This window comes from Choloepus didactylus, chromosome 4 (genome assembly GCF_015220235.1).
Source record: "Choloepus didactylus isolate mChoDid1 chromosome 4, mChoDid1.pri, whole genome shotgun sequence".
In the NCBI taxonomy this organism is placed as follows: Eukaryota; Metazoa; Chordata; class Mammalia; order Pilosa; family Megalonychidae; genus Choloepus; species Choloepus didactylus.
The window spans coordinates 72,974,937-73,047,025 of record NC_051310.1 but is presented as its reverse complement, the minus strand read 5'-3'; the positions used below and the strand labels follow the sequence as shown (position 1 = coordinate 73,047,025).

General features: G+C 39.0%; 1 pseudogene; it reads right to left on the bottom strand.

The window, feature by feature from the left end:
- Nucleotides 1-13,148: 13,148 nt before the first annotated feature.
- On the bottom strand, nucleotides 13,149-15,959 carry LOC119532691 (annotated as a pseudogene).
- Nucleotides 15,960-72,089: the final 56,130 nt, after the last annotated feature.

Below are 72,089 nucleotides of genomic sequence, written 5' to 3'. Positions count from 1 at the left end.
GATGCTGTTGAAAGCAGACACTGACATTTTGGAGAATATGATTTTGAAATGCAACCTGGGAAAAAGCAGATGCCATCCACGTGCCTTCCAAGCTAACAGAGGTTTTCTGGACACCAATGGCCTTTCTCCAGTGAAGGTATAATCATGTTGATGCCTTGCTTTGGACACATTTATGGCTGTAGAACTGTAAAATTGTAATCAAATAAATTCCCTTTATAAAAGCCAATCCACATCTGGTACTTTGCATAATGGCAGCATTAGCAAACAAGAACAGCTACTGAAGACTATACTAAGCATTTTCCAGCTAAAGAATTATATTGAGTTTTTTTTTTAAAACTTATTCTGCTGTCAATGACATGGTTTTCCTCTTGTTTAAGTCTTCTTTTAAGTCACAATAGCATTTTATTGTTTTCCTCATAAAGGTACTACTGTTTTCATATTTAAATATAGGGTAATCATGTCTATTGTCCTTCTTGCTATTTTGTGATGTAGCTTTTCTTTCATTACCTCTTCTGATTGTTCTCTGTGTATGATGGCTTTTGCATATTAATCTTTTAACTACTCCCTTTACTGAATTGTCTTATTTGTTTTACTATCAGTTGATTCCCATCGGTCATCCATGTACACATTCATATTACTGCAACCAGTAACTTTACCTCTTACTTTTCAGTTTTCATAGGTCAAATTTCTCCCTTAATTTGTCAGCTACTACCACCACCACAATGTTAAATGGTAGTAGCAATGCTTGATTTCTTACTCTGGATTCTGTCTTTAATGGGAATGTTTTTCTTGTTACCCATCACGAATAATAATGAATTTCACACATCTGTATCTATTTCTCTATAAATATCTATGTATGTGTCTGTATCTATCTCTATATATCTATACCTATATCTGTGCATGTACTGTATCTCCATCTGTATCTATCTTTATCTATGTCTGCAGCTACATCTGTCTACTTCTACATCTATGTCTATGTCATCAAAACACCTATATCTATCTATCTATCTATCTATCTATCTATCTAGCTAGCTATAAGGGGCTATATTTATAGTATCTATATATATGAGTTTTACTGTGGAATATAATATATTTACATAGAAGTGATAACTTTCTAAGTATAATTTAACAAGTAGTTAGAAAGTAACCTCCAGGATAGCCTTTCAACCCTATTTGATATCTCTTAGCCACTGAAATCTTATTTTGTTGCCTTTCTTTTCCCTCTTTTGAACCAAAAAGCATTCTCAACCCTGTGATGCCAGGGACAAGCTCATTTCCAGACTCTGTGTCCCATGTCACCAGGGAGACTTACTCACCTGGGGGTCCTGCCCCATGTCAGGGGAGGAGTGAGGAATTTACTTGCAGAGTTGGGTTTAGAGAGAGAAAGTCCACATCTGAGCAAAAACAGAAGTTCTCTGGAGATGAATTCTAGGCAAAATTGTAGGTGGGCTTAGCCTTCCCTTTACAACCATAAATTTCACAAGAGCAAGACTCAAGATCAAGGGCTTGACTTATTAAGCAGGGACTTCCTAATTTTACATAGCATATCATGGTTTTAATACATTCCTTTTTTTAAAAAAAGCAAGAATACATGCTTAAGGTTATGAAAATATACTTTTGGCATCAGTAAAAATGATCCTATTATTTTTTTTCATTTTTTATTTAATATAATGCATCATGTGAACTATTATGACTTGGATAAATAGAACTTCCAATATTAAACCATCCTTGTATTACTAGAATAATACTTTGCTGCTGGATTCTATTTGATAAATGTTTTATTTAGGATATCTACATCAATATTCATAAACATGATGGATCTGTATGTTTTGTATTATATTGTTTAGGGTTATTATAAATTTTGTATGTTTCATTAAAAGAATTTGGAAATTTTCCTTCTTTTACTATGCTCTGAAAAATTTAAGTAGGATTTCATTGATGTGTACCTTAAAGATTTGGTAAACTTTCTTGCAAAAGTGTGTTGGCCAGCCATTCAAGTGACTTGGTTATTGACAATTTTTCCTGATTTTTCTGCAAAAATGGTTCCATTTGGATTTTCAATTTCTCCTGAGTTAATTTGGGGAATCCCTCACTCCCATAATCTCCTTGGAAATTATCCAATTCATTATCCACAAATTTTCATAAAATTGAGCTAATTATTCTTCTTAATAGCTTATTTTTTGTATTTTAAAATACTTGTCCTTGTGTTTTTTAGCCTCCTAATAAAGATTAGCTAATGGTTTATGAATTTTATTTTTACAAACTGGATCCTGTGCTTATTCTAACAATGTTTCTAGTTATAACTCATTAGCTTTTTTTCTTTTTTTTAAAGATACTTATTAATGTTTTTCTTTGGCTTTCCTCCAATTTATCTTCTTGAATATGTGTATTTCCCTTGTGCATCATATTAGGTGTATTTCATAGAACCTGAAATGCATATTTTCTTTAGTATTTTCTCTATAATATAAAATCTTGGCTCTTATTTACTTCCAAGAGTTTTTGATTGCCTGTGGTATTTTTGTATTTGATACTTTTGGTGTGAAATGTCAGTTTTACAGATATGTAATCAGAGAATGTCATACATATTTGTATTTTTTGGAATTTACTGAGGTTATTTTAATATGTTTCTGTTTTGTTAATATGTTAATATGTTTTGCTGTCACCTGAAAAAATGATGTATTCTCCATGGTCTCAGTGTAGAGTTTTATACACACAGAAACAGACAGACATGCTGTTTTGTTCTGCTAAAGATGCTGGAATGCAATGTACCAGAAATGCATTGGCCTTTACAGTAGAGGTTTATTAACTTACAATTCACAGTTCTTAAGCTGTGAAAATGTCCAACTCAAGGCATCAACAGGATGACACTGGACTCTGAAGACAGGCTGCTGGCATCTGGGACACTTCTGTCACATGGGTAGGCACATGACTGGCTTCTGCTTTTCCTTTGCCCCTGGGTTTCATTGCTTTCAGCTTCTGCCTTCAGTGGTGGTTTCTCTGAGTTTCTGTGCTTCCTCTCTCAGCTTCTCCTGGGTTTTTCTCTATGAGCTCATCTTAATTTCATCTCTTAGTTTTTCTGAGCCCTTACACGCTCATAAAGGACTCTGGTAAAGGATTAAGACTCACCTTGGGCTGGGTCACATTTCAATTGAAACAACTTATCAAAAAATCCCACAATAGGTCTGCTCCCACAGGAATGGATTGGAGAACATGGCCTTTTCTGGGGGTACATAACACCTCTAAACCACCACAGACACCTTGCATCTATAATTCACCTGATCAATCATATAATTTAAATATTACTCAGCCTTTTTTGGCCATAACTCTGACATCTCAATGACCATGTGCAGAGGATTCATGTCTCCTACCACTCTGTTTTTTGCATTTTCTGTTGTTTTTGTTTTTCAGTGTTTACATTATGGAATTGCATGCAGGTTTTCCTGGCTTGTACATCCTCACTGAGGGTTACACCCTTTCTCATTACAGGGAAACTTCCATTAGGTTTAATGATAGTGGACATGTTTCTACCCACTATATCACAGCCACAATGACCAGAGCATTGGACCATCATGAAGAGAGACAGGTGCTGGGACATGGAGCCATGGCATGGAAACATCAAAAAGGGGCATGCTAGACCTCTCTGCAGAATGCCATTCCACATGCTTTGTGAAGCAAGCTGGAGGCTAAATGCAACTCTGTCACAGACCCCTGGATCATGGGATTTAAAGATGGAAGAGAACTTAGTGTTGAGCCATTATCATTGAAGCCTCTGAAGGTGGTAGGGTCAGAATCCATGTGGAAAGATTTCACAGAGAAAAGTATTCAGGAAAATATTGGATAAAGCAAAAGACACATCAGGCAAAGAGAGTAGGGAGACCAACTCACATAAAATGGTTTCATCTAAGAACAGGTGCAAAACAGTCAAGACATGCCATTGCCTTTGCTTGCTCCACCCAGGCTGGCATGTGGGCAGTTAAGCTGGGAGAGTTCAAAGGAAGGTGTCTGTGTTGAATAATGTACCTCACAAAACACATGTTCAAGTTTTAATCCACATTCTTGTGGGTATGAACCCATTTGTAAATATAACCTTTGAAGATATTATTAGCTAAGTTGTGGACTCGAATATCCTACATAGATGAAGACAAATTGAATCAGGATGGGCCTTAATGCATATTAAGGGGACCTTACAAAGAGAGCAAAGTTGGATGCAGTCATAAAAAGTAGAAGCCAGAAGTCAGCAGAAACCAGAAGAGCAGATGCAAGGAGAGAAAAACTGCCATGTGATGGAGGCTTGCTAGAATGCTAGCACCAGAACATGACAGACATTGTAGAAAATAAGCTCTGCCAATACCTTGATGTTGGACTTTTTACCTTCAAAACTTTGGGACAATAAGTTCTTGTTGCTTAAGCCAACCCATTGAGTGATAATTGTCATAGCAGCTCTGGCAAAGTAAGACAGGTAGACTGAGAGCTGTTAGCCTTGTCTGTCTCACCTATCATCAAGTTCTTAAAATTCTCTAGTTCTTTTTAATTTAGTTAATGAGATTTCCATTAATTTTGTCTGTCAAGATTGATTATGTTGCCTTTTTGTTCTATTTTTATTAATCCACATAAAGTTTTTATTTCTGCAAGTTCTTCTTCCTTTCTATCATAACCTCTTCCATTGTCATTTATAGTCATACAACCTAGCTATTACATGAGATCTTAATTTAAGTATAGGTTATGTTATCTGTTGTATATAATGTCTTCACAGCAAAGAATTATAGGTCAGAATTTTTCTTTGTTTTCTTGAATAATTCATCCTGTGTAATATGTCCTGGACATGCCTTGGTGTTTTCTACACTCCATCCATATACTATTCAGCTGATGAAGTTGGTTGATTGCTTGATTACAATTTTTATACATAGATCCAGGCTCTTTCTTTCTGTAGAACTCACCTTTGGAGGGATATCTGGCAGCCACCATTACTCAAGTACTATAGGAGGTAGTAGAGGTGGGAGGGTGGCAGGAGTGAGTTAGGAAAGACTGTCTGCTGTATTAACTTGGATTTATCCCTGAATATTCTCCAACAAAATCTGACATTTCTTTTTCTTGAGGACCTCACTCCCGCTAGGATTAGCCCCCCAAGCTCTTGCCTGTGTCTCCACCTTGGTGTTGAAAATTGCTGACTCCCTACTCTTTCTGTGCTGCATACTGCTGTTCCTCTTCCACTGGTGAGAACAGCTCATCCTGGAGGTTACAAATCTATTCTCCCTCTTAGAGACATCTCCAGGCTGGTCTGAGGTATCAGGTGGCAGGACGTTCCCTATCTCTAGTCAAGGCTCTAGAAGGCTCTTGATCTCTAGTCAAGCTGTACAGCTTTTCCTTTGAGGTTGTGGCCATTTTCCTGTTTTATCTAAGGTAGAGTTATTTTTTCCTATTTTTCGTTGCATTGTTTTTGTTTTTATGGTGAGAGAGAGTAGAAGTAGGAAAGAAGAATAAAGGTATCTTCATTTGGTCCTCTTTAAGTTGATGACATTTATGCCTTTTAAGAATAAATTCCTACTCTAACCCTTAGGTTTGCCTTATATGGTATAGAGAGACTTATGATTGGAAGAAATCAAGGACACTTGACTAGTCTTCCCCACTTTTAAAAGAGGACTTAAAGCTCAAGCTTTTAAAATCATATGCTCTTGGAATAACATAGGACATATTAAAGACCCTTAATTATCTATTAAGAATCTGAGTGAACCCATTGCGAGACTTTTTCAGTTAGGTTTCTTCCTGAGCTCTTTTGTGGTTGGCTAATGGAGCAGGTAGAAAATAAGGATAGAAGGAAATTGCCAGACAGAGAGATAAACAGGAATTAGAGGCCAAGAAAGGAGCTTAGCTATAGCATAAACAAGTGGAAGGTCACATTTGGTGTTTCCACATGACAAAGTTAATAATTGCATTTATCATCTGGACATCATCTCTTGACTGTTCCCATTCAAACACAGCAACAGGAGCAGGGAATGTTTTCTGTTATGATTACTATTACTAACATAATTACTATTATTCTACTTTCAGATGGCTGGCTTCCATCAAGTCCTGACTCTGTAGTTTAACTACAATGTGTGGAGTTGGCAGAGGGTGAGTTCCTGGTCCACCTGTCCCAGCACCACCTGGACAATGAATTCAGTGGGTGATTTGTCACTGGCCATTTATTTCCTATAATGAGAATAAACTCCCTGCCACATTTAAATAAAAGCTCAATTACATCTCCATAGCTGCAAATGCTATTACCTTTTTGTCTGACTATAAAAGTTAATGAGGTGGGAACTAAGATGGCGGCTAGCTGAGACAGGGCGAAAAAAATGCCTCCATGAAAAACACTAGCTAAAAACCAGAAAGTGACCTAGAATACTGGTTACAGCGATGCACCAACTGGATGAGGGCTCCTAGCTCCAGAGGGGCCGTATACTTGGTAAAACCGGGAGTCAGCATTCTGAAATGAGTGAGTAAGCTGGCTAGAAGACCCGCAGCCACATGGCGGGCTGGGGAAGCCGGGGTTCAGCTTATGGAGACCAGCTGGCTGTTTTTTTTTTTTTAAAAAAAAGGAGCGGCTCCAGTAGCAATTGTGGGAACCACACAGTAAAACACAGCAAGAGGGGGCTGGGCTGGCCTCTTGCTGTCTGGCCGGGAAGATAGCCCACAGCAGATACCCTTGGGTTCAGGGGAATGGAGGGGAGAGCCAGAAGCAGAAAGAAACTCTGCAGCTAGCAGCTCGCTCCTGGGAGGGCTGGATAAACTCCTGCCCGGGGCCATGCCCACAGCCCAAAGCCCCGCCAGTTGTCCTGGAGCTGGGAAGGAGGAACTGTGCGAGGAAGAGGGGGCTGAGACGCCCCGCTCAGCCATTTTTGTTTTGGGCTGAGAGTGCGCCGCCGCATGGCCCGGGGGCCCGGGGCTTCCCTTGTGGGATGGTGCACACTGATGACATAGCACAGCCTTCCCTTGGCTGAGCTACTGGAGGAGCGCGCCTGGGAGGGGGGATCCGCTCGGAGAACCCAGGGACGCTACGCCAAGTCCGGTGGTTTATGGATCAGCGAGAGAGAGAGGCTGGGGCTGAACTGAAATGAAGGCTTAGGCTTGTGCGGCAGCCTTGAATCTCCGGAATCCTGGGGGATTTGAACATTAGAACTGCCCTTCCTCCCTGGCTACCCGTACACATGCCCCACATTCAGGGCAGACAGCTCCAGCAACACACCCAAACTGAGTTCTCCAACTGAACGCACAAGAATCATTTCCCCACACAAAGCAGAAAAAAGGTTGAGAACTGACTCGAGGGATATAGGTGACTCACAGACGCCATCTGCTGGTTAGTTAAAGAAAGTGTACATCACCAAACCGTGTTCCTGAAAAATTAGATCGATATCCCTTTTTCTTTACAACTTGAAAGAGCCCTATCAAGCAAAACAAATGCCAAGAGGCCAAAAACAACAGAAAATCTTAATGCATATGATAAAACCAGAAGATATGGAGAATCCAACTCCAAACACACAAACCAAAATATCAGAAGATACAGTATACCTCACAAAATTAATCAAAGATCTACAATCAAGGAATGAAAACATGGCAAAGGATTTAAAGGACATCAAGAAGACCATGGCCCAGGATATAAGCTACATAAAGAAGATCCTAGAAGAGCATAAAGAAGGCATAGCAAGAGTAAATAAAAAAATAGACGATCTTATGGAAATAAAAGAAACTGTTGGCCAAATTAAAAAGACTCTGGATATTCACAATACAAGACTAGAGGAAGGTGAACAACATCTCAGTGTCCTAGAAGCCCAGAGAACAGAAAATGAAAGAACAAAGAAAGAATGGAGAAAAAATAAAAAAAATCGAAATGGATCTCAGGGATACGATAGATAAAATAAAACGTCCAAACTTAAGACTCATTGTTGTCCCAGAAGGGGAAGAGAAGGGTAAAGGTCTAGAAAGAGTATTCAGAGAAATTGTTGGGGAAAACTTCCCCAACCTTCTACACAATATAAATACACAAAGCATAAATGCCCAGCGAACTTCAAATAGAATAAATCCAAATAAATCCACTCCAAGACATATTCTGATTAGACTGTCAAATACTGAAGAGAAGGATCAAGTTCTGAAAGCAGCGAGAGAAAAGCAATTCACCACATACAAAGGAAACAACATAAGATTAAGTAGTGACTACTCAGCAGCAACCATGGAGGCAAGAAGACAGTGGCATGACATATTTAAAACTCTGAGAGAGAAAAATTTCCAACCAAGAATACTTTATCCAGCAAAACTCTCCTTCAAATTTGAGGGAGAGCTTAAATTTTTCACAAACAAATGCTGAGAGACTTTGCCGATGAAAGACCTGCCCTGGTTCAGATTCTGAGGGGAGCCCTGCTGGAGGAGAGACAGGGAAAGGAGAAAGAGATATAGAGAATTTTAACAGACACATATGGTACCTTACATCCCAAATCACCAGTACACTCACTTTTCTCTAGTGATCACAGATCTTTCTCCAGAAGGGACCATAAGCTGGGACATAAAACAAGCCTCAAGAAATTTGAAAAAAAACATTGAATATACTCAAAGCACATTCTCCAACCACAATGGAATACAAATAGAAGTCAATAATTTTTGAACTGTAATTCCACTAGTTAATTCCTACATGATATAAAATATACAAACTCTAAGGACAAATCAGTGGTTTTGAACTCAATGTAAAATATGTAATTTTAGACAACTATATAAAGGTGGGGGAATGGAGGAGTATAGGAACATAGTTTATGTGTCCTATTGAAGTGAAGGTGGTATCAAAGAAAAACAAGATTGACATGGATTTAAGAGGTTAATTTTAAGCCACACAGTAAACACAAAGAAATTATCAGAGAATATAACCATAGAGATGAAAAGCAGAGTTTGGGTTAAGAGAAATGGGGGAAGGGGCAATGGGGTGTTAAGAAATGAGTGTAGGGTTGCTGTTTGAGGTGAAGGGAAATTTCTAGTAATGGATGGTGGAAAAGAGCATTACAACATTCTAAACATGATTAATCCCACTAATGAAAGGCTAGGGAGGGAGTGGAATGGGAAGATTTAGGCTGTATATATGGTTCCACAACTGAAAAAAAAAAGTCAGTCTAACTAGATGACAATTGAATACTAAGGATGAACTTGGATTGGACAGGAGGATAGAGGAAAGGTGGCTCAAAGGGACACAGTTGAGACATAAGGAAAAGGAAACATAGAATGTAAGCTTTTTATCATTGTTGAATCTATTGTACTTCTTAGCTGCACTTAATGGGATTGCATGAAAGAATGTTCTTGTTCATGGGAAGTGTATACATGAATTATAGTGAATGCTCAAGGATGTGTGCAGCTAACTCTCATATGTTCAGACGACAGAGCAATAGATGATGGATGATAGGGAGGGAAAGAAATAGCAATGTGACAGAAAGTTAAAGTTGGTGGATTGAGCTACCGGGGGAGGGGGGGGGTCAGGGTATAATGGAATTCTGTGTATGGGGCTAGTATTGTTTTTGGAACTGTTCATATAACTTTGAATTTATTTCAAAATAAAAAAAAAGTTAATGAGTTTCCTATTGCTTCGCAAAATTTAGAAATAAAATGCTTCAGATAAATACTACATTTCATGAGGTCCGCTCTGCTTTGCTCTGTTTTTTTTTTTTTTTTTTTTGTGGATACAGAAACTCCATTACTTTACCCTTTACTGCTTTCCATTTTAGATTATGACCTGCTTTGCATTATTTTCCCTGCTTTGGGGGCACTAAATATAACTGGGCTACATTGAAGGAAACCACTTCAAATCATCTGAAGATAACTGAAGTATGTTTTTATGGGCTACATGTATTCGGAGGAGATACACAAGGCTGACAGTCTAATAAAAAAGTGTAATAATGTGTGCTCACCTAGTTGCTGTGGGCTTTCAAGTTTTTCTGCTGCAACGGTAGACCTTGGAACTTCCAGCGCAGATTCTCAGTTGTTAATCACCAATGAACCTCTCTATTGTGCTGTAAGTCTCAGAGACATGAACCTGAATTTGTTTTCATTTCTCCTTGAAAAGCTTGATTTTTAAAAATTCAGTCATTCTAGGGAAAGAAAAGTCAAAAGAGTCTCCAGAAATGTAGATTTTTTTCCTTCATATTTAGAGAAATATTCTAAAAGTGAGTGAGAGACCAAATATGCAATGAACACTATAAAAATAGAGCTCTGACCCATAACCTCTGCAGAACCTGCCCAAGAAGCCAAACTACAACCTCTGTAGCAATCAAACCAAAACGGTCAGTACCTGATAAAGAACTACCAGTTTCCCTGATTTTTGCCCCCACCCCTTCCAATTTAGGAGTAAGCAGAGAAGACCAGATATTCTCCCCTAACCAATCACAAGACACTTTTAGTTAGCCCATCTGTAGCTTCTCCATGCCAGCAGCCTCTAATTAGGGCATAATTGAAGACTTCCCCTTTTTTCCACTATAAAGTTCTTCCACTCATCTGCCTGCTTTTGAGTCTCTCCCAAGTGCAAGTTGATGGTGGCTGTCACCCTTGTTATAGCAAGCTCTGAATAGTCTTTGCATGCTCTCATTTGGGTGGTCTTTTTTTTATCTAAGTTAATATTTTCCCATGCTGTATTTAGTGCAGTCCCTTCATTTTACAGATGAGGAGGCTGACACCTAGAACCACATGGTCATGTGCAGGTCTGTGCTCTGCACCATGGTGGCACCTGGCAAGAGCACTTCACAGGATGACTTTGAGCCAAGGTGTGCATAGGAAAAACCAACAGGGTTTGGAAAGGGTTAAATGATTTGCTGAAACACTTAGCAGGAAGCTTTTCACATACAACATTTCCTGAATCTTAGATGAACCATCCCCATCCAGAGACGGGAAGTTCAGAGCCTTCAAGGGACTGTCCTTCCAGAGCTGGGGAGCTAGGGTGTCAACTAGACCAACCAGCAAACTTCCAGGACTAAAGAAAGAAGAGGGTATGATGTGAGAACAGAGCCATGGAAGCTGCTGGGATTCTGCTTGAAGGCTCAGGGCTGAGGAGCTATTTGAAGATAAGCTGAAAGTTGCTGTGTGAGTAAGGAGTGGGGAAATGAGGATGCAGGCTGGTAAAGTACCATGTGCACAGCCAGGGGGCCCACCCAGCAATACATGGGGTGTCTTCAGATTATAGATCATGTGTGAGACCATGTGACTGTGATGAGATCTGGGTATGAGCTGTGTCTGCACAATCTGGAGGGGAAGAGACCTTGACATATATTCTTTGTGTTCCAATTGTGTCTCATAAGGAACAGGGAGACATGAAGGATTTTCAGTGGAGGAAAAGTGTAATTACATTTATTTTCCATAATAATCATACTGACTGTAATTTGTATTAAGATTGAAATGTGCTAAGACTGAAAGCTGGAGACCTGTGAGGAGTAAGTCAGAAAAGAAATTATTAGGACCTGGGAAGGGCTGGGACAGAAAGAGGTAGTCACTTATAAGCAGACTGGAGATGAAGAATAGGCATCCCTAGGTCATTCTTCCCCCTCACCTCCACCATTCTTGGGCAGGGAAAGTGATTAACATAAAAGATTAACCATCTCCTTAACCAAAGCACCTTTTAATTTTGCAATCATGGCTAAATTAAAGAATACAACTTAGATAATTTCCATATATACCTTCCCTATTACTACCTGCTCTGCTTAGATCCACCAGTGCATAGACTGTTAAACATGGTGAATTTACCTTTAATGAGAAAGTTCAAGAACCCACATCTTAAAACTATTGTTCAGTCATAAGCATAATCATGCCAACACCACATGTATCATGTGATCCTTTAACTGAAAACAACAATGCATTATGAAACTTTTCACTGAAGATAAAGAGTGAGTGACAGGTGAGACATGCTCTGTCTGAGGCTATTCTTTCAGGGTCCCATCTTGACCTTTGTGAGTGACTGGATCAAAAAACCTTTGTATATCATTGTGGGAAGTTGGGATTCAAAGCTCTTTTGTGTGTGTTGGTTTCAATCAGGGGCATTTTTTCTTAAACACAAGATGTTGGTTTTCATTCTGCAGACTCATCTGTAAAATAGAAATAGTTTTCTCATTTGTAAAATCTAAATGCCACTACCTACTTTCTGGCTGTATGGGGAGGATAAAAGAAGACAATGTCTATGAAGAGCTCAGCACACAACTTTTCACATGGTGCCTGTTCAGCAAGTAGAGGCTGGCACTTCTCTTCCTTTTAGTTAGAGGCAAAGAACAAGGTGGGACTCCTTCATTTGGACTGGGAGGTATGGACAGACACATATCCCAAGTCAGAGATACTGTGGGGGCAGGTGCACAAAGATCTTCATGCAAAATGATGTTTGGTCTAATCACTGGGTTTTTTAATTCCCTGGCAAACTTAACTGGTAGCAAAGTCAACTTGTTTTCAGGGCAAGAGAGGGACCCTAAGACTGGCAAAGAGGTGCCACAAGTCCTCAAGTCACTTGACTGCAGTGCCCTGTCTAGGATATTACGTGAAGCGCAGCCCCCAGAGGGGAAAGTCATCCCATGAAAGGGTGACAATGGAAGTCTCCACTAAAAAGAAATCTCCCAGTTAGCAGTGCCCATTGAAGTTAAATTGACAGACATGCAAAGCACAACTGAACTTCAAGGACAACCAGACATCAAGGACAATTGAACAGCTGTTTGGCATACAAGTAAACATCCATTTTTTTTAAATGTTTGCATTTTATTAAACTAGGTTCACAATTTTCAAAGTTCTCTTTAGAAATTTCAAAATCAAAGTTATAAAAAGTTTTCAATAAAAAATTGAGTTGACACAAATTTACTTTTTCTTTATAGTACAAACAAAAACATTTTGTTTCTGATATACTATCAGAAAATTTTATAATATATTCTCCAACAGATAGCTGCAATATTGCATTTTAATGAGAAGCACCATAGTTGACTGAATAATTTATTAGTAACAGGTTCATCATTTGGACCATAAGAATCATTTGCTAAATTTTAGGAAGAACAATAAAATTTGTCATCATATAGCATGAAGCCATAAGAGGATGAATGTGTAGATGTAGATGTGTTCTTGCCTTGTTTTTCTATTACATTCTTCACACATCTAAGCCAAGGATGTGTGGAATACTTTCACATGCTTTTCAGGCAACCTGGTTTAATTTCAGAGAGTCTGAAGCTGCAGTTGTGAGATATTTAATGGTGTCTGGTTTGATGTGAAAAATTCCTCTCTAGCTGTGCTTTCCTTTCCCTGTAATCACGGAAAGGTAGGGCTTGCTGTCATTTTACTTCAAATCTTCAGTTTTCTGCTGAAACACTATCATCAAGTGCTCTCTAGCTTTGTACCCATGCATCTAAAATAGCAACAAGGTAATTGGCATCTCTCCCATTAAGCTTACAGAGACCATCCTGCTGAGCATAAAATACAGCATCATTTCCCCCCATTTGGTAAGCATATATTACTTTGCTCTAGCTTTCCATCCTCTTCTGTTGGTGCAGGAAAACCCCTGCTGTGTAGCCATCATACACAGGGCACTAAAAATCCTGTAAGGAAAATTCATGTGGTACATCTTTGGCATCTTTCTATTTCTTTGCCTCCCTCTTTAGACTTCTGAATAATGTGAGAAGTGACATTCTCATTTTAGTGAACAAACTCTTACACTATAACTCTTTTTGCAGGGTCTCCTTCAAGAACAAAGTTTAGAATTTGCACTACGTATTGTAAAGAATAATTGTACTTCTTGAAAATGACCACATGAAAATTGTGGTTATTTGCTGGAAAGATCTTGAAGAGCCTCTTTTCCATTAGCTTAGTGGCATAATCCTTTTCAAACATAAGTGTTTTTCAAATTGTGTTTCCCAGCATGATTTCTCTGGGTGACACATTTTAGTTTGAGTATTCTGAAGATCTGATAAAGGGAGCATTTTGGGTGCTCCTAAAGTCTTCAGTAACTTTTTGCCTGTTTGCTGAGATTTTTTTTTCTCAGGATTATCAAGACCAACTCCCAACCAGAGAAGGTTCTCATATAAGCTTGCCACAGGTTATTTGGACAGGGGTTTGGCAAAGGAGGGGTGCATTGGTAAATAGTGTTGGAGGAGATGTGTAGAAATAGGAATACTCATTCATTGCTGGTGGCAATGCAGAATTGTGCAGTCACTGTGGAAGAGTTTGGCGGCTCCTCAGTAAGTTAAGTATAGAATTACCATATATCCAGCAATCCCACTTCTAGTTATATACCTAAAAGAATTAAAAGCAGGGACTCAAACAGATATTTGCACATCCAGGTTCACAACAGCATTATTCACAATTGCCAAAAGATGGAAGCAAACCAAGTGTCCATCAACCAATGAGTGGATAAATAAAATGTGGTGTATACATACAATGGAATATTACTCATCCATAAAAGGAATGAAGTCCTGATACATGCAACAAAATGGAAGAACCTTGAAGACATCATGTTGAGTGAAATAAGCCAGACACAAAAAGACAAGTATTGTATTATCTCACTGATATGAAATACTTAGAATAAACAAACTCACAGAGTCAGAGCTCTGGACAATAGGGGTCGGGTTGGGGGTAGGGAGTGCTGAATTAATGCTTGAGTTGTAGAGGTTTGATTTCGGTTGATTTTAAAGTTTTGGTAATGGATGGTGGTAAAGGCAGTACAACATTGTGAATGTAATTAACAGCACTGAATTACATTTGCAATTTTAGATAAACAGGGACATTTCAGGCTGTATGCACATTACTAGATTAAAAATTAAAAAGAACATGGGACTGCAAAATACAAACATTGAACTCTATTCTAAAGGATGGACAATAGTCAATAGTAAAGTTATAGTTAATGGTATAATAGTAAAAATGTTCTTTCATGAATTTTACAAATATACTACATAAATGCAAGTTGTTAATAATAAGGTGGTATATGGTAACTGTGCATTTTGATGTATTTTATGCCTGACTTTTCTGTAAACCTACACCTTCTCTAATAAAAAAAAAATCAAAACCACATTGAGCTCCATTGCTAATTATATAATATGGCCAGTGTGGAAATAATCTAAAATAGTGGGAAGAAGGAAAAAATCCATGACCTATTAACTGATAAATGTTAATTATCTCTAAAAATCAAAATTCAATAGAATTCTGTCTTATAACTTGGTGGATTCTGTTGAAAAGCAAATGTGTCAAAATGGAAACTATAGGAGTTGCTAAAAAGAGGCCTGCTAACCTTTACTGATTCTTTCCATTTCTCATGAATTACTTTCATTAGATGCTGAGCTATATGAGCCACAGAATCCATAAGGTTAGAGGCCCTAAATTAATATCAACAGGGCCAAATAATTTTGAGTGAAAAGCCAGTTCAGTGGGCACTGCCAATTCCAGACAATCTATGGTCTGAGATTTGGCCATCACTGGCATGAAATGCAACATCTCAGTTTTATCTTTTTCACTATCTCCATCTGACAAATGATTCACTGTTATCAGGATTTTCTCCATTTCCTGTTCATTTTCATTCATAAATTCTTTCATATTTTTATGACTTTCCACATACTCCTTTTGAAGATTTTCATTTTTATTTATTTCAAAATAGTCAATAAAATAAATGTCTCCATTTAATTCAAGATTTGAAGGCAGAGTTTAAAATATCAAATTCCAAGAGGATGTATAGTATCTCTAATATCTGTAGTTATGATTATTTTCCATTTCATTTACATTTTAAGGGGTTGTAGCTTTCAGATACCTGGAAAAGATCGCTTAATGCTATATAAAACTGAAACTTCTGCCTGACTATTAGGAAGTAGGTCATTAGTATTCTTTGGAGCATCATCAGAAGATACACTTCTTATTAATTCAGATTTTTCAGGGATTACCTCCCTTTTTTCTATCTCCTCTGAGTTTTCCCACTCTGCCTCACGAATAGGCCATGCGTTGGTGTCACTCATTCAAAACTAATGTGAAGTTAAGGGGTTTGAAATTAAAGTAGAGGCAGAATTCTCTAAGTTTTCATCATTCATACCCAAATTTTGTTTGGAAAGAATGAGAGTCACAGTACTTGAATCTGCATTTATAAACTTCTTGGGTCACCAAAACAATTAAAATCTTGCAAAGGCAAAAATGAGTTTATCTGGCCATCAGAAGGAGAGTTAAATTTCTTAAGAGCATTCTTTATCAAGGACTACAGCTCTTCAGTTATCTGCATGTTCAAAAATGAATCCAATTTTGAATCTTAACTCTTCAACAGAAGGACACTTTTCCGTCATTTCACCCCTGCTGCACTTCCTTGGTTGTCAGAAGTAACTAAGCCCTTTGAGGATGATTCTTTATTGCCATCAGTAGCAGGTATTTCTAGTAGACAAGCCATGGTATTTTCAACCTTTAGGGTTGATGTGAGAATTAAAGGAGATAATCCATGAAAAAATACTGTGCACAAGGCTGGGCCCATAGTAAGCACCCAATTATGTTCCTTTGAAAGCACATTCAAAAAGGAACAAGTGTGCTACATCAGGACCCAGGTCTGAAAACCTCTGAGACACTGGGGAAGAATTCTTCCTGGTCAATTTCATCTCAGACATTGAGGGCAGAGTAGCGGTTAGTTCCTCATGACTGGCTGCACTGCACTCATCTACTTCCTTGGAATTTGCAGTCTTCCTATAAAGTTGTCTCCCAAGATTTGCCCTTCTCCTTGACATTCTGAATTCAAAACCTAAAATGCCTCCTCTTCTTTATTAAAGAAGTTTGATATATGTCACACCTCAAAGAAAACAGGGCCATATATCTTGTAAAATATAGCAGTAATAGTTTTAGTTATATCTGTTGTGCCATCTCTCTCTCCACCATCTAAAACTGTACTTTTCAATGTGGTAGCTACCAGCCAAACTTGACTTTATGGAGGAATAAGCAGAAAATATAAATTCCACCTTCTTTCTGACATCAATCTGTCAGCATACTAAGTAAGATCATGACTGATATCTGCAAATTCTATTGCTCTTCTTGTTAGTCAACATAATGTTTTCTTAGTTTACTGGGACACTCAGACCCATTATATAGGGCATCTCTTTCCCACAAATAACTTACCATGTGCCAGACATATATTATCTCATTCAGTCTTCGCCTGTGGGAGCATCCAAATGGAAGCATCATAAAGATGGGTTATACATGGGTCCAGTGATCAGGAGAGTGTCACAGTATCGGAAACTGGTGCTGCTCCTGGAGCAGGAGAAGGACATTGAAACCCAGCAACCTCAGGGGGTGTGCAACTCATTGCCACCACTGTGCTCTTGGTTGCCCCCCTGGGCTGGAAAGCAGCAGCAACTGTGGGGGCAGATGCCTGAACACCCAATTTTAAATCCTTTAAAAATCTATTGATCATATGTTTAACTTGTCAGGGTAAAGGATGATATTTAAAAATAATAATAACAGTAACTTCATGTGAGAGCGAGGGGTTATGACAATGCAATGTTCCACCAGGATCTCCATTTTAATCATCACAAGTTTCATTGTTCCCTTTGAAATCAAAGAAAGGTGATGGATCCGTTTTTGGCATACAGGGGGCTTTTAATGAGGAAGAGTGTGCTACAGGAGAAGAGTTTATTCAGTTAATGTTATTTTGTATGCTGTGATGTACATGGGATCAAGTTACCCTTCAGTTGTATGAAACAAGTAAGCAGTTGCTCTGTCCTAAAATTTGCCCTTGAATGCCCCTCCCCACCCCAACACTGTACTATTCACAAAGAATAGTCAGGGTAGGGGAGCAGCAATATGCTCCCCAATCTTGAGCCAGTGTCTGAAGAAAAGTGTGGAAATTACAATAAAATCAAACCCTAGGCACTGAGTACATCCTGTTAGCATTTGTGAGATTTGCATTTTGTGCTGTTACTCTTGTAACATAATTCCATGCAATCTTAACTTCCAAAATGTGGAAAAGAGTTATAGAGGTGGTTTTTGTAAAGGGACTCATTGAAATGCAAAATTAGTGATAAAGTTAGCAAAACAAATGCTAGAAAATAGAATGACTCTCTAAGCCTAAGTAGAGAGCAGGTTTCCACTGTGCATAGTAAATGTTAGTCTGTGTGTGTTGGGTCAAGTGAATGTTTGTGTAATGATATCTTAAAAGCAGCCCAAACAAACAGAAACTGGGTAGGATGTATAGTGATAAGCATCTGAAAGCAGTTCTAAATTGACCCTGTGACCCAGAAATGGAAACTTGTCATAATATACTTAACATTTTCAAACAAATCACAGTTACCATTTTGGTAAATGAATCAAGGTAGTTCTTTTTCCCCAGAAAGTGTATAAAATAATATATTCAAGTACAAAATAATAAATTATCCTAAATTTATTGAGAATAAAACTATAATAAACAGTTCTCAGAATGCATTTCTTGCAGCAAAAACAGATATAATTTCTCCTATTTCCAAGAAGATTGTAAAACCACTCACAAAATTAATGACAGTTGTTGTGCCTAAAGAGAGCTTCTCAGAAAATTTCTTTGGCAATTTGATATGATGTGTGGACATCATATCGTGCTGAGGACATACATGAAGAAGAGTATGCTGGTACACAGAAGTGCCAACAGATATACTTAGTGGGCTATCAGAAGAAATCCCTGACATTAATTTAATAAATGCGAACTGTTTTAGTTTCCTTGGCTGTTCAGGAAAATACCATGCATTGGGTCAGCTTAAACAATGGCAATTTATTGACTCATGGTTTTGAGGCTAAAAGGAAGTACAAATCAAGTTGTCATCAAGGCAATGCTTTCATCCTAAAGGTTGGCATTCTGAGGCTGGCTGCCAGTGATCCTTAGTCCTTGGCTCATGCCACACAGCAACGCACAGCAACCTCTCCTGACCTCTCTTCTGGGTTCCATTGACCTTCAGCTTCTTACTTCTTATGACTTTCCTCTCTGATTTTATTCCACTTATAAAGGGTCCCAGTAATAATATTAAGACCCATATTGATTGAAGTGGGCCACAATTTCTTAACTGAAGTAGCCTCATCAAAAGGTCCCATTTACAATGAATTCACACCCACAGGAATGGATTAATTTTAAAAACATGCTTTTCTGGCATACATAGCTCCAAACTGCCACACAAACCAAAACATTCAATGATGAGAAAAACAGCACTGAGCTAGCCAAATATTAGTGGAATGAATTAGTCAATGTGGTCCTTAGGGGACACAACCAGTGAGGTGATAATGCTTGTTCAGAATGCAATTGGACTGTCCGAAAATCATACAAATTTGTGAAAATAATGATGATGAAATTGTTTCTTTCCAAAATTGACTGCTTTTCTGAAATTGCCAAATATCTTCAGATATACAGTAGACTGCAGGTGACCAAGAAGGACAGTCAGGTGATCAACAAAGACTCAAAGAAGAGCTTCACCAGGACAAACACTGACCTAAACTAAACTGCTTCACTTCAATATGACATACTTTCATGGGATCATATACTGCTGGAGAGGGACAAGGCTTTCTTGCTCATTTTTTTAATGACAATATCATTTATTTTTATTATTTTTTCACAAAATTTTTTTAATTCAAAATACAAACATGCAAAATTAAATTTCAGAGAGAGCATCCTCTTGGACAACATCATTATCCTAGGTTATTACGGTGCATCTATTCTTTTCAACTCTGACATTCACCTGGAAGTAACCAGACCATTTGTATTCAATGTGCTGTTTCCCTGCACAAAAACTTTCAATGGCTCCTCATGACCTCCAGATTCTCTCCCTGGTCTCCAGAATGCTACACAATACATTGTCAAAGAGAAACAGACTGTAATGGTGAACAGAGCCTGGGGCTCAGTTGGGAGTTCTACGATCTACCCGCTATGCAAGACCAATTTTGGAAGGGTTCCTTATCTTATAAAATTGTGGAGTTAGACTAAACCAGTGATCCTCAAACTTTGACTGCAAATTGGAACCACCAGGGGAACCTCCCAAAATTGAGCCCCACCTCAAATCACTTAAATCAGAATCTTTGGAGGTGGGAACCAGGCATCAGAACATTTCAGAGCTCCACAGGAGATTACAATGAGCACTTGCTCATTTTCATAGTTAGTGGAGGAATTCCTGCTGTGACTTCTTGTCTTAGTTTCCAAGGCCTGTTGTAAAAAAGTACCACAACCTGGCTGGCTTAACACAACATAAATTTGTTGTCTCTCAGTTCTAGAGGCTAGAAGTATGAAATAAAGGTGTTGTCAGGCTCATGTTCTCTGAAACATGAAGGAGATAATTCTTTCTTGCTTCTGCCAGCTTTTGGTGGCTTCTGGGGCATTTCTTGGCATTCCTGGCAGCCTAACTCTACTCTCCACCTCAGTTGTCACATGGTCTTCTTCTCTGGGTCTATCTGTATCTAATCTCTCTATCTCACAGGGACTCCAGTCATATTGGATTATAGCACAACCTAAGCCACTTTGGTCTTGTTGTTGCAAGATAATACCTCTATGAAGGAATCTAAAAATGAGGATGCTGACTCCTTCTCTCTCTAGGGATCAGACAGCTGAGGAGCCTTGCTGCTCTCATGTACCACCTGATGCCTTCTGTTCTGATGGTCAAGAACCAGTTATGTAGATGCATATTTGACAGAACTTTTACCCAAAAATACTCAAGTACAATTTCCAAATGATAGAAAGTAGAAAGACCTTACTATAATAACTGGGACAGATTATTCATATCCTTTGAGTCCTATATTAGAAGACTGTACTGAGGGAGAAGCTAAACAGGCCCAAGTAGAAAAGGAGGAGTGAGGAACATAATATGATGTAATGGTTAAACTAATTATCGAGTAAAGTGAGAAAACTATACTAATAACTTAGATATAAGCAATAGGAATATCTTTTCTAATTTTATGTTTTTATAGAAGTAAAACATGTGTTATATTGCTCTTAAAGAAATCATAGCGTAATTAGTAAAAATATTTTCAGTAAAGTTTGAAGCTATTCAAGGTTGTTTGAATCTCTGAAAATGCTGTGAATACACTCCTTTGTTTTTGACTCACCTGTGGTTCACCACCCATGGTTCAAACACAAAAATAGAATATGATTTAATTGAATGTACCCTAAATCAAAGGCTCTATAAGCACTCTGTAACTTAGACAGGAGGGGTCTTCTGATCTCACATCCAGCTGTGTCCAGAAGGGACAGAAGTCACCAGGTTTGGTAATGTATCAATTTATTTTTACATTGTAAACTTCTTTCTTTAACCTTATGTGCTCCTTTAGTAAAAAATGTGTTAAAGTTTAATTCTTGTCTTGAGTACTCTTTACTATTAAACTATTGTCTTCCATAATACTCTTATTTGAGTGGGAAGTTGCTTGATGAAGCCCAAATCAAATGAATCATGACCTCATAAGGCTCAGGTTTTTTCTAACAGAGATACAGGTTTGAGGTATAAAGAGATGAACCGTGACAGTCTCACTGTAACTAATCACATCTTCAAAGATCCTATTTCCAAGTAAAGACATGCTCCTGGAACAAGGGTTTAGGACTTGTATAAGTCTTTAAGGAAGACAATTCAACCACTAATACTTCTCCAACAGATGTGCATTCAGAAGTGTAATCTGTGCTTCAGAAACCGTTCATATCTCTCAAAGTACCTCTTTCACCCACCCACCCCCAACATTTTTATCTTAAAAACTTTTAAACAGGCAGAAAGGTGAAAGAATAATACACTGAATACATACACTAGATGAACACCTAGCCTGAACAATTGTAAACATTTTTTTTCATATTTGCTTGATATATTTTATCTTGATGAACTACTAGAAAGTAAATTACAGATACCATATTTCACCACTAACAATGCCTCATGTATTTAATAAAAGTGAGACTATTCTCCTACAAGATCACAATCTCATTAACAAAACTAAGAAAAGTAATTTCATAATATAATCTAATATATAGTCCATACTCAAAACCAGGGAAACCTGTGTTCAAGTATTGCATTTTGTTATTAGATATCTATAATCTAGAAGGTCTTCTTCCTTTTACTCTTTTTATGGTATTGACTTATTGAAGAAACTTTGTTTATAGAAGATACCACATTCTGGATATGTATAAGTTGATTCTTCTGTTTCCCATATTTCATATAGCCTGGAAATTTGATTTTAAGAATTAAAATCTAATGTGAATGCTGCTTTCTACTTTCCAGTCAATCTTGAGAGCAAACAGAATACTTATGGTTATTGAACAGGACTGCAAGTGTTAAAACCTCAGAAATGTGAAAGCCATGTGACAGAGGCAGAGGGTGGGAGGAAGGGACAAATATTTCCTCATCTCAGAGCAAAGGGAGACCACAATGACTGTCCACTGATGCAACCAGAAAACTGGCTCACCCGATTTATGAAAAGTTATAAAGGTAACCAGTAGAACTAAAAGTCAAAATGCAACCATGAAAATTTGGGAAGACATGGAAGGAAAGAAGAGGTGAGAAGTAATAGGAACTGCCTGAATCAAGAAATGAGGAGTAAAGATTCTATAGTGGAATAAGAAACAGGTAACAGCCACCACCTCTTTGCAGGTGGACCCGGAGGTTGGATACAAGTGGAGCAGGCTTTTCTTTCCATTGTATTCCTTTATGCTGTGCTTAAGTTTTGTGCATAAGTGCATAATTAACTTCAGTAATAGTATTTATTTCATAAAGTTGATGGGGAAAAGGTTTGGAAGACACTGGCCCATGGAATTCGAGAAACCTCGATTCTCTTTCTCCATTCCACCCCTCCTGGCTCTCCACATGGACCCTGGTCCCCTCCTCCTCTTTCTCAGATTTTCTCTCCTATCTTCCCCATCACCAGCTGTTCTCCTTTTCACTGAGATAAGAAAAACAAAAGCAAAAACTATTCCTCCCTGCCTCTTCCTCTGTTCCCACCAGGCCACCCTCAATGCCTGCCATAAAGTTCATGCTCAACAAACAGTCATCACAAGAAGTGAAACTTGAGAGCCCAACACCCCCTCTCTGCTGCAGCCTCAGCACCTGCCTTTGACCTCTCTCTTCAGGGGTAAAGAGTGAAGGAATAGAGATTGGCTGAATGTTTTGGAGGAAGAAGACATTTGAACCTTAATGTGACCGCCCCATCGGATGGCCAGGGCCTGTGGAGTGGGAAGGGTGGGAACAGGCTGGCCCCAGGGCCTGGTCTGTCTGCCTTCCCAGTGACTTGTGTGAATGTCTTCTCTCACACCCTCCCCATGGGCAGCAGAAACTGCAGAGGTTCCAGGGACATGCCAGGAGATGTTTTCTGATTTAATGAAAATGACCTTTGAGATCCAACTCTCAGCTGGAAAATAATCTGACAAACATCAATGGGGACTGATGTGACAGCACTTCAACAAGTCTGATGTCCCAGATGTCCTTAGAGCCCAAACAGAAGCAGAGCAAACACCACAGAGCCTCCACTTAGAGAACTAATGTAATAAAATGATGCAAGAAATGAGCTGGGAGGCTGCATAGACCTTCATTATGGAAATGCAAACAGATCTCCCAATTATATGCAGAATGGGTTACTACTGCCAGGTAGAACCCACTGCAAACAGAGAATCCAAATAACATCATCAAAAAGGCTTAGGAGAGATGAGCATGAAGAAGAAGAAATTGATTTTAGGGTCTCATGCAGAGTGGTGAGTTTTAAACCATGTGAGAAGATAAGCTCTTGTCCAGAAAGGAGAGATAACCTTGAAAAGTAAAGCTTATGACCTCAGAAGAAAACAGCACAGCAAAACTTTTCAGATTTCTTACACTGAACCATGAGATCAGGAAAATAAAAGTTTTCAGGAATTCTGGGTGGCTGAAGGTCCATATTTGGTTAGACAGAAGAAAATACTCCTGCTCCTCTTTTTATAATGCAGTAATTTATGATCCCAGTTAGGAACTCTGGGCCTTGCAATTCAGCTGAAGAAGATTGTGCTGTTGGCAGCAATTTTCTTCAGCCTTCATAGCCTCAGGGATTTTTCTCTCAATCCAAAAAAGATAAGATTGAAAGGTTGAGACTTTGTGAATGAGATTCTAAATTTGCTGAATCAACCTCATAGCACATTAACAAAATTCAAAATGGGGAGAACAAGAAAAAGACTATCTCACTATATGTTGGTATAGGAGAGTTGAAAAAGTATTTTGAATTTGATTTTTAAAATCTGTATAGAACCTCAAAAGTTCTTTCTCACTTCTGTCACTCACAGGTCCTTCAAAACCAACTATGCAAGTGTCACTTGAGTTTTATAATTATGCTAGGAGGGTGAGGGAAAAGGAAAAGAGGAAAAAAAGCGAAAGGCCAGTGACAGGAAAGGAACAGAAATTCTAGCCCAAGTGATCCAGGACATGCCTCAGGAATAAGGACATAGATGAAGAGAACAAGGGCTTAAAAAGGGAAGGAAAGAAATGGGTGATATAGAAAGAAGTGAGGAGAGGTAGAAGAGGGAGGGGTTCATGGGGAAAATATTAAAGTTAGAATATTTATCACACATTAAGCTGCCCACCAGGAAAACAGCCCTAAACGTTTCTCTGTGACTGGGAGACCGGAAGGTCAGTCAACATTTTGACAGAATACATTATGTTAGTGCAGCCAAATCAAGCAATGGAATGAAGCACTGGATTTGGAGCCTTATTTTCATCTCTGCCACTGACTAGAGGGGTGAAGCTTGCTTTGCTCTTGTCACATGGCTGTGGGCAAGAGGATCACATGAAGGATGGAGGGCAAAGGTTCTTCCAAAGAGCTTTATCAATAAAAGGGTAGTATTTCCAAGGTGGATATTTTTGCACATGTGATTTCCTCAAATATGAAGACATCAGATTCCTGGAATATCATTTATGTAATTCTGCCCCCCTTCCCCAAATGTAACTCTTTCCTCCTTTCTAGGTTGAGGAGATCCAGAGCAGCACGTGACAACTGTGGGCAGAGCCCAGACTCCCTCAGGCTGAGGTTTCCATCTCCTGGTGCACCAAGAGGGGCTACTTTCCAGGGTCCCTGCAGCTCCAACCATTCCCCCTGGGTGCTGTCTGCAGACTCTGGAAGAGCCAGGCTAGGAAAGAACAGTTGGTATGTTCGGGCACCTCCAGAGGCTGGGGATAGGACCAACAGCTGAAAATTACAAGGGGGAAAGTTCAACACCACAAAACTGGAACTCTGACACTTGCAGTTTTCCAAATGTGGACAAGGGAGACTCTGCAGCTGATGAACTAACTGCATTTCAGGAGGGGCATCTCTTGGAGTCCACAGAACTGTGTGGCCTGAGCTTAATATGTGCAGTTTCCCCAACAACAAAACCTGGTGGCAGGAATAAACATCGGGGTGGTGAATGTGCAAGAATCAAGGAAAAAGAAACAGTATGTGCATTTTCACCAGAAAATATTAGTACTTCTCATCTGTAAGAGGTGTTTTTTTCTCCCCCCATGGAAGGAAGAAAGCTGATACACTTCAACCTGGCCAGGTCAGAACCTCTGTCTAAGAATGGGGTTCAGAGAGTACGCTGGACTTGGAACAGAGAACTGGGTTTGACACCCAGCCTCCTGCTTCCCACTTGTGGGGCATTCACTGGGTGTGGTATTTTGTAACATCAACTCTTGTTTTCTTCTTAAATGGTGTTCAAATAGTTTAATTCATAATGTTATTTCATACCTCAATTAAGACTATGCTTATAAAAATTCCTGAGTAAAAAGTGTAAAAGCTAACTGCACCATTTACCACCCAGCACTACTTAACTTGGTATACTGTGCTGCATACCAACTTTAGGAGGTTTTACGGCTGGATACCAGCCTTCTTGAGAGAGATGATTGTTCATTGCCTTGTCTTTCCTCTGCAAAGTTAAATTCACAAGCCTTCCCTTATATGTGACGTGTGTTAAAAGTATTATTTCGTTCTTGTAATTGAAATTTTTATTGAGATAATTGTAAATTCACATGCAGTTGCAAGGAATAATAGAGATCAATCCCATGTACACTATACCCAGTTTCCACCAATTGTAACATCCATATTGGCATGGATAAAATCCATGGATCTTATTTAGATTGCCCCAGAGTTACCTATACCTATTTGCATGTGGAAGGAGGTGCATTTATTTCTACACAAGTTTATCACCTGTGGAAGTTCATGTACCCACCAGCACAGATGAGATAATTAAGTGTTCCATCATTACAAAGACCCCTCCTGCTACTCTTTTATAACCACACACGTGTTTGCCATAACCACTCCTCACCCCTTAGGGAACCCATGATATCACTAATCTGCACTATATTTCTAAAATTTTAGCATTTCAAAAAATATTGTGTAAATTTAATAATATAGTATGTAACATTTTGGGATTTATTTTTTTTTCACTCATCATAATTCCTTGGAGATTTATCCAGATTGTTTTGTGCAATGATAGTTCATTTATTTTTATTACCAAATAGTTTTCCATGGTGATACTATTCACCTATTGAAGGACATCTGGGATAATACCTGTGTTTAATTATTACAAATAAAACTTCTATGCACATTCATGTATAGGCACTTTTGTGAGCATAAATTTTCATTTCTCTGGGATAAAATCCAAGAGTACAATTATTGGGTCATAAGGTAATAATATATTTAGTTTCATAAGAAGCCATCAAATTTTTTTCCAGAGTGGCCATACCATTTTACCTTCCCTCCAACGTCTGAGGGATCCAGTTTCTCTGCATCCTCACCAGCAACTGGTGGTGTAATTTGTTTTTTATTTTAGCCATTTGATGGGTGTGTAATGATATTGTGATTTTAATTTACATTTCCATAATGGCTAATGCTTTTGGACACATTTTGATATGTTTATTCACCACCTGTATATCTTCTTTAGTGAAGTCTATGGTCATATCTTTTGCCCATTTACTAATTAAATTATTTTTACTCTTGAGTTCTTTCTAAATGCAATTTGATTGAGTTATACTTACACACCATGTAATCCATCCAAAGAATACAATCACTGGCACTCAGTATCATCATATAGTTTCACATTCATCACCACAATCAATTTTCAAGCAGTACTGCTGAGTTTTGATTGTTCTTTACATATGCTAGATACAGTCTTTTGTTGCACATAGGGTTTACAAGTATTTTCTCCTAGAGCGTAGCATTTGTATACCTCCTTCACAAGAGATTAAAGTGGAGCAAAAGTTTTTTATTGTGATCAAGTACATTTTATCAATTTTTCTTTTTAAGCATCTTCCTCTTGTTTTCAACTCTAAGAACTCTTTGCCTAAACATATTTCCCAAAGATTTTCTTCTGTGTCTATTTCTAAAAGTTCTACGGTTGTGCATTTTATACAAAGTTCATGATACAATTCAATGTGAGGTATAGGTCAATGTTATTTATTTATTTTTAATTTAGCCTATGGATGCCCAATTGCTCCAGCATCACTTGTTACTCTGTTGAATTGCTTTTGCATCAAAGTTAAAAGTCAGTTGAGTATATTTGCATGACACTATTTCTGGGGTCTCTATTGCGTACTCTATTCTTTTCCATTCACTGTTACTATTACCACACTCTCTTGGTTACTGTAGCCTTAATTGTGAATTCAGTAATTCCTTTCACTAAAGAAAAATAAATTCTTCTTTGTCAATCTTGGTTTAGCTATTCTATGTTCTCTTTCTATATAAATTTTATAATAAACATTTCCATGTTTACAAAAAACCTCATGTGGATTTTGAGAAATATTGCAATAAAACTACAGATCATTTTGGTGCATATCGTCATCTTTACCAAGTTCATTCTCCCCATACATGGATATAGCATGTCTCTCCATTTATATATGTTTTTGATTTCCTTCATCAGGAATTTGTAATTCTAAACATGTACCCTTAAGTGCATACTTAAATGTTTCATTTTAGGTGGATCCATTGTCCATCGTATTGTATTTTCAATCTTGGTTTCCATATGTTCATTTTTATTATATACAAATGCTATTGAATTTTGCATATTGATCTTCAATCTTGCAAACTTCTGGAGCTCATTTATTAATTGCAGGAGGGATTTTTTAAAATTTTATAGATTTCTTGGGATTTTCTATATAGACAATCATGTTTTCTTGAAATAGACATGTTTATTTTTTCCTGTCCAAACTATTCCTTTATTTTTATTATTATTTTTTTTGCCTCACTGCATGGTATAGAACTTCCAGTACTATCTTGAATAAGAGTGAGGAGAGCAGACATCCTTGCCTTGTTCCCAGTCTTAGGGGAGAGCATTCAGCCTATCTGCATTGTATGATGTTAGCTGCAGATATTAATAAATGATATTTATCAGACTGAGGTCATTCTCCTCTATTCCTAATTTGCTGACAGTTTTTTTTTTAATCATGAATGGGTGTTGGATTTTGTCAAATACCTTTTATGTATCAATTGATATGACCATATGGCTTTTCTTCTTTAGCTTGTTGAAAGGGTGGATTATATTTATTGATTTTCAATTGCTGCACCAGGCTTGCATTCCTAGGACAAAACATTGGATCACTGTTACGGACTGAGCCACGTTCCCCATGAAGTCATGTTCAAGTCCTAACTCCTGATCCTGAGACTAAATTCAGTTGTAAATAGGATTGACAACAAACCCAACAGTTAAAGTGAGGCCCAATTGAATGAGGGTGGGTCTTAATCTAATATGACCAAAGTCCTTAGAAGTAAAGGAAATTTGGACACAGTAGGAAGAGGAGAAAGAGACCGATGATCATGCTATTTGAGATTGAGTTATGGATTACTGGCAAGCCACCAACAAAATGCTACAGACTTCAGAGAAAGCATGATTCTGCAGGCATTTTGATTTTGGATGTCTATCTTCCAAAACTGTAAAACAATAAATTCCTGTTGTTCAAGCCAATCAGTTTGGTATTTTTTATATCAGGTTTGACAAAGTAGCCTTTTTTCACACCAGGAAGTGGGTTGCTTCCACAACAAATACCTAAAACTTAGTAATGATTCTGAAAAAATTTTGAAGTATTGGGTAGTAAAAGCATAGATTCCTTGAAGAAAATGGCAATCCTACACTTAGCCTATGCTTAGCCTATACTTAGCGTCTTGTGGAACAGCCACACTGCCCTCCAGAGGGGCTGCACAATTCTACTTCCCCACTAACAGTAAATAGGTTTACCTCTTTCTCCACATCCTCTCCAGCACTATTAATTTTCTGTTTTTTTATAATGACCTTTTTAGTAGGTGTGAGATGATTGTGGTTTTCATTTGCATTCTCTAATAGCTAGTGAAGTTGAACATCTTTCATGTGCTTTTGAGTCATTTGTATTTCTTCTTTCAAAAAGTGTCTATCCATGTCTTTTACCCATTATTAAATTTGAATGTTTGTCCTTTTGTTGAGTGGTAGGATCTCTCTATATATTCTGTACATTAAACCGTATCGGATATGTGGTTTCCAAATATTATCTCCAGTTGAGTAGGCTGCCTTTTCACTTTCTAGACAAAGTCCTTTGCTGTGCAAGAGTATTCCATTTTAAGGAGGTACCATTTATCTGTTTTTTCTGTCATTGCTTGTGCTTTGGGTGTAAGGTCTAGGAAACCACCCCCTAATACAAGATCTTTAAGGAATTTCCCTACATTTTCTTCTAAAATTTTATGGTCTTAGCTCTAATGTTTAGGTCTTTGATCCATTTTGAGTTAATTTTTGTATAAGGTGTGAGACAGAGGTATTCTAATATTTTGGACGTGGATATCCAGTTCTCCCAGCACCATTTGTTGAAGAGGGTGTTCTATCCCAGTTGAGTGGACTTGGCCACCTTATCAAAAATCAATTGCCCATTGGTGACATCATCAACATGTTGACATAAGCAGCTACTGAAAACCTCTCTCCAGAGATTAAATGAAACAAAAAAGGACAATTATGAATTTTTCAGAACTCTGGAGGAAGATATAGACTGAAGAAAGACCCTACAAATGCCAGATTGAAGAGAAAAAATACCAGGTAGGAATCTTCCACCCCAGACCAGCTGGTCCTCTCCCTCCCTAACATTCTCAGTCAATGTGGGAAAGGCACAGAAACAGCAGCTAGGACCCCTCTCACTGTGACATGAATTGTAAAATCTTTCATGGCTGTGAGAGAGACCCCCACTATTTGGAGACCCAGGGGACATGGGAGGATATTTCAAAGCCCAGTTCAGTAAGAGACAAAGTGAGAAATCACAGAGACTGTTTTTCCAGCCCTGGGTCTGAAATCCTGTCCCCCACCCGTGAGGGAAATGGCAGCAGGCAGCTGTTTCCTTGCCTATGGGACAGATGAAAAACTGGGACAGCTGAGGTAGTCCTCTGCTGCAAGTAAAGTGGGGGACACAGCCCCATATCATGTCATATTTTGGCTGGCAAAGTGAGGGTACAAGAACCCAGTAGTTTCAGCCCCACCTCTTCAGATGCAGCCTGTGCTCAGAGGCAAAACACCTTCTGAGGACAATTAAGTCACCAAACAGTGCCATCTGCTAGGCAGACTGGTAAAAGGGAATTAAAGGGCTTTTAAAGTCTCTCCAGTCCCTACATTAGGCCCACTGGAACTGATCTACACCCACTGCATGGAAACCTAACCCTGTTTGGGTTGAGAAATATAGATGATTCAACTTTTAAAGCAGGCCCTAAAACAAACACATGTCTTGCTGGCTGGCAAAAAGCAGAACACCGCTAGGAGCTAGCAGACTTGTTTCAGCACACATAGAGACACTGCTGTGGTGCCCAGTGCCTCACCCCCATCCCTGAGGCAGGTTGCTGTGGGTGCCTGTTTTCATGTTCCAGAGCCAACATGAAAACTGGCCAGTGAGAGAGATGAATACATAGAGAATAAAGCCATCCAACAAGAAAAACCAAGGCAAAAGAAAGAATTCACATGTGAAGCCATCTGGTCCTGGGCTTTTCTTTCTTGGGAGGTTTTTTTATGACTGATTCAATCTCTTTACTTGTGCTTGGTTTGTTGAGGTCTTCTATTTCTTCTTGAGTCAATGCTGGTTGCTCATGTGTTTCTAGGAAGTTGTCCATTTCATCTAAGTTGTCTAGTTTGTTAGCATACTGTTGCTCACAATATACTCTCATTATCTCCTTTGTTTCTGTGAGATCAGTTGTAATGTCCCCCCTACCATTTATGATTTTATTTCATTACATCCTTTCTTTTTTTCTTTGTCAGCCTATCTAAGAGTCCATTGATTTTATTGATTTTCTCACAGAACCAACTTCTGGTTTTGTTGATTTTTGTATTGTTTTCATTTTCTCAATTTCATTTATTCTGCTTCAATCTTTATTATTTCTTTCCTTCTGTTTGCTTTGTGGTTAGTTTGCTGTTCTTTTACTAGTTCCTCCAGGTGAGCAGTTAAGTCTTCAATTTTTTCTCTCTCTTCTTTTTAATATAGCCATTTTAGGGTGATAAAATTCCTTTTCAGCACTGCCTTTGCTGCATCCCCAAAGTTTTGATATGTTTGTTCTCATTTTCATTTGCCTCTAGATACTTACTGATTTATCTTGTAATTTCTTCCTTGACATATTGGTTGTTTAAGACTGCATTGTTTAGCTTCCATACATTTGTGAATTTTTCATACTTTCACCTGTTATTGATTTCCAATTTCATTTCATTATGATCTGAGAAAGTGTTTTATATAATTTCAATCTTCTCAAATTATTTGAGACCTGCTTTATAACCCAAAATGTAGTCTATCCTGGAGAATGATCTATGGGCATTTGAGAAAAATGTGTATCCTGCTATTGTTTGGTGCAATGTTCTATAAATGTCTATGAAGTCTAGTTCATTTATCATATTATTAAAAATCTGTTTCCTTATTGATCTGTCTAGATGCTCTATCAATTGATGGGAGTGGGCATTGAAATCTCCAACTATTATTTTATTGTCTACTTCTCCCTTCAGTGTTGACAGTGTTTGCCTCATATTTTGGGGCACTTTGGCTTGGTGAATAGATATTTATGATTCTTATGTCTTCTGTATGGATTGTCCCTTTTTATTAATACATAGTGTCATTCTCTGTCTCTTTTAACTGCTTGACATTTAACGTCTTACCTGTCTGATATTAGTATAGTTACCCCCACTCTTTTCTGGTTGATGTTTGCCTGGAATATCTTTTTATAACCTTCACTTTCAACCTATTTTTGTCCTTGGGTCTAATGTGAGTATCTTGTAGACAGCACACAGATGGATCATATTTTTAAATCCATTCTGCCAGTCTATGTCTTTTGATTAGGGGGTTTAATCTATTAACATTCAATTTTATTACTGTAAAAGCAGTACTTTCTTCAACCATTTTGTCTGTTGGATTTTATATAACGTATCTTATTTTTCTCTCTCTCTTTACCCTATTAGTTACACTCACTGATACTCTTCACTTCTACACTCTCCTCCAAATCTCTCTCTCCTGTCTTTTCCAATCTGCCTGTAGTACCTTCTTTAGTATTTCTTGCAGAGCAGGTCTCTTGCTCACAAACTCTCTCAGTGTCTCTCTGTAAATATTTTAAATTATTAAGGACAGTTTTTCTGGGTATAGAATTCTTGGTTGGCAGATTTTCTCTTTGAGTATCTTTAATATATCACATCAATGCCTTCTCATTTCCGTGGTTTCTGTGGAGAAATATGCACTTAGTCTTATCAAACTTCCCTTGTATGTGATTGATCACTTTTCTCTTGCTGCATTCAGAATTCTCTCTTTGCCTTTGTGATTTGACAATCTGATTGGTAAGTATCTTGAAGTAGGTCTATTTAGATCTATTCTGTACAGGGTACATTGAACTTCTTGGATCTGTAATTTGAAATCTTTCATAATAGTTGGGAAATTGGGGGTGATTATTTCCTCCATTATTCCTTCTGCCCCTTTTCCCTTCTCTTCTTCTGGGACACCTGTAAAATGTATACTTGTGCACTTCAGGTTGTCACTTAATTCCCTGAGAGCCTGCTCAAATTTCTCCATTCTGTTTCCGATATGTTATTTTCTGTGTAAGATTTCAGATGGTCTGCCCTTTTGTTCAATATTCCTTTCTTCTACTTCTTCAGATCTGTTGTTTTATGTCTCCATAAAACATCTCTTTACTGTGCCTTTCATTCCCATAAGTTCTGTCATTTTTTTTTCCAAACTTCCAACTTCTTCTTTATGGTCACTCAGTGTCTTCTTTATATCCTGCATCTCTTTTACCACATTTTCCATCAACTCATTCAATTTATTTAGAAGTTTTGTTTGAACATCTTTAGTTAGTTGTTTCAACTCCTGTGACTCATCTGGAGTTTTAGGTTTTCCTTCAACTGGGCGATATCTCCATGCTTCCTATTATGACTTGTGATTTTTTGCTGGTGTCTAATGGATCTGATTTTTTTTGACTGGTTTATTCTGGAGGTCATTTGACCTCTTTTGCCTAGGGTTTTCTTGTTGGTTGACTTTGTGCTCTAACTGTTCCTTGACATTTGGTTCAACTTGTATGCACATCTAGTATAGCTCCTGTTTTACTGATCAGGATTTTTCAGCTCTTGTTTTTCCGATTCCTGCCCTGCATATATGGAATGTTTTTTTAGGGTGCCCTTTTTTGTACAGTTGTTTCATCCTTAGGAAATAGCTTTTACTTCCCTCTTTCTCCTTAGGGGATGTTGGTTTGCTGGGGGTTTTTTGCCTATGTTTTTTTTTTAATTTTTTTATTGAGATTGTTCACATGCCATAAAATTATCCAAAGATCCAAAGTGTACAGTCAATTGCCCATGGTACCATCACAGCTGTGCATCCATCACCAAAATTAATTTTTTTTCAATTTTTAGAAAATTTTCATTACTCTAGAAAAGAAATAAAAACAAAAAAGGAAACTCAAATCCTCCCATACCCCTAACCACCCCCCTTCCATTATTGATTCATAGTTTTGGTATAGTACATTTGTTACTGTTGATGAAAGAATGTTAAAATACTACTAACTATAGTATATAGATTGCAATAGGTGTTTTTTTTTTGTATATGCCCCTCTATTATTAACTTTTAGTTATAGTGTCATACATTTGTTCTAGTTCATGACAGAGATTTCTAATATTTATACAGTTAATCACAGACATTGTCTACCACAAGATTCACTGTTTTATACATTCCCATATTTTAACCTACAACTTTCCTTCTGGTGACATACATGACTCTGAGCTTACACTTTCCACCACCTTCACACATCTTTCAGCACTGTTAGTTATTCTCACAATGTGCTACCATCACCTCTGCCCATTCCCAAACATATATGTTCACCCTAGTTGAACATTCTGCTCATAAGAAGCAACCACTCCCCATTCTTTAGCCTTGTTCTATACCATGGTAACTTATATTTCATGTCTGTGAATTTACATATTATAATTAGTTTATATCAGTGAGACCCTGCAATATTTGTCCTTATGTGTCTGTCTTATTTCACTCAATATAGTGCCCTCAAGGTTTCTTCATTGACCCATTTTTTTTAAGATGGGTTTGTTCACACACCATACATAGTGTCCTAAGTAAACAATCATTGATTTCCTGTATAGTCACATATTTATGTATTCAGCATCATCACCACTATCTATATAAGGACATCTCCATTTCTTCTGCAAAGAAGGAGGAAGAGTCAAAGAAGGTTGAGGGACAAAAGAAAAAAGAAAGAGAGAGAGAGAAAAAATGACAGCTAGAAAGCAACAAAAGGAAAGATAAGCATTACACTAAAGTACACTAAAGCAACTATCTCCCAAAATTGTTTCCCAGACCTCTTACTCCTGTCTTTTTCTTTCTGTCTACAGTGCTTCTTCTAGTGTTTCCTATAGAGCAGCTATCTTGTTCACAAACTCTCTCATTGTCTGTTTGTTAGAGAATATTTCAAACTCTCCCACATATTCGAAGGACAGTTTTGCCAGATATGGGATTCTTGGTTGGTTGTTTTTCTCTTTCAGTAACTTAAATATATCACCCTACTTCCTTCTTACCTCCATGGTTTCTATTGGAAAATCTGCACATAGTCTTATCAAGCTTCCTTTGTGTATGATGGATCACTTTTGCTGCTTTCAGGATTCTCTCTGTATCTTTGTTGTTTGATAATCTGATTATTAAGTGTCTTTGTGTAGTCCTATTCAGATCTATTCTGTTTGGGGTATGCTTCTTGGATCTGTAATTTTATGTCTTTCATAAGACATGGGAAATTTTCAATGATTATTTCCTCTATTATGACATCTGCCCCCTTTTCCCTTCTCTTCTCCTTCTGGAACACCAATGACATGTACATTCCTGCATTTTGTTTTGTCCTTAAGTTCCCAGAGATGTTGCTCACATTTTTCCATTCTTTTCTCTGTTTGTTCTTTTGTGTGTAGGCTTTCAGGGGTCTTGTTCTCCAGTTCCTGAGTGTTTTCTTCTGCCTCTTGAGATCTGCTGTTGTATGTTTCCATTGTGTCTTTCACCACTTGTGTTGTGCCTTTCAATCCCACAGATTTTGACGGTTGTTTTTCAAACTTTCAATTCCTACTTTATGTACATCCAGTGTTTTCATTATATGCTTCATCTCTTTTGCTTTATCTTCCCTAAACTTTTAAATTAATTTAGCATTAGTTGTTTAAATTCCTGTATCTCAGTTGAATTGTGAGTTTGTTCCTTTGACTCAGCCATAACTTAGTTTTTCTTAGTGTAAGTTGTAGTTTTCTGTTGTCTAGGCATCTGGTTTCCTTGGTTACCCCAATCAGGTTTTCCCAGACTAGAATGGGCTCAGATCTTGGAAGGATGGAAGAGTATCCAGTTTCCCTGAGGGTGTCTTAGAAGATTGGTACACACTATGAGGCCTCAAGTCACTGAGCTTTTCCACCCAGCTGGTGGCACCTCAGCCTTTAGCTCCAGACTAGTGTAAGGAGGTGTGGCCCATCACTGTTTTCCCCCAGGCTCTGGGGTCTGGTTCTGAATGTAAGGTGGGTAGGACAGCTGTGCCCCACCTTTTTCATCTTATGGAAATACACACCCTAGGGAGAGGTCATTAGCATTTGAATCATCTCTCTGCCTGTGCTATCTCCACCCTTTTCTGGGTCAGAGTGCTGGAAACTGAAAATGGCTGAAGCTTTCTCCACTGAGCTGAAAAATGGACAGAAATCTGCCTTCAGGACCAGTCTGCAGCCACCTTCCAGCTCTCCAAGGTCAGTCATCACCAAAATCCTCTGTCTGCTTGTTGGGGATTCATATCTTGTATTGAGCAGTCCATGTTTGTTAATTAAAGCCCCAGTTGGAGCTCAGCTGAGCTATTTTTGCTTGCTGGGAGAGTGCTGCTCTCTAGCACCATGAGGCTTTGCAGTTCAGGTCATGGGGGGAGAAGACTCTCAGCTTGGATCCACTGTTTTTACTTACAGATTTTATGCTGCAATCTCAGGTATTCCTCCCAATTCTGGTTGGTGTATGATGAGTGGACAGTCTTGTTTGTCCCTCCACAGTTATTCCAGATTATTTATTCATTGTTCCTGGTTGTTTATTAGTTGTTCCAGGGGGCCTAACTAGCTTCCACTCCTCTCTATGACTCCATCTTCTTCCATCTCCCTCACCTCTATATGTTTTTAATACTCCTTTTGTTACATCTAGCAACTTTTACCTGGAGGGCTGATTCTGGGAAGAGTGTCACCCTGGAGAAGATCTACCATAATCAGCTTTTCCTAGGCAAGATATGTCCAGGACTCATGAAGGGGTTGCAGATCAGTATCAAGGTTCCCTGGAAGTGAAACCCATCAGAGTGCCAGTCTTTCCCATGAAACCTCTTGATTCTATGCTTTTTCTGTCCTGCCCAGCTGATGGCATTTGTCAGCCCTCTGTTCTCCACAGGTCTAAAGTAATACTGTGCCTTTAATTCTCAACAGACCCCACCCTACCAGGGGCATGGTTGAGGCAGGCTGAGGGGAAGTTGGGCTTAAACTGTTACTATTTTTCCAGCTCCTGGGGACTGAATTCTCTAAATAACAGCTGCTGCCCTTGCTTGGCCTTGGCCCCCACTTTTCTTTGGGAAGAGCAGCTCTTCAGCCTCCTGCTCCCTGAGGTCTGGAAAAATTATAGGACTCTCAAGCAGCCCCACTTCTGCCCATGCTGGAGCATGTTTGAGACACGATGGGCTCTGCTTTTTTGTAAGTTGAAACTGTTGCTGATATCCCAGACCCTGGGGTCTAAATTGTCTAAAAGACAGCCACCATTTATGCTGGGTCTTGCACCTCATTTTCTTGGTGAAGATATACTGTTTATGGAATTATTTTCCCCAACTGATTAGTTACTTTGTCTCTCAGCCAACTCCACTTCTGCATCTGCCTGGGTCAGGGCTGAAAATGGAGAATGCTGGCTGCTTTCTTTAATGGGATGCTTATAAAAAAAAGATGTTCTCAGAACTGGACCCCAGCTCCCCAGGTTCACTAATAAAGAGCCAGAGTTGGTACCCAGCTAAATGTGTCCCTTTCCTTGGGACACATTCTTTTTCCAACAATCTGAGCTCAGCCAACTCCAGAAGTCTTCATTTTTTCTGTCAGCCCTGCTTCTTCCCTTCTGGGATTGTGGCTGAAACAAAACTCCCAGTTTATTTCTTGCACGCATTGTAAATTTATCTGTTGTTGGAGCTGATATTCAGCAGCCTGAATTCATTAATTAAATCTGCAATTGGAGCCTGGTTGAGTTCCCTTTCCTTGCTCCTAGTAGAAAGAGCTTCTGTTTCCAACCAGGGAGTGTCTCCAAGGCACTCAACTGTACCAGTTGGGGAGGGGCAGCAGGTTTCATGGCATGGAAGGGTTTACTTACAACTCTTCAGTGAGATTTGTCAGTCTCACACTTACACTCATTCCTGGCTGGTGTATGATGTCTGTGTGGCCTCTGAAGTCCCCCAAACAGTTGTTTCACACAGTTCCTTGTTGTTTACTAGCTGTCCCAGAGGACAGACTAAATCCTCCACCTCCCTACACCACCATCTTCTCTCTAAAACTCTGTTGATTTTTAACTCGTGTATGAACCACACTTTCTTCTTTCTTTGAATATGTCATAATTTTTGTTGATAACTGTACATTTTAAATAATATAATGTGGTAATTTGGGAAATAATTGTTCTGGTTTGCTAATGCTGCCATTGCGCACATTACTGGAAATGGATTGGCTTTTATAAAGAGAGTTTATTTGGTTACAAACTTACCATCCTAAAGCCATAAAAGTGTCCAAATTAAGGCATCAATAAGAGGATACCTTCACTGTAGAGTGGCAAATGGTGTCCAGAACACCTCTGTTAGCTTGGAAGGTATGTGGATGGTGTCCACTGGTCCTTTGCTCCTTGTCTTGGTTTAACATCTCCAAACATCCTTCTATTCACATCTACAAGCATCTGTAAGCATCAGAATCTGTGTCAGCTCTCAAACATTTCTTAAAGGACTCCAGTGATCTAATTAAGACACACCCTGATTGGCAGGGCCACACCTCTGTGGAAATATCTAATCAAAATTTCTCATCTACATTTGGTTGAGTCACATCTGCATAGAAACCACCTAATCAAAAGAATAATAAGTCTGCCCCCACAAGACTGAATTAAAGAACATGGCTTTTGTGGGGACATAATATATCCAAACCAGCACAACTGTGTTCCCCATATCCAGAATTTGTTCTTTGTGCTGATGTTGCTGCTGCCTTCTCTGACTGCTTCTTTATTCTATGCATGCATATGAATGTCTATATTCCTAGGTAGATGTCAGAAGTTTTCAAAGCCAGTATGGAAACCTCATTTCTCAGCTCTTCCTTTCAAGTATTTTTTATTAGCCTATTGTTCGCTTCAAATATTATCCAGTATCAGGCAGCCAAGAAGTTAAACAACTGCCTGATATGATTTTCAATAAATAGTCTCGGTGCAAAGGATTTTCAGGCTGGCTGAGCTTTTCACATCAGGTCAGGTCAAATAAAAACAGTCTTAAAATTTGATCTTCCAGAGAAACACCAGACAGGTAAAAAATGACAATCCTATAGGAAGGAGAATTTGAAGAATCTCCAACTCCTTTCTCTCCATCTGGTTTTGCCAAGCTGCTGATTTTCATTGTAATTATGGCTTTTCCATTTTCGAGGCTATTGAAGAACTAGATATGGGGTATATGGGAATAATGCAAGTTAAACTTCATTATTCTTACTGATATTCATCCAGTTCTCTTGAATCAAATGTTTCCTAGAAATGTGCAAGGTTTTGGTTACTTTCCAGAGTTTGTAAAACTTGGTTCTGACAATTTTTTTTTCCATTTTCAGAAGTCCTTATTTCACCATTTTGTTGCTATTACTCTAATCTCTTTCTTTTGATTGGTATATTTGGACCATTTATACTTAAGGTCGTTGTTGATACGTTAACTCTTAAGGCTTTCATTTCATTTTTTGTTTTCTGTTTGTTTCCTCTGCTTATTGTCCTCTGTTTCTCCTTTCTTGTCTTCCTGTCAGTTATTTGAATACTTTTTTAGGATTTATTTTTTATTTATTTATAATTTTTTTATGTATCACTTTCTTTAGTTTTCTTAGTGGTTTTTCTGAGTGTTACAATATAGATATGCATCTTATCACAGTTTACTGGTATAACATTTTACCACACCTAGTGAAGTGTAGAAACTTTGCCTCCATTTAAGTCCCTTTACCTTCCTAATATTAAATATTATTTTCTTGACTATTAGATGGTGTTAAAAATTTTAGTTTCAATCATCACATAGCATTTATAAAACTCATGTATTGTCTCTTTTATTTACCAATATCTCTGTTCTTGATCCCTTCTTGATGTTCCAAGATTTCTTCTTTTATAGTTTACTTCCCATTTAAAGAATATCCTTTAGCCAGTCTTTAAGGGTTAGTTTGCTAGCAACAAATTTTTTTAGCCTCCCTTTATCTGATAATTTCCTCTTCCTTTCTGAAGGATATTTTTGCCAGATATAGATTTCATGGTCACAGTCCTTTGCATTCAGCAGATGAAAAATATTATGCCAATTCCTTGTGGCTCCCATGGTTTCAGATGAGGAATTTAATGTTACTCAAATATGTGTTTTGTGATGGAAAATGCTGTATATCTCTCTGGCTTCTTCCAAGATTTTTTTGTTTAGCATTCAAAAATATAACTGTGATATATCTTAGCATGGATTTATGTGGATTTGTCTTTTTTGGGTACATTCAACTTCATGGATCTGTGGGTTGTATACATTGCCAAAACTGAGAAGTTTTCAGTCATTATTTTTTTTTGACTATGCTTTGTGTTCTACTCTTTTTCTCCTGTCCCTTTGGAACTCTGATAATGCAAATATTCAGTCTTCTGCATTTTCCACACTCCCTGAGACTCAATTCATTATTTCAACCAGATTCCCTCTTGTTGTTCAGATTGGGTGAATTTTATTGATCTCCCCTCAAATTCATGGATTGTATCTTCTATCACCTCCATTCTATTATTTAGCCCACCCAACAAGTTTTCTATTTCTATTTTTCAGTTTTATAATTAATGAATTTTGTAACTTCTATTTATTTGCTGAGATTTTCTATTATTTTTCATTTACCTCAAGAGAATCTGTAATTTATTGTTGAAGCATTCTTGTAACAGTGGCTTTAAAATCCTTGTTGGTGTCAGTTGATAGCCTTTTCTGTTTCAAGCTATGCATTTCTTGGTTTTGATTGATGGGTAATCTTTAAATTGTATCCTTTACATTTTGTCTATTATGTTAGGAGTCTTTGGTTCCTATTTGTATCTTTCATTTAATCAGGCAGCCACCATGATTAGGTTTAGCACTCAGGTCTTAGACTATTTCTCAGGGCTGTGGTTCCAGTGGGAGTTTCATTTTCAGAGTGTATGCAGTGTTCTTTTTATCTTCTTGGTTATCTAGTGCACCCACTGGTCCCTTTGATGCTGTCTGTTGGGGAGAAGGGGATTTCCCTATGCTGGGTCTTTTGGTGTCTCTCAGTGGGAGAAGATTGTGGTGGGATTATCCATAAATTTCTGGGTATGGATGAAGAGTTGCAGGCCATCAGGGTAAAAATAAGTTTTTCCAGGTGGACCCCTCTTTTGGGTCCTGTGCTGATCTCCCCAAAAGCCATATTCTTCAATGCAATCCTGTAGGGGCAGACATATTAATCTTTTTTATCAGGGTGTGACCTCTTCATTGAATGTTTCCATGGAGATTTAATACCCCCATTCAGTTTAGGTCTTGATTAGTTCACTGGAGTATTTAAGAGAGCCCCAGGCACAGAAGCTTGCTGACATTGATGCTTGGAGACTCTTGGAGATGCAGACAGAAGCCCAGAGACACTTTGGAGAAAGCCATTTTGAAACACAACCTGGGAGTAAAGGACCAGCAGACACCAGCTGCATGCCTTCCAAGCCAATAGACATGTTCCAGATGTCATCAGCCATTTTTTCAGTGAAGGTATACTATTATTGATGCCTTAGTTTGGATACTTTAACGGTCTTAGGACTGTAAATTTGTAACCAAATAAACCCCCTTTATAAAAGCCAATCCATTTATGGTATTTTGCATAATAACAGCAGCATTAGCAAACTGGAACAGATTTTGGTACCAGAAGAGTGGGGTGCTGTTGAATTTGCAAATACCAAACATGTTGGAACAGCTTTTCAAATGGATAAGGGTAAGATTCTGGAAGAATTGTGGGGGACTTGATAGAAAAGAAAAGGCCTAGATTGCTTTTAAGAGAATGTTGGTAAAAATATGGACTCTAAAGATACTTCAGATGAGGCCTTAAACAGAAATGATGAATGTGTCATTGCCAACTGGAAAAAAGGTGATCCTTCTTTTAAGGTGGCAGAGAATTTGGCAAATTTGTGTCCTGATATCAGATGGAAGGCAGAATTTCAAAGCAATGAACTGGGATTCTTAAATGGAGAGATTTTGAAACTAAGTGTCAAAAATACAGCCTGGCTTCTCCTTGCAGCTTATAGTAAAATGTGAGAGGAAAAAGATAAGCTGAGAACTGAACTATTGGGTTCAAAGAAACCAGAAATTGATGGTCTGGAAAATTCTGGGCTTCCAGAAAGCAAGACACCAGAGGCCCCGCATGAGGATTTAATCAAAAATAGAAACTGACCACCATTTCAGTACAAGCCAGGATTGGAAAAGGAGTTATCCAGAAAGGATTTGTGGAAGGTCCTATTGTCTGATGGTTTTGACCTCAGAATGCTTCATGCCAAGCCAATAAATTTTTTGCAAGATCTGTATAAATGAAACCACTGCCAATCTGAACTGGAGGGGATGGAAAGGGGACAAATTGAAGGAAAAAATTCTTCAAAGACAGAACCATGGAAGTTGAGGTCTGGGGTCAAGAAATCTTGGGCAAAGAGAGCAGAATAACCCATGGATATGGAAAGGGTGCATTTGCCCTGGAGACAGAGGGTAGGCCTTCCATCTTGATGCTCAGTAAGAGTGCTGTCACCCCAAGCCTCAAAGAGGTTGGAGAACATTCCCCAGGGATTGGGAAGAGCCTAGCCACCACCCCACTGTTCAGAGAGAAGCAAGCCTTTGCCCAGGAAAGGCAGACTCTGGATGGCATCCCCATGCTTGAGGAGGATGGGGCCAAGAAGAAGGTAGTCTCCCCAAAGCACGGATTTGATGGAACACTCATCACAGTGTTTGGAGATAAAAGGGCTACTGCCAAGGCCTTTGGTAAAGGTAGGACTACCATTCTCTCAAGCCCTAAGGATAAAATATCATTCTATAAATGACTGTCAGACTTTGAAATCTAATGACATTTGCCCTGCAAATTTTAGGAACTGTTTTGGATCTTTGACCTCTATTTTCCTTTCAATTTCTCCCTGTGGTAATGGGAACATTTATCCTATGTCTGTCCCTCCTTTATACATTGGAAGCAGATAACTTGTTCTGAGTTCCACAGCTGGAGGGGAATTTTGCCTTAGGACAGACCATGCTTGTAACTGATTTAATAAGACCTTGTACTTACCTATTGCTACTGAAATGATTTAGGCTGTTGTGATGTTGGGATGGGATGAATGCATTTCGTGTATGGAAAGAACATGTCTTCTTGGGTTCCAGGGGGTGGAATGTAGTGATTTGGATATATTATGTCCCCACAAAAGCCAATTCTTTAAAGCAGTCTTGTGGGGGCAGACGTAAATCTTTTTGATTAGGGTGTGACCCCTTATTTGAATGTTTCCATGGAGATTTGACCCCCCCATTCAGGGTAGATCTTGATTAGTTCACTGGAGTACTTAAGAGAGCTCTGGACCTAGACACTTGCTGACACTTGATGCTTGGAGACTCTTGGAGATGCAGACAGAAGCCCAGAGACATTTTGGAGAAAGCCATTCTGAAATACAACCTGGGAGCAAAGGACCAGCAGACACCAGCCATGTGCCTTACAAGCTAACAGATGTGTCCTGGTTGCCATCGCCCATTCTTCAGTGAAGGTATCCTCTTGTTGTTACCTTAGTTTGGACACTTTTATGGCCCTAGGACTGTAAATTTGTAGCCAAATAAATCCCATTTATAGTAACCAATCCATTTCTGGTATTTTGCATACCAGCATCATTAGCAAACTGGAACAGCTCCCATTCATCCACCTGGATGTCCCTGGGAGGGTGGGATGTGTTATTCAGCTTACCCACCTCACTGCTTCTCCATGGGGTAAGGAGGTCTCAGAAGTCTCAGAAAAATGAGGCCTATTGGGTAAAAGAGGTTTCTTGGGCAGGGCTGCTTGTTGTAAGCGGATCTTTCCTTCTCCTTCTGCTCTCTTGCCTCCATGTCTCTGGGTGGGAAAGGATAATCTCAGTCTTCCAGGTACAAGGAGGCTTCCTTTGGAATGGACCATTTGATATACCTGAGTACCTCTTGATGGTTCTATTTGCCCACATTGGTATTTATTGAAGAAGTATTGTTGTCTCAGACTCAGTTGGAAAAGAAAGCACTTCCCTTGGCTGCTTATTATTGGTGAGGGTCCTGGAAGTTCCCTTGCTTGTTCCCCTGGACTCTTCTCACCTATTTTCAGATGGATTCTCATTCCTTCTGGCAGAAAAATTAGCCTACCTAGGCTGTCCCATGTTACTAGGAGGGGGTGAGGAAAATTGCGTCTGGGTGGTCTTCTAGTCTTAGGTGTGGGGACCTAAGATATGCTCCTCTGTTTTTCCTCTAGTTCTGGTATCCCAAATCAATTTCTCTTTTTCTTGCCATCTTTCAGAATTCTCCTGTGTTTGTCTCTTGGGTTGTTTCCAGGGTTTATAATTGTGCTTAACAAGGAGGAGCAGGGAGAAATGGGATTATGCCTTCTTTACTAGACTGCTGGTCTAGGATGCATGTCATTTTTATAAAGACTTAAACAGATCTGTGAATTGCACACAGATTACTGTGTCTGAATCTAAATTAAAAAAAAAAATTGGGATGCTTTGATGTTTTAATTTAAGAACAGGTTACCCTGAGGTTTCTCCTTTCTCTGTCCGATATTTCATTCCCCAACTCTTTCCTCTATTCTGCTGTAAAGTGAATGTTTTTACCATTTTACTATTTGTTTGTGAAAAACACTACTGGGAAATGCCCCAAATGTCCCAATGCCTAAGGCTTTGCAAATTCAATTCAATTGTACTTAGAATTTTTGACCTCAGCCTTTTGAAAACATATTAATAAAAATTCTCATTATTCTAGTTCTTTGGAGACTCTTCCACTAGCTACCTCATGTATGATAGATTAAGTCAGTGATTACTGTAAGATTATTTTCATAAAGCTACAGGGTAGATGAAGATCTCAGGAATTTGGGTAGTGATTTGTAAATTGATGTCCCCTTATAATAATAACATCTGTTTGATCTATGCATCTGCATTTTGATTTATAAGTTATGCAGCATTGACTCAGCTCATATCTATTATATTATACACTTGGTAGCATATTTTTAATTCTTGAAAATTTCTCCATTCATGTTTATTATTCCTGTTTGCCCTTGTCATAGAAATGTTTTCTGAGCAATGTGCATAAAGCTTGCATTAATACAAACACCTACAGACCAAAATTCCTTGGAACTTCAAAGCCAGCTAGAGCCTCCTGCTCAGATATCACAGGGAGGCTGACACACATTTGCATTTCATGCCTAAGTAATGCCTTTCAAGTCACACCACCCTAAGATTCTCTAAAGGAGAAAAGCAGGGAAACAGTGGAGCTTATAACAGCCAGAAAAGTCTCAAAACTTCACTAAATTCCCTACTTTTTCCTAAAAATGCATGAATATTTTGCTTACAATTCCATATTATAGCCCTATGTGTTTTTAATGCAATTTTATTGAAATATATTCACACACCCTATAATCCATCCAAAGTATATGATCAATGACACACAGTATCATCATATAATTGCACATTCATCACAATCAATTTTTGAGCATTTTCATTACTTTAAAATGAAGAAAAAATATAAAAAGAATAAAAAATAAAAAAGAACACCAAAATCATCCCACCCATAAGCCCCCTAATTATTTATATATTTTTGTCATTATTTTATTACTCATCTGACCATACAGTAGTTAAAAGAAGTGTCAGTCACCAGGTTTTGACTATCACATGGTCATGTGATAAAAGCTATATTGTCATACAATTATCATCAAGAATCAAGTCTACTGGATTACCATTCAACATATTCTGGCATTTCATTCTAGCTATTCTAATACACTAGAAACTAAAAAGAATATGTAATGCATAAGAATAACCTCCAGATTGATCTCTCAACTATTTGAGATCTCTCAGCCACTGAAACTTTATTTTGTTTCATTTCTTTCCCCCTTTTGGTCAAGATAGAATCCTCAAATCCATGATGCCAGGGCTAGGCTCCCATCTCTCATTGCCAGGGAGACTTACACCCCTGGGAGTCATGTCCCATGTTGGGGTGGGTAGTGAGTTTATTTGCAGAGCTGGCTGAGAGAAAGAGGTCATATCTGAGCAACAAAAGAGGTTCTCTTGGGGTGACTCAGGCATAATTATAAGTAGGCTTAGCTTCCCCTTTGCAAGAATAAGTTTCATAAGGGCAAGACCCAAGGTCAAGGGGTTTACTTATTAAAGAAGGATTCCATAAGCTTGCAGGAATATAAGGAATTCCACAGCTGAGGAAGTTTAATATTTCCACATTTCCCCCCAGTTCCTCAAGGGAACTTTGCAAATACTTTTTTTATTTTCTGCTCAAAGTACTCTGGAGTGCATCAGGGTATCATATTAACCTGTAAAGAATAACAAGATCTCATTCCCCATTCTAGTTTCCATGCAACCATGTTGATTAAATAAACTGACCTTACAGGTTATGTTAGAAAGTGTGATACAGAGAATATAAATTTGTACCAAATAAACATTTCTTAAATAACAGTTAAAACTCAGGAATAGATGCGACTGCCATAAGAGCTTACAATCTACAAAACTTTACAATAAGTCTCATTGAATAATCTGCACTGCTGCATCATCATTTGCCCTATCTCTGTCCACATTCTATCCCCTGGTACCTATGCTCTTGAATTCAATTCTCAGCATTTGCTCATTATAATAATTTCATATTAGGGAGGCCTTACAATATTTGTCCTTTTGTTTCTGGCTTATTTCACTCAACACAATGTCCTCAAGTTTCATTCACCTATTTGCATGCCTCACAACTGCATTCTTTCTTGCAGCTGTTCACTATTCCACTGTAGGTACATACCATATTTCACCCTTCTGTTCACCTGTCAATGTACCCTTAGGTTGCCTCCCTTCATTGCAGATCATGAATACTGCTACCATAAACACTATACTGCTGCATAAGCACAAGCACTATTGTGTCCCTGTTCTCAGTTCTTGCAAGCATATTCCTGCACCATCTACTTCCCTACCAACAATGAATAGGTATCTCTCTCTCTCTTTCCGCATCTGCAGCACTTGTATGTTTCTGTTTGTTTTTTAAACAGTTTTTTTGAAAAATCAGTAGCTCCTGGTATAATCACATAATTATGCTTTCACCACCACAATATATATGAGAACATTTTCATTTCTTCTGCAAAAAAAAAGAAAGAAAAAGGAAAATAGAAAGAAGAATAATGAATTAAAATAAAATAAAATAAAATAAAATAAAATAAAATAAAATGAAAAAAGAGAAACAACAGCAACAAGAATCCCATATCTCTCCATTATATCCCCTCTGTTAACATTAGCTTGAGTGTGTTGCCATTGTTACAATTAATGGAAGAATATTACAACATTATTGTTAACTATAGACCCTAGTTTTCATTGACTGTATTTTTCCCCACATACCACCCAGTTTTCAACACTTTGCAATGTTGACATTCACTTGTTCTCCCTCATGTAAAAATTTTCATATATTTCTACATTTAATCACCATCATTGTCCACACTAGTTTTTTGCTGAGATATACAGTCTCAGTCTTCATCTTCTATTTTTCCTTCTGGTGTCATACCTGCCCCTACCCTTCCTCTTTTAACCACATGTACACTCAGCTTTGTTCATTATACTTACTATATTGTGCTACCATCATATAGTACTGTGCTACTCATTTCTGGATTTTTACAAACAATCCTGTTGAATATTCTATACTCCTTCAGCATCAAATGCCAATTCTATACCCTCTTTCTACTTCCTGATTACATGTGTTCTTAACTTGAACTTTCAGAGTTTGCTCATTATAGTTCATATTAGTGAGACCATACAGTATTTGTCCTTTTGTTTCTGGCCAATTTCACTCAACATAATCTCCTCAAGGTTCATCCATGTTGTTATGTGCATCAATGACTTTATTTTGCCTTACAGCTGTGTAACACTCCATCATATGTAAATATCACAGTTTTCTAATCCACTCGTCCACTGATGGACATTTGGGCTGTTTCCACTTCCTGGCAATAGCGAATAATGGAATAATGCCACTATAAACATTGGCTTACAAATGTCCATTCACATCCCAGCTTTTTGTTCCTCTGAGTATATACCTAGTAATGGAATTGCTGGATCATATGGCAATTCTATACTTAGTTTCCTGAGAAACCATCAAACTGCCTTCCAGAGTGGTTGCACCATTCTGCCTCCCCACCGACAGTGAATAATTGAACCTCTTTCTCCACATTCTTTCCAGCAGTTGTAGTTTTCTCTCTCTTTTTTCTAGTAGGTGTGAGATAAAATCTCATGGTGGTTTTGATTTGCAAATATCTAATAGGTAGTGAAGTTGAGCATCATTTCATATGTGTTTGTGCCATTTGTATTTCCTCTTTGGAAAATTTTCAGTCCATGTCTTTTGCCCAATTTTTAATTGGGTTGTTTATCTTTTTGCTATTGTGTTGTAAGATCTCTTTATATATTCTGGATATTAAACCCTTATCTGATATGTGGTTTCCCAATATTGCCTCCCATTGTGTGGGCTTCCCTTTTACTTTCCTGACAAAATTCTTTGATACACAAAAGTTTTCAATTTTGAGGAGACTCTATCTATCAGTTCTTTCATTGCTTGTGCTTTGGGTGTAAGGTCTTTAAGATATTTCCTGACATTTTCTGCTAAAAGAATTATAGTCTTCCTGCTAACGTTTGTGTCTTTGATCCATTTTGAATTAAAAATTTTATAAGGTATGAGGTAGTGGTCCTTTTTCATTCTTCTAGATGTGGATATCCAGTTCTCCAAGCACCATTTTTTGAAGAGGATGCTGTATCCCTGTCAGTCCACTTGATCACCTTATTGAAGATCAATTGTCCATAGACAAGAGGGTCTATTTCTGAACATTCAATTCAATTCCATTAGTCAGTATACCTAACTTTATGAGAGTACCATGGTCTTTTGACCACTGTAGCTTTGTAGTATGCTTTAAAGTCTGGTAGTGTTAACCTCCCACTTCATTTGTCTTTCTCAATATATTTTTAGCTATTTGGGGCACACTGCCCATCCAAATAAATTTGATTATTGGTCTTCCTATTTCTGAAAAGTGAATCATTGGGGTTTAAATTGTTATTGTATTAATCTATAAATCAATTTGGGTAGAATTGATACTGTAACTATATTTAGTCTTCTAATCCATGAACACAGTATCTGCTTCCATTTATTTAGGTTTTGCTTGATTTTTTTTAAGCAAATTTTTGTAGTTTTCTGTGTATAGGTCTTTTATTCCTTGGTTAAATTTATTCCTAAATATTTCATTATTTTGGTTGCTATTGTAAATGGAATTTTTTCTTGATTTCCCCTCAGAGTGCTCCTTATCAGTGTATAGAAACACTACTGATTTTTCACATTGATCTTGTATCCTGCCATGGTTGCTGTACTTGTTTATTAGTTCTAGTAGATTTCCTGTAGATTTTTCAGGATTTTCTACATATAGGATCAAGTCATCTACAAAGAGTGAAAATTTTACTTCTTTCTTTCCAATTTCAATGCCATTTATTTATTTATTTTTCTTGCTAGTTGCTCTAGCTGGAACTTCCAGTACAATGTTGAATAGCAATGGTGACAGTGATCATCCTTTTGTTGTTCCTGATCTCAGAGGGAAAGCTTTCTGTCCTTCCCCATTGAGTATGATGATAGCTGGGGGTTTTTCATATATTCCCTTTATCAGGTTGAAGAAGCTTCTTTCTATTCATATCATTTGAATTGTTTTCATTAAGAAGGGATGCTTAATTTTTTTCAAATGCCCTTTCTGCATCAGTCAAGATCATCATGTGGTTTTTCCTCTTTAATTTATTGATGTGGTGTATTACATTAATTGATTTTCTTGTGTGAAACCACCATTGTATACCTGGAATAAAACCCACTTGGTCATGGTGTATATTATTTTTAATGTGCTTCTGGATTCAATTTGCAAATAAAGTGTTGAGGATTTTTGTATCTGAATTCATTAAAGAGATTGCTCTGTAATTTTCTTTTCTTGTAGTATCTTTGACTTTGGTATAAGGGTGATGTTGGCTTCATAGAATGAGTTCAGTAGCTTTCCACCTCTTCAGGTGTTTTGGAGCTTCAGCAGGATTGGTACTAATTCTTTCTTGAATGCTTGGTAGAATTCATATGGGAAACCATCTTGTCTTGGACTTTAATTTTTGGGAGTTTTTTGATGACTGATTCATCTATTTATTTGTGATTGGTTTGCTGATATCTTTTACATCTTCTTGAGTCAATATTTGTTTTTTGTGCTTTTCTAGGAAGCTGTCCATTTCTCTAATTTGTCTAGTTTGTTAGCATATAGCTGTTCATAGTATCTTTCCATTAACTACTTTATTTCTGCAGGGTCAGTAGCTATGTCTCAGCCCCCGTTCATGATGTTATTAATATGCATCCTCTCTTTTTTCCTTTGTCAGCCTCGGTAAGGGCCCCTCAATTTTATTGATTTTCTCAAACAACCAACTTCTGGTTTTGTGCATTCTCTTTATTGCTTTCCTGTTCTCAATTTCATTTATTTCTGCTCTAATTTTTGTGATATCTTCCCTTTGGTTTGCTTTACAGTTAGTTTGCTGTTCTTTCTCTAGTTCCTACAGGTGAGTAATGTCCTCAATTTTTGCTCTTTCTTCTTTTTTAATATAGGGATTTGGGGTGATAAATTTCCCTCTCAGTACTGCCTTTGCTGCATACCATAAGTTTTGATGTGTTGTCTTCTCGTTTACACTTGCCTCAAGATATTTACTGATTTCTCATGTAACTTCTTCTTTGACCCACTGTTTGTTTAACAGTGTGTTGTTTAGCTTCCATATATTTGTTAATTTTCCTGCCTTCTGCTTGTTACTGATTTCTAACTTAATTCAATTATGATCTGAAAATGTATTTTGTATAATTTCTTTTTAAATTTATTGAGATTTTCTTTGTGACCCAACATATAGTCTATCATGGAGAATGATCCATGAGCACTTGAGAAGAATATATATCCTGCTGTTGTTGGGTGCAATGTTCTGTAAATGTCTGTTAAGCCTAGTTCATTTATCATTTTATTCAATATCTCTGTTTCCTTCTTGATCTTCTGCCTTGATGTTCTATCCATTGGTGAAAGTGGTGTATTGTAATCTCCCACTACTATTGTAGAAGTGTCCACTTCTCCCTTCAGCTTTGTCAGTGTTTACCTCATGTATTTTGGAACACTCTGGCTTGAAGCATAGATATTTATGATTGCTATGTCTTCTTGATGGATTGTCCCTTTTATTAATACATAGTGCCCTTCCTTTTCTCTTTTAATTGTTTTAAATTTGAAGTCTACTTTGTCTGATATTGGTATAGCTACTCCCATTATTTTCTGGTTGTTGTTTGCATGAAGTATCTTTTTAAACTTTCACTTTCAACCTGTCTTTGTCCTTTGGTCTTTAGTGAGTCTCTTGTAGACAGCATATGGATGAATCCTGTTTTTCTATCCACTCATCATTCTATGTCTTTTGTTTTGGGGAGTTTAATCCACTAATATTCAATGTTATTATACTGAAGGCAGTACTTTCTTCAACCAATTTTTTATTTTTTGATTTTGTATATCATATCTTTTTTTCTTTCTTTTTACTTTTCAGTTACCCTTACTGCTAATCTTTTCTACACTCTTCTCCAAAACTCTCTCTTCTGTATTTTCCTATCTGTCTGTAGTGCTCCCTTTAGTATTTCTCATAGAGCAGGCCTCCTGTTCACAAAATCTCTCAGTGTCTGTTTATCCATAAATATTTTAAACCCTCCCTCACATTTTTAAAATTCAATTTTATTGAGGTTTTTCACATATCATACAATCATCTAAAGTGCACAATCAATTGTCCATGGTACCATCACACAGATGTGCATCCATTACCACAATTAACTATTTTTCAAATTTTTAGAACATTTTCAATGTTCCAGAAAAGAAAAAAAAACTAAAAAGAAAACTCAAATCCTCCCATACACCTAACTCCCTAATCCTTCATTGACTCATAGTATTGGCATAGTACATTTGTTACTGTTGATGATAAATGTTAAAATACTACTAACTGTAGTACATAGTTTGCAATAGGTATATTTACTCCCTATATACCCCTCTATTATTAATTTCTAGTTATAATGTCATACATTTTTTCTAGTTAATGAAAGAGATTTCTAATATTTGTACAGTTAATCACAGACATTGTCCACTGTTCCAGTGTGCGAATGCTACCAGAATGCAAAATACCAGAAATGGATTGGCTTTTATAAAGGGGGGTTATTTGGTTACAAAGTTACAGTATTAAGGCCATAAAGTGTCCAAGGTAAGGTCTCAGCAATAGAGTACCTTCAATGAAGGATGGCCATTGGCATCTGGAAAACCTCTGAAAGCTCAGAAGGCATGTGGCTGGCATCTGCTTGCTCCCAGGTTATGTTTCAAAATGGTATTCTCCAAAATGTTCCTCTTGCAGTATTTGGTCCTCTCTTAGCTGCAGCTCCTCTTCAAGATGTCAGTCTCAGTTGCTCTGAGTTCCTCCTGTCTGTGAACTCCTTTATACAACTCCAGTGATCCAATTAACACTCACCCTGAGTGGGAAGGGCAACACCTCCATGAAAATTATCCAATCAAGTATTTCACTCACAGTTGATTGACTTACAGCTCCATGGAAACACTCAAAGAATTCCAATCTAATCCATACTAATACATCTGACCCCAAAAGATTGCATCAAAGAACATGGTGTTTTGGGGAACATAATACATTCACATGGGCATATCTACCACAAGATCCACTGCTTTATACATTCCCATATTTTAGCCTCCAACTTTCCTTCTGGTGACAAACATGACTCTAAGCCTCCCCTTTCTACCACATGCATATGCCATTCAGCACTGTCAGTTATTCGCACAATAACATGCTACCTTCATCTCTGTCCATTTCCAAACACTTAAGTTCAACCTAGTTAAATGTTATGCTCATAATAAGCAACTGCTCCCCATTCTCTAGACTCATTCTATATCCTAGTAACCTGTATTTCATGTCTGTGAGTTTACATATTATAAGTAGTTCATAACACTGAGACCATACAATAATTGTCCTTTTGAGTCTGACTTATTTCACTCAATATATTGCCCTCAAGATTTCTTTATCAACCTGTTTTTTTAAGACAGTTTTGTTCACACACCATACATTCTGTCCTAAGCAATCAATGGTTCCCTGTATAATCACATATTTATGCATTCACCATCACTATCTATACAAGGACATCTCCATTTCTTCCACAAAGAAGGAGGAAGAGTCAAAGAAGGTAGAGAGACAAAAGAAAAAGAAAAATAAGAAAAAAATAACAGCTAAAAAACAATAAATAAAAGATAAATTTAAAATAAAGAGTCAGACAACATCACCAATGCCAAGAGTCCCATACCCTTCCCTTATGTACGCCTCTTATATGCATTTAACTTTGGTATACTACCTTTGTTACATTAAAGGTAGCAAAATACAATGTTTCTGTTAACTATAGTCTCTAGTTTGCATTGACTGTATTTTTCCCCAATACCACCCCATTTTTAGCACCTTGCAAGGTTGACATTCATTTGTTCTGCCTCATGTAAAATCATATTTGTACCTTTTGTTACAATCATTGAGCACCCTAGGTATCCCTGAGTTACACATTCCTAGTTTTTATTGTTCATCTTTTGTTCTGGTGTCCCACATGGTCCCAGACTTCCTCTTTCAACCATATTCACAGTCATCTTTGTTCAGTGCACTTACATTGCTGTGCTACCATCACCTGAAATTGTGTTCTAAACCTCTCAGTCCTGTCTTTTGCCATCTGTCTGTAGTGCTCCCTTTAGTATTACCTGTACAGCAGGTATCTTGTTCACAAACTCTCTCATTGTCTGTTTGTCAGAGCATATTTTGAACTCTCCCTCATATTTGAAGGACAGTTTTGCTAGATATAGGATTCTTGGTTGGTGGTTTTTCTCTTTCACTCTCTTAAATGTATCACCCCACTTCCTTCTTGCCTCCATGGTTTCTACTGAGAAATCCACACATAGTCTTATCTAGCTTCCTTTGTATGTGATGCATTGCTTTTCTCTTGCTGCTTTCAGGATTCTCTCCTTGTCCTTGATGTTTGATAATCTGACTATTAAGTTTCTTGGTGTAGGTCTCTTCACATCTATTCTCTTTGGAGTATGCTGTGCTTCTTGGATCTGTAATTTTATGTCTTTCATAAGAGAAGGGAAACTTTCATTGATTATTTCTTCTATTATTGCTTCTGCCCCTTTTCTCCTCTCTTCTCTTTCTGGAACACACATGACATGGCCATTCATACACTTCCTGTTGTCATTCAGTTCCCTGAGATGTTGCTCATATTTTTCCATTCTTTTCCCTATCTATACTTTTGTGTGTAGGATTTCAACTGTTTGTTCTCCAGTTCCTGAATGTTTTCTTGGGCCTCTTGAAATCTGCTGTTGTATGTCTCTGTTGTGTTTTTCATCTCTTTTGTTGTGTCTTTCATTTCCATAACTTCTGCCAGTTGTTTTGTCAAACTTTTGATTTCTACCTTGTGTTCACCCAGGGTTTTCTTTATATCCTTCATCTCTTTTGCCATATCTTCCCTAAGCTTGTTGACTTGATTTAGCATTAGTTGTTTCAATTCCTGTATCTCAGTTGAAGTGTAAGTTTGTGCCTTTGACTGGGCCATATTTTTGTTTTTCCTAGTGTGATTTGTGGTTTTCTGTTGCCTAGGCATCTGGTTTCCTTGATTACCCCAATCAGATTTTCCAAGACCAGAATGGGCTCAGGTCTCAGAAGGGGGAAATATTCAGTGTCAGGTTTCCCTGAGGGTGTTTCTTAGAAAATTGCCAGACTTTTCTATGAGGCCTCTAGCTGCTGTGCTTTTCCTAACCTGCCCTGCAGTTGGAGCCTCTGAGCCTGTTGCTTCACACTGTTGTAAAGAGGTGTGACCTCTTTAATTTTTAGGTTATGTTGTTTCTGGATTGATTGTTTTTCACCAGGCCCTGGGGTCTGAGTTCTTGACGGAGGGCAGGTACTTGGGCTGGGCCCCACTCCCTCCTCTCAGAAAAGATACAACCCTTAGGGAATTATCTTCTGAATTTATATTATTCTTTTGTCTCCCTCACTCTGTTAACTCCACCCCTTTGTGGGTGAGAGTGCTGTGGACTGAAAATGGCTGAGGTTTTCTCCACTGAGCCACTCAGTTTGAGAGAGAAAAAGGGAAAATAAACCCCTTTTCAGAGCCAGTCCATGGCCCCCCAGTTTTTCCCATTGGCCAGAGAGAGCATCTGATCTTCTGGGCTCCCTTTTATAGGGCACAGGCACCTTCTGGCTCTCTAAGGTCAGTCTTTAAAAGTCTCTGTATTATTTTCTTTTTTTTTAATTAATTTTTTCTCCCATTAGCCCCACCTTCTCTCCACTGGGAGTCATCTCAGGGTACTCTGCTGCTTGTTAGGGGTTTGTTTGTGTTTATAGTTTGTATTCAGCATTCCACATTTGTTAATTAAAACCCCAGTTGGAGCTAGGCTGAGCTATATTCACTGGCTCTAGGAATGCTGCTTTCTCCTATCATGAGGTCTTACAGCTCAGCCTGCTGTGGGGGGAGGGGACTCCCAGCATGGTTCCACAGTTTTTGCTTACAGATTCTATGCTATGATCTCAGCCATTCCACCCAATCTAGGTTGGTGTACAATGTATAGACAGTCACAGTTGTCCCCGAGCAATAGTTCCAGATTATTTACTAGTTGTTCCTGGTTTTTTATTAGCTACTCCAGGGGGCTAACTAAACTCCTCACCTATCTATGCCACCATCTTGCCCCTCCCTCCTCCTCTCCCTCATTTTTTGGAGGACAGTTTTGCCAGATATAGAATTCTTGGTTGGCAGTTTTTCTCTTTCAGTATCTTAAATATATCATACCACTGTCTTCTTGCCTCCATGATTTCTGCTTTGAGATCCACACTTAGTCTTATTGAGCTTCCCTTGTATGTGATGGATCAATTTTCTCATGCTGCTTTCATAATTCTCTCTATGTCTTTGGCATTTGCAGATCTTATTAGAAAAGTCTTGAAGTAGGTCTATTTGGATCAATTCTGTTTTTGGTAGTCTGTGTTTCTTGGGCCTGTAATTTTATGTCTCTCATAAAAGTTGGGAAATTTTAATTGATTATTTCCTCTATTATTCTTTCTTCCCCATTTCCCTTCCTTTCTCCTTCTGGAACACCTATAACACATATATTCTTGCACTTCATGTTGTCCTTCACTTCCCTGAGGCCCTGCTTGTATTTTTCCATTCTTTTCCCTGTGTGTTTGTATGTAGGATATCAGATGGCCTGTCCTCTATTTCACTAATCCTTTTATCTGTTTCTTTAAGTCTGCTGTTGTATTCCTCCACTGTGTTTTTTTCTAAATCTCTTCTATTTTCCCTCTCATTCCCATAAGTTCTGTCATTTGTTTTTCTCAAGATTTTGAGTTCTTCTGTATGGACACCCTGTGTCTTCTTTATATCCTTCATCTCTTTTGCCACATTTTCTTTCAATTCATTGATTTGATTTAGAAGATTTGTTTGAATATCTTTAATTAGTTGTTTTAACTCCTATATCTCAGTTGAAGTGTTAGTTTTGTCCATTGGCTGGTCCATATCTACATGCTTCCTAGTAAGACTCATGATTTTTTGCTCTTGAGGTATCTGATTTTCTTGATTAGCTTATTCTGGAGGTCATTTTTTCTTTTGCTTAGGGGTTTCTTGTTGGTTGCCCTTTATCTCTATCTGTTCTTTGTCTCTCTGGCCAATTGTCATTTAGCTCTGTTTCACAGCCTCCCCCCAAAACCAGGCACCCACAGCAGCCTGCCTCTTGGGGATAGGCCCTGGGCACCACAACACAATCTCTTTGTGTGGGTAAAACAAGTTCACTGGCTCCTGGTAGTGCTCCATTTTCTCACTGGCCAGCAAGCCCTGGGGTTGTTTTAAAGCACTGATTATACTGGTAGGTTATTTATATTTCTCAACTTGAACAGGGCTGGGCTTCCATGTAGAGGGAGCCCAACTTCAGAGGACCTGGGATAAGGTTGGAGAGTTTCTGAGATGCCCTGAACTTTCAGGTCTTCCTAGCAGATGTTGCTGTTTTATGACTTAATTATCCTCATAAACTATTTACCTTTTGGATCCAAGGCTGCATTTGACCAGGTTGGGCTGAATTATCTCCTGGAGTCCAGGCTGTTTCAGACCAGGCAGGGTAGAATTATCTCTTTGAGCCTGGGCTCATTCTACCAGGTTGAACTGAATTACCTCCTGGAGCCAAGAGGCTGCATCTGATTGGCAGAGCTGAATTTTCTCCTGTACCCCAGCTGTGACTGACTGGGCAAGGTTGAATTACCTCTTGGAGTCCAGGCTGAGTCTGGCTGAGTGGAGCTTAATTTCTTCTCATAGTCTGGGCTGAGTCTGGTCTGGCAAGGCTGAATTATCTCCTGGAGCCAAGAGGTTGTGTATGAATGGGCTGGGCTGAATTTTCTCCTGTAGCCCAAGCTGTGTCTGGCCGGACAGCGCTGAATTGCCTGCCAGAGCCCCAGTCTGACTGGATGGGGCTGAAACTGTGGGGTTCTTGTGCCCTCACTTTGCCAGGAAATAACTGACTCAAGGTGGGTCCACGCCCCCCCCCACTCCACCTGTGGTAGGGGAGTTCCCCAGCTGTCACAGTTTTCAGTCATCCCCCAGGAGAGTTTCAGGCTGCTATCTACTGTTTCTCTCAAGGGTGGGGGAAGGGCTTCCAGGCCCAGGGCTGGAACAGTCTCTGTCCACATTTTCTCAGACTCATTGTCCCTCTCTGATCTGGGCCTTGAAATGTCCTCCTCTGTTTCCCCAGCCTCCAAACAGTAGGACTGCTGTAAGAGATTTTTAGTCTGTGACCCTCGTGGGAGGTGAGAGGAATCCCAAATGTGTTTCTTTGCTCCTTCTGCATTGTGTGAGACAAAAGTGAGGGGGAGGGGAGAGGACTAGCCAGTCTGGGGTGGAGTTTTCCTACCTGATCTTTTTCTTTTTCTTCAATTCAGCATTTATAGAGTCCTTCTGCAGTCTACACCCCTGCTCCAGGGTTTTGTACATGTCAAGGTTATCCCCCTTTTTCACTGAATATCTGGGGAGAAGTTTTTGGTAGCTGTTTACATCCCCATATTGATGATATCATTCTGTCATATGTGTTCCAACACAAAAATGTTTTAAATTATTTACAATACAATAAGAATAACACACCTGGAAAGTGATCTTTATTTACCCTGTGCCTTCATGTAACTCCTGGTATAGATTATACCAGAAGGGATTCCCCTATTCCTATATCTTCAATATAAGTTATCACCTAATGTCAATTTATTTTTTTGTGGAATTCTTTGGTAACCAACTCAGTTGTCTTTGAGTTGCCTTTTTCTCTCATTTTTGCCTTTAGCATTATATGTATTTAATCTCTTCCTAAAGCCTTTGGAAAATCACCTAATGTCTCCTATACCATATTACCAAAGAATTAAAAAAAATAGCATTTTTTTTATTTTAATGCTAGATTTTCTGAACTCCAAAAAAAGGCAGACATTAAGTATAATTCATTGTTGCAACCTCCAGGCCTGGTATATGTGGCTGTTTTTTTTTTAACCCAACTGTTCAGTCTAGTGGCTCTCAAATTACTCTAGAAGTGTGGATGATTCTTATTTGAATCAAAATGTCATACATTTCATAACCTCTAGTTATTGGAAATTATTACCCCAAACACTGTCATAGCAAAAATCTGTCACTACTTATGTAGTGACTTTGAGTTGAGTACCCCATTCAAACATGTTCTTAATCTTAATCCATTCCTGTGGATGTGAACTCATTGTAAATAGGGCTTTTGATGAGTTTACTTCAGTTAAGGTGTGGGCAAGCAAAAAAAGGATGAGTCTTAATCCTATTACTAGAGGCCTTATAAAGAAGGCCACTGGAGAGAGACTATGGGGAGTATCAGAAACTGGAATTCAACAGAACACAGAAGAGAATGGAGAAGATGCTGCTACATGCATTTCCATGTGATCAAAAAGCCAAGGATACTTAAGTATCTCCAGAAACCAGACTCAGAATGTCATAATCTTCAGGGAAATAGTAACACTTTGCCTAAACCTTGATTTTGGACTTCTCTTAGCCTCAAAACAATGAGCCAATAATTTCCTGTTGTATAAGCCATCCCATTATTGGATAAACTTTACCCCATGAAGCAAACTAAATTGATAATGTTGATGCAAAAACTGGAAATAACAAATAGAAGATGCAGGAGATGAAAATTGAAGTCAGATCTTAAAAACATCTGATATTATGAGAACAATGTGTTCTTCCCTAATTGTAGGAATTTTAATCATCTGCATAGATCATGCACAAGTTTTTTCAATTTTCCCAAATACCACAAGACAACCAGTCACATGCATAGAACATTGAAACACAGTTCCCAGTGCATTCTGATCGTGCACTAGGTTTGTTTATTGGTCTAGAGTGTTAGAAACACTTAACAAGTCACTGGGTTGGTTAGTGATTAGGAGCCTGAAGTCAGTGGCATGTCTGCAAAATTAATTCATTCATGACCCAGAGATAACCACATTTATATGTGACCAAGCCAGCCAGTGGGGGTCTGTCTCTGTCACCAAAGGACAGACCTCTGGGATGCTGCTTCAGTGGCCATTCTACACTGTGGACCAATGTCAACATACACATTACTGGACCTCCTAAAGCTATAGTTTCATTTGGTGGCAGGTGTCTTCCTTATTCAGTCTTCCTGTCCCATCATGACCACTTGTGCTTGTTTGGATATATTATGTTCAGCAAAAGCCATGTTCTGTAATGTAATCTTTTGGGGGCAGATTTATTAATCTTTTGATTAGGTTGGAATTTTTCAGTTGAGTGTCTCCATGGAGATGTGACTCACCCAACTGTGGGTGATAGTTTTGATTAGATTATTTCCATGGAGGTGTGGCCCCGCCCATTCAGGGTGGGTCTTGATTAGTTCACTGTAGTATTTAAGAGAGAAGCTAAGAGCCATCACAGACCCAGATGCTTGATGATGTTAGAGATGCTTGGAGTTGTGGACAGAAGGATGTTTGGAGATGCTAAGAGATAAAACCCAGAATTTGAGAACAAAGGACCAGCAGATGCCAGCCATGTTCCTTCCCAGCTGAAGAAGTGTTTGGATGCCATCAGCCATTCTTCAGTGAAGGTATCATCTGGTTGATGCCTTAGTATGGACACTTTTATGGACGTAGAACTGTAAATTTGTAACCTAATTAATCTCTTTTTCTAAAGCCGATCCATTTCTTGTATTTTGCATAATGGCAGCTTTAGAAAACTGGAACACCACTCTTTCCACTAAGCAATGCTGGCTCACCGTCCACAAGTCTCATTTGACTAGTCATTATTTTGATTGCAATGGTCAGGTATTATTGCATTGAGTTGCTATTTATCTCCCTTATTTTAGTTTGATTTGTAATGTAATTACATCTTATCTCAGCATCTGGCTGTGAGAGCTTTTAAGGAGATGTCTTAAACCACTTGGAAAAATTCTCTACAGAAGTATATAAGGCAAATCATTTCTGGGATCCCATTAAATCTGTATCACAAGTCCAGGGGGCTCTACAAATAGTAATTGCCGGAAGAAATTGGACATATTTTTCTGCCTTATTGATGAAGAATGGGATTTCATGGAAACAGAAGTCAGCAAAATTCTGGAAAGGCTGGCTGCTAAAGGAGGGCCAATGTTCAATGGAAACTTCCTCAGAAATTACAAGAAAGCAGAGTTTAGTTAAATTAGAGCTTGTTAACTTCACATGTTTGAAGATTGAGGGATTGAGCCCTTCACCTCTTTCTGTTCCTGTACCCTGGAGCAGAAGATCCCCAGGCCAAGAGACTTGGTAGGGGAGAGCTACAGAGCCAGGAGGGTCTCTGGGTTGGCAAAAAGCTGCATTACCCTTAGGTGGTAATCTTTGAATCCTCTAAGACAAAATTAGGGCCTCTTCATTCTTTACAGTGTCTGATACACAGGCTGGGTGGCCAGGCCAGTGAAAAAAGTCATTTTCAAATGTTTATTTACATGGATTCCAACATTTGGAATCATCAGTTCATACCCCAAGAAATAATGGCAAAAATTGGGTTAAATGTTTTTATACCCTCCCCCATATTTTTTTCAGTTCTGTTAGGTAACTTTATAAGCATAAAATATCACTATTTATGTCAATTCAGGCTAATATGCCTTCCCCAGACAGCATTTGTTTATTAGAAATAAAATAAATGAGTTACTCACACATGTGAGGGTGTTTGGATTGATGCCTTAGAAGGATGAGACTATAACATGATGGAATAATTTTGAAGGAGAAACATTGCCTTATATCTGGGCATTTGTTATGCTTGTCTGCCTTAACACTGTACACATCTAATTGCAAGGCTCTGTTCTGTTGGGGTGGTATAAGCCACCTGAGTGGGTGTGGCAAGTTATGCTCCAAAGTCCAGGCTTCTCCACCTTGACTCTCCATGTGCCCATACAATCTGGAACTATGTTTGTTCAAAACCAGCTTAGCCCTAAGACCTAAGAACACACCAGGCATGGAAATGAACATAGGTTATTTGGAAATTACTTACAGGAGATGATTGTTTCATGGTTGCAGCCTGTCATGGAAAGTCAACTGTGCAGAGAGAGTGCCAGAGGGCATGGTTTATAAAGACTTAGGTCCACAGGGTTTGACAATGGAGTTTCAACAGGGACTCATGAGATTTGGGTATTATCAGTGATCAGGGGAGGTGAATTTTACTTCCCCCCATCCCCTGGGTCGGTGATGTTGGTCTTGACATCTGTCCCAATTATGTTGGTGGCTACATGCAATGAAAATTGAGGAAGGGGTGAGGCCTTGTGTCTTCACAATGTCTCCCCCCCAAAGAAGAGTATGTTGACCATAGGACAGACATTGCACCATATACCACAACAAGAATATAAAAGAACACTAAGAGTCCCCCACACAGAGATAACAACCCCAGAAAGAGATGCCACCATGGCCAAGAAAGGGAATTAAACTATTTAGATAAGGGTCTATAGCAATTGATCAATATTATGTGTGTGCTCTTGCATGACTTAAAACTTGTGAAACATGCAAATGGTCAGGAATATACACAGCACTGCAGATTGATTAAGGTACAGGAGCCACCCTGTGTTGCAGTGAGGGTATCTAAGGCCATTCTATTCTATAAAACTACTTCCCTAAGCTCTGTGGTTTCTTCATTGGTCAAAGACATAGCCATTTTTTAGTCATTAAATGCTTGGGCAGTGTGATTGGCTAAAGCTGCCACATGTTCTTCAGTAGCTGTTGCAGCTCCAACTGGTGCCAGAATGGCTAAAGGATAATACCACCAGGGAGTGCTTTTATTCTATATCTAGCTTTAACCATCTCCCAATTGCTAGGAGTATAGGGTTAAAAGTCATATAAGGTAGCAGGGACATAAGGCTGAGCCCACATGTCCAGTTATAGGGCAAACAGGGCCAACCATAACACCCATAGGTCCATGGCCATCCCCTTGGGGAAGAATATGCCCCATGTTGGTTGTAGATATTTTGCCAGTGCAAAAGACTATTGTTTTGTAGCCTAACAGTAAAATTACATAATTTGAGGGGTAGCCACCCCACATCATGAATTCCTTTAAGCTATTCCATACAGTCAGGGGCAACATGGTCTACTGTTACAGTTTCTGCCATGATCCACCCTAAACCATCATATACATCATACCCCAGTATAGGTATGTGCCAGTTTGGATGTACTGTGTCCCCCAAAATCCCATGTTCTTTGATGCAGTCTTGTGTGGGGAGATGTATTAGTGTTGATTAGATGGAAATTTTGGATTAGGATGTTTCCATGGAGATGTTACCCACACAACTGTGGGTGGTACCTTTGATTAGATTATTTACATGGAGGTGAGGCCCCACCTATTCAGTGTGGGACTTGATTAGTTTACTGGAGCCCTATAAAGGCTCAGACAGAAGGAGCTCAATGTGCTACAACCAAGAGAGACATTTGGGAGATGGCTGTTGAAAGCAGACTTTTGCTGACACTTTGCTCCAGAGAAGTTAAGAGAGGACAAAATGCCCCAAAAGCAACATTTTGAAGAATGTACAGGAGATGAAGAGGAGCTGGAACACCACCTAGTATTAACAGATGCCAGCTATATTCCTTGCTAGCTAACAAAGATATTCCAGATGCTATTGCCCTTCCTTCAGTGAAGGTATACTTGTGTTGATGCCTTAATTTGGACATTTTCATGGCCTTCAGATGTAAATTTTTAACCAAATAAACCTCCTTTATAAAAGCCAGCCTGTCTCTGGTATTTTGCATGACTGCAGCATTAGCAAACCAGAACAAGATATTCTGGTTTCAGCTCCTCTCTCAGCTGCTCTTGGGGCATATTTTCCTCTCTTAGCTTCTCTGGAACTCTGGGCTAGCATCTCAAAACATCAGCAGATGTCTCTCCAAAAGTCTGTCTCAGCTGATTTTGGGGTGTGTTGTCTTCTCTTAGCTTCTCCAGAGCAAGCTCAGGGCTAGCATCTCAAAGCATCAGCAAATATCTGGGTCTTCTGGCTTAGCATATCCCATGGCATTTTTGTCTTTCTGCTTTCTTTGTGAGCTCCCTTTAAAGAACTCCAGTAAACTAATCAAGATCTGCCCTGAATAGATGAGGTCAAATCTCCATGGAAAAATTCAATCAAGAGGTCACACCCTAATAAAAAATATTAATAACTCTGTCCCCACAAGATTTCATTAAATAATACAGCTTTTGGGGGACATATCATATCTGAATTGACATAACACTTTGAGGATTTTTCACATCTTCCCAAACAAGGGAAGATATGTAAGCACTGGCTTCATTATTGGACTGTAGGTGGATTTCAATCTTAAATGAGATTTTTTTCCAGATTTTCTGATGAGCTGAATTCTGCCAGGCCAGCAAGGTATTCATGCAGTCCAATTCACAGGGATCACAGTCCATGTAAGGCCAGTAGCATCTAAAGATAGCAAATCCATACAAACCCAACATTGTTTTCAGTTGTGGGCATGAGTTTCTACAGAAGCCCACTGCAGGAAGGTGCTTGCTAGGGTGCTATGGGCAAAAAGAAAGATGTTTATGGGGAATAGTATGGGATAATTCCTGCTGATCTAACAATATGCATGCTAGAGTTCCATTGGTTGACAACAAGCTACCAAGCAGAGGAACATTATGGGGAGATTTTAAAAACCAGATATTCTCCCCTTGAAAATCTTGAGAGTCCTCCACCATTATATCAATTGTTAATCTGGGCATAGTGTCCACATAGTCCTGCATAAAGTTCCCATGGGAATAGAGGGCCCTGGATTGGTGATAAAGATTTTTAGCAGGCATTTTCTGAATAAATTGAGGTCTTATTGTGATATTTTGGGTGACTCCTGTTCCCCAGGGGCTTAGGATTCCTAGCCAACATGGCTGTTTAGGCCAGCACCAAAGCCAAAGGACCTCACTTTCCCCATTTTGTGTGGTCTGAGGCACAGGCAGCAACACATTATTACTATTCTGTCCCTTAGGCTGTAAAGCAAGCCATTGGCCCTGTAACTTGGATTTTCAAGGACTGTATTGGTTCTGCCATCAGCATTTCAACAGGGGCATTGCATTCAATCAAGTTAAGGCCTGATAGAGCCTTTTAGTCCTCTGCTGCAAGGGCCTTTTATCATCTTTTAGCTGTCACTTTAACAAACCATTCCTTCTCTCCATAAAGCCTGCACCTGTGAGGTTATAAGATGGAAATTCCCCATTACATCACAGTCTGTAGCCCATGCTTGGGCCATTTTTTTTTTTTTTTTTTTTTTTTTGGTGAAAGGGGCCCCCAATCACTATCTGTGTAGATACACCAGAGTATTCATTATTTCCAAACAGTGTATGGTGGCCCACTGATTTGCCTTCCCCACAGGGAAAGCTAGCAAATGTCCTGTAGCCATGTCCATGGAAGTAAAAGCATACCTCATCCTTCTGAGAGTGGAAGTGGACCAATGTAGTCCACTTGCCCCAGGTCATTGCCAATTTGTCCCATCTGGTGTGTCAGCCTACCTGGTCAATGCAGGGAGCATGGAGGGCACTCTCTAGTGATGTCCAGTAAATGAGCATGGGATTGGCAACTGTAACTGTTGAGCCAGATGCCACAGGGTGTGATACACTTGGCATCTGTTTTTCTGATGAAGCAATTCTGCCACATCCCTAGTTTCAGCTGTGCTGCTCTGAACCCCTGTGAGTGCATCTGCTTCCACAGTCTAAGGTATTGTGTTGGGAGTATGGACAGGGACATGATAAATGGTTGCCTTGTGTCACTGGAAGGCCTCCCAGATGCCTTTCCACAATTCTTGTCCCTAGAGGGGGTGACCTATGATTGTTCATTATTTTTGCTTCCAGTTGCCATCCAGCTTGTGAGGACTTTGTAAACAGCCCAGGTGTCAGTACAGATGGTTAGAGCATCTCCTGGTTCATGCACTATTACCATCCACACTGCTCTTAACTCTGCCCATTGAACACTCTGCATAATGCCAGTCTCCCACCAAATAGTGCCAGTACTGGATTTCACTGCCACAGCAGTCCATGTGGGAGGCTGCCCATTAGCAGACCCATCAGTGTACCTAGCTGACTCAGGAATGGTATCCATGCTCTCAAGAGAGGGCATTTCAACAGCTATTTCAGGAGCAGCAACTTTAGTTGTTGAATATAGGACACTGTTATGAGAATCTCATGCATTTCTGCACTCAAAGGGCTGGCACTGAAAATGCTGCTCTGTAACAGGAATGCTTTCCATTTGGTCATTGTGCTAAGTTGGGCACTGCCAGAGCATGGCTTAGAAGCCGTGTTGGTTATCCACCCCAGAATAGGGATGAACATTTTCAACATGACTGGGCATCTTTTTGTCAGTTCCTCCACTTGCAAGAAGGCATTACATGCAGCACACAATTGCTTTTCCAGGGGGCTGTATCTCAGTTCTCCCCCTTTCCATAATTGTGACCAAAAGCCAAGCAGCATTTGTTTGGAATGTTGCCGCTGCCACAGACCCCACCCAAGACAATATCAGTGCTAGCTATATCCAATTCACAAGGCAGGTCTGGATCTATGCCTCCCACCCCCAGTGCTTGTGTCTGTGCTATTGCCCTTTTGGACTTTTCAAACACAGCTGGTTTGAGGTTATCCCATTCCCAGGGATGACCTTTCCTAATTAAAACATACAAAGGTTTTAACATTTGGGCTGAGGAACAAAAGTTTGCCAATACCCCAACAATACCAAGAAAGTCATTAGTTGTTTTGGTGTTTGTGGCATGGGAAAACATTGCACCTTATCAATCACAAGACCATATAACACCCAGGAATTTGACAGAGGTGACAGGGCCTTGTGATTTGTCATAATTGACAACACATCCTTGACTCTCACAGTGAGATAGCAATGAAACTGAGGCTTCTTTTAATTCTGAAAAAGAGTTACTGTTTAACATGACATCATCAATATAGTGAAATAGTCAAACTTGTGGGACTTTTCAATTTAGCCAAATCTTTTGCCACCAGACCATGGCAGATGGTTGGGCTATGCACATAGCCTTGGGGAAGCATGGTAAAAGCACATTTTCAGCCTCCCCAAGTGAAGGCAAATGTAGATACTTTAGCATCTAGGGAGGTACTAAAGAAAGTACAAGCAAGATCCAATACAAAATGATATTGACAAAATTGGGTACCAATTTATTGTAATAAACCAGTGATATTTGGGACTGCAACATACAATGGTTGTGTTACCTTATTTAACTCCTGATAATCTACTGTCATGCACCATGTTCCATCAGGCTTTTCTACTGCCATGTAGGACTATTAAAAGGACTATGGGTGGGTATTATTATCCCCACCCTCTCTCTTTGATGGTGGCTGAGATTTCTTGGTGCTCTCCCAAAAGTACATATATTTTTGTAACCACAACCCTTGAGGGTTGGGGCAATTTTACAGGGGACAATTTAACATGACCCTTTAAGACTGCTTTAATCATTTACACCAGAAGCAGACTTCTTCTACAGTAGTCTGCAATGCGGCATTCTGTAGAAGATCAGTTCTCAAAATGTATTCTGGTATAGGTGAAATATATACTGTATACACTGGGGGGGGGGGGGGAGCAATATCCCAATCTGCGAGATCAAATTATGCCATTTAGCTCTGAATGTTTTTCCCCATAGCCATATATGGCCAGCATGGGTGCATTAAATTGGGCTAAATTTTCATAAATCAGTGCGTTCTGCTCCCATATCTACTAGTGCTAACACTTGCTGTTGGTTAGTAGGGGACCAGTAAATGGTTAACTCTACATGTGGCCTCTGATCCTGGGGTTCCCTAGCTATTGTTTGCACCCAGGGATCTTGATGCCCTCATTATGGAACATGAAAAGGGACATGTCACACCTCTACTAGGGGAGCAGAAGGCGCTCTCAGAGTGAAGGTATCATCTTTTTTGATGCCTTAGTCTGGACACTTCTATGGCCTTAGATCTGTAACTTTGTAAACTAATAAATTCCCTTTATAAAAGCCAAATCATTTCTGGTATTTTGCATAATGGCAGCATTAGCCAACCGGAACACCCAGTTTGTACATGTTCTTGGTCTTGGTCCTCATTCTAGCAAAGAGAAATCTCTTCAAGTTGTTACTCTAGTTAGTGTGTGGCCCAGCTTGAACAGGTTGGTCCTTAATCCAGATGACTTGAGTCCTTCAAAAGCAGAGTAAAGGCCAGATAGATAGAGGAGCATGTGGAGCAACCAGAAGCTGGACATCAATGGGGCTTAGAAGAGAAAGAAAAAGATGCTGCCAAGTACACTGCCATGTGACAGAAAAGCCAAGGAACCCCAAAGATTGCCAGTGAGTCATAGGATGCCAACCCCAGGAGGAAACAAGCCTTCTAGCCACTGAAACCATCAGCCAATAAATTCCAGTTGTTACTCCAAGCCATTTTACTGTATTTGTTTTAGAAGCCAAATTAGACAGGCCCCAACTCTAGAGAGAAGGATGTTACTTAACCATCTTATCAGCATCCAAGGCACATCACAAAGTGCTTGGCACATGGTAAACATAAGGTCAATAGAGCCAGTCCTCTATTCAGCCCCAGATGAACATTCTGGCAATCATACTTTTTTTAAGGTACTATGACCATCTTTGAATCTTCTACTTATGTTGAGGCTCCTTTGTGCTTTCTGCTGGAAATGTGTCTTCCCAATCCCTGAAGAGAACCATGAGTGTTAGTTGTATTTACTGTTGTTTTTCATTTTGTATGTGTTATAATTAAAACAAGCAAAATTTGTTTAGATATCACAGAGTTTTACTGAATCAATTAATGAACTGATGAGATTCCAATTGCCATAGGTAGAGAGGGATTCCTTGAAGAAAGAGCAGCAGGCTTTTAGAGACAGAACAAGGAAGTATATTGGGTGGAAATTTTCATTGCTTAATGCAGACTACATATCCTAATATGGTTAGTGCAAATGGCTGCTTAGCATGGAGGAAGTTACTTGGCATAAGAATAGGGAGATGATGATAGCTGAAAGGCTGATTTAAATTCTGTTTTCTGGATGAGTTGGGCATTTACAGGAAATAGAAACTTACTTAGATTTAGGTTTTCCTGACATGGAGCTTATCACGGCGTATCTCCAATTAGGCCTACAAGGTTGCATTTATAAATTACCCACTTTTGATCCAGTCCTTGGCCAAGTCAAGGGCTGAGATGAAAATTCAAGGCATTACGGCCACTCTTACTTGCCATCTGTGGCTCTAGGGCTCTAGACAGTGTAGGTGATTAACCTTATGTTCCAGATACCAAGCACTTGATTGTTTTTGTTCTCTTCACATTTCTGTCAATTCTAGGCAGATGGATACCATTTCATGAGATGGCTATATTAAACCATTTAGAACTTTTGAGAGGGTATAGCACTCCAGGGTCATTATTATGATTACCATGAGTTGTAAAATGTCCAATGTTTGTAGTATGCTTTTGACCTAAGGACCCCAGGACCCAAGTCATCTGAAATCAAAGAGTTAACAAATGATCCCAAGGAAGGACTTATTTGTTTGAGCCATATAGCTTGTTTGACTATTTCATGTAACTGTGGCTTCCACTTTGCCTGAAGTGTTTATCCAAGTACAGCAAGTAGTATTGATGACAGCACAAATTCCCCCTTGCCCAACCAGCAAGTAGTTAAGCACAATCCTATTATCTAAGACAACTCTAGCTAAGGAATATAAAGATTTTGGTTGCTTAGCCATAGTCTTTGCAGTTGAAGCAGCAATTTCTTCTACTGTTATAAATAAATTTTTAATCATAATTTCATTGGCATTAATCCCAACCAAGGCAATAAGTATCTAATGAAAGAGGCCCACTCAGCATCATTGACATCCCCAGACAATGCATATTTGGAATAGTAACATAAATTAAGTGGGATAGCCCAATGTGAAGCTTTGGATTTGTTATGAATTTCTAAAAGAGCAAGAAAGCATCTGATGGTGCATTGTCCCATCACTGTGCAATGACCTTTGCAGGGAGTGGCCCAACCAGTAGAGGTATCATTTCTTCCATAATGAAAAATAAAGCCTTAAAGGTGTAGCCTACACCTAGAGATGCTGGGGAAACATCTAGATATATGCGTGAGCCATTTGGAATTTTTGCTACATTAGGAGTTGTTGCATCTCGCCAGGTTGTCCAAGTTTCTGGGAAGAAAAGGGTACAGCTAATGATTCTGCTGTTATCTGTGGTACAGAGTACAAATTAAGGCCTTCCTCATGTTTGCACAAACATGAGATGAGGGAAGGCTCCTGTGTTTGTTATCCTGACTCAACAGAACAGAGAGGGAGATCAAGGATGAGTGATATTTTTAAAGGTGCCATTTGGGACCTAATAGTGATTAGTCATGGAAAAAAATCGGATCTGTAATATCATGTACAGATTGTGCTTCTTGATGACCAATCCAATAATCAGTTAGATTGCCCCCTTTTGTGATGGCCTGGGAAAAATGAGTGATAGCATTGTCTCTCCATGCCATGGAGAGAGGGAAGAAAGAGGCAAGAAGGTTTTAAACATTTTTAGTGGTAGAATTTTCTAAGCAAGATGGACAAGGTATGCAAAAGGGATGTGGAAACAACAGAAATGAAACAATAATTATAAAGAATAATATAATAAGGGACATCTCATATCTCACCTCTTTTCTTGTGAGTGCCTCCCCTCCAGGCCTTGTTCATTTAGTCTCTACTGAGACCCCATTGTGGCCAAATATAAGGCTTCCCTTCTTCTACAGCATGCTTGCATTTAGCCCTCAGGAACAGGAAACTTGGAGGACAAAGATATTCCCAGAAGCATTGTCCTAGACTTCTCTCAGGTGGGGTGAGTGCCCTCACCTCAGAAGCATAGGTCTAGACATCTCCCAGGGATGAATATCCTGTAAACACCTGTCAACACATCCCAGGGATGCCCAGCAACATGTACCATGGATGCTTGGTGTCTTTTCTCCCTATGTTCCCAAGAGATCAGCCTGGTGTAGAGGAAGGGGTCCTTGAGAATATTGTCCCAGAATTCTTCCAGACAAGACCCAGGAAACCCCTGGAAGCATAGGTCCAGGCATTTTTCAGGAAAGGTGTCCAGGGGATGCCTAGTAACTGTACCTCCCACATTCCCAGGTGATTGGGCCAACAGAGAGGGATATGCCCAGCTCTGACACACATTGGGATGCCAAGAGTCACACAGGCACTAGTGAGTCTCCTCTATTTCCTTCTCCAGAGAAAATGGGAAGTCCCAACAGTCAAAATAAGGTAAAAGATGAGGAAGCATAGCCCTCCAATGGGACTTTCAATTACAATACCATCCTCCAGTCTGTAAAACAGGGAAATTAGAAATTCCCTAAGACCAAACATTTATAGCACTTTATCAAGACAAGGACCTGAGAGGGGCTTGTTGCTTGTGTGGTGCCAATGTCTCAAATTCCATTAGAAGAGAAAATCTTGATAATCCCATTTTATAACTTGTTTGCTAGAAGGTATGAGAAATTGTACCATCAAGCCAGTTAATTATAATAAGCTTAAGGAGATCACTCAGGACAAAGTGGAAAACCCAGCCCTATTCCAGTGGAGCTTAATAGAAGCTCTAAAGAGTATACTAATGTAAGCCTGGACTTCCAGGAAGTTCATATTTAGCTGGGCACCCATTTCATCAGCCTGCCTGCCTCTGACATTTGAAGAAAGATGCAAAAGCTCTCCATGAGCCCACAAACTCCCCTAATGAGCTATTGGAAGTTACCTTTTCTGTCTTTAATAATTAGGACAGGGCCAAGGAGGAGAAGGCAATAATAGGTAAAGACCAGAGAAAAGGCTCAGCTTATTGCAGTTGCTGTTCAATGCACCCTGCCCCCCTCAAGTGCACCTGAATCATGGCTCCAAGCCTCAAAGGCCTTGCTTCAAGTGGGTAAGAGGGCCTCTGGCAGAGAGAGTGCCACAAACCATGAGAAAACCCTCAAACTTGGGACCCACCAGAGCCTTACCCCAAGTGCTACCAACATGGGCATTGGGCCAGGGACTGCACTGTCTCCCAAAGGAGGGTGGGACAACTCCTCAAGCCATGCTCATGGCAAATGAATGAGATTGAGGGTGTCCAAGGCCACTTTTTGCTCTGCTTACTTCACATCCACATCTGGCTTACAGCCTAGAGGAGCTTTGGGTGACACATGATGTGGGAGGTAAGGTTATTAATTTCTTAATTAACACTGGAGATACTTTGTCTGGAACTGCCATTCTGGGCCTACCTCCACTCAGAACTTGCCTAGTTATGGGAGTTAACAGTAAAGTGAAAACTAGAACCCTCTCCCTTTGTAAGCTTGAGGACATTCTGTTATCCCATCAGTTTCACATTGCCCCTGAATGCCCCACACCTCTTATAGGGAGGGATCTTCTTCACTCCTTGGGGGTCACCTTAAGACTAGAAAACCTGACTAGTGTTTACCCCCTTGTTTGCCCTGAGGACCCTACTAGATGAAGCAACTTGGCATCCCAGAGGAGATCTTAAGAAAATAAATCACCTGTGACACAGCACAGTCATCCCTCAACAGAGGACCTGGGGATGCACGGCTGGGAAGAGGGACCCACACACAAGTCTCAGAGGCCATATGCCAATACCAAGGACTTGTGGGTCAGTGGCAGAGATAAACTATGGCAGGACTGAACTGAAGGATTAGA